We start from the raw sequence: 71,234 nt of genomic DNA, 5'->3' as shown, positions 1-71,234 counted from the left end.
CAACGGCCTAACTGTTGTAGATTATGGAGGTAACTTGGAATTCACACACATAACTTTCTTAATCTTTTTCGCTGCTTGATGCTGACTTGGTACTTTTTTTCAATGCTCATAACAGCACGGTATCTGGGATTGCCATATATACCACCATACTTCTCGATTACAACATTTGGCAAGAATATCCTTAGAGGAATCAACTACGCATCAGCTGCAGCAGGGATACTTGATGAAACTGGAAGACATTATGTAAGCTTAAATCTTTCATCCAATAATTAACCAGCTCTTTGTTAAGCAACCGTGAATAACATAAATAAGATGATTCTACTCGTAGAACTTATCAACAAAATGTTTATTTTTTTACAAGTACATATTCATGACCACTCAAGTTTTCTACTTCTGCTGCTGTTATTGACATATAACTCCACCTAAGACTAATGCATGGATACGTTGATATCAAAGTTAATCAAGTTGAAGATAAATTGACTATAGTATTTGAAAGTGACAGTAAGCAGCATTAACACTTTTACACTAACTACTTCTCAGGGGCAGCGGACATCTTTAAATGGGCAGATATCCCAATTTCAGGAGACACTTTCACTGAAATTGCCACTGCTTTTCCGAAACCAGGAAGAGCTAAGCCAATATCTCGCAAAGTCGGTCTTTCTAATCGACATTGGAGGCAATGACTACCTCAACAACTATCTACAACCTCAGAGATATGACAGCAGTCGTATCTACGATGGGGAATCCTACGCTGATCTCCTCATGAATACACTTACTTCCCAGATAACAGTAAGACTCCTTCGTATACTTCTTTTCATACACATTAAGAAGACAAAAAATAAAGTTTGGTTTAATCTTCAAATTTACCTGACTAATCCTAATATCCCCTCTGTCCCTATTTAAGTATTTAGTTGACATGTTTTCAGTTTTCACCTTCAATATTTGTAATTAACATCTATCTTACTAACATTTGTTTTACTACTTTAGTATATTAGCAAAACAAATGGTCCAAGTTGTGATTAAAGTTAAAGCGTATTATGTATTAACTAAACAGGGATAAAGGGAATAATTCACAATAAATGATGTTCAAAGCTTTTTCAATAAAATACCATTCACCACAGGATATAGCTGAAACTCTGAAAGTATTCTATAATAATTCCATCCATATTTTTATCACACCAATAACCCTGCTATGTATGTGGTGGTAATCCAAAGAGAAATCCTCACCTAAGATAATATAAAGGAGCTCATAAGTATGCCAACTTACCTACAACTGAAAAGAGGTTCTTTTACACAACTGTAAGGAGACTGTTTCCGTTAAACTGTTTATCCAAAACAAAACTGAGTAACCTAATTCACAATAAAGTAGGACAGTTTAGTTTATAGTCCATAGTAATTAAAAGTTTAATGTAAAATTACGGTCTTTATGTAGTGTCTTTATTAATTTTCTAAATTAAGTCCTTTATGTAATGTTAACAAAAATATCAATCCAATCTCAAAGACAACAATTGTTCTATGAGGCATATAGATAGCAAAATTCACTTATGTAATGACAAGTCAATATTGACTAAAGTAATTAATATAAGATGGAAGCAGAAGAGTGAGAAAACTTATTTTTACTTATGTTAAGATATGTACAACATACAAATATGCTAAAACTAATCAAACCACCTATAATTTCCTATTTAACCAGTTACCCTGTTTAAAATCCATGCATTCAACCACAACTACAGCCTAACCTCACTTCAGCAACTCCGCGCTATATTACTATACCATAATCATTAAAGCAGCTTAAATACACACTATCATAGATTTATAGCTCATCATATGTTTGTTTCCTTCTGATTACAGAGACTATACAACCTAGGTGCAAGAAAAATGGCGCTGGTTGGATCGGGTCCCCTCGGATGTATACCTTCTTTCTTATCTAAGTCAAGGGACAACGGCTGTGTAGAAAGCGTCAATAATTTGATGGTTACATTCAATAGCCGTCTAATTCAAATGACAAATACACTGAACCAAAGCCTTCCAGGTTCTTACTTTGTCTATCAGAATATTTACGATCTCTTCAGCGACATGACCCACAATCCTTCTAAATATGGTGAGAAGCAACATCAACTACACTTAGATATTACTTAAGGTGCATAATTTTGAAGAGTAACACTTACTAACTAGTTAGTGTCCCTGCTTTCTGTTACAGGGTTTTCTGAAGCAACCAAAGCCTGCTGCGGGAATGGAAAAGCGGGAGGGGAAGTCACCTGTCTTCCTTTGCAGCAACCATGTCCAGACAGAAATAAGTATGTCTTCTGGGATTCCTTCCACCCAACCCAAGCTGTAAATGCAATCATAGCACGCAGAGGCTACAGCCAGTACGCCACAGACTGCATTCCAATCAGCATCTATCAGTTAGCACAACTATAAGTTCATAAAGCTCAATGTAGTCACTCACTCCTATAAACCCCTCTCTATCATAGTATTATGTTAGCTTATTATTTAAGCAAGGATTTTGCATTGCATTGTTCTCTTATGTAATAAAACATTGAAAGTAGAAATGACACCAAAGCAATTATTACTTGTTTTGTCATTAGACCTGGAAAAACTTATTTGACCCAATACCCAAAGTAAGTTGGTAATTAGATAAAACAATTTGGACCCTAACTGAAACTGACCTAACCTAAACTAAACCAACCATAACACATATAATACATTTACAATGATTTTCATGATTATCCTATTGATGAAAGACCCTCCATGTGAAGCAACCAAAATTTTACGCAAACTAAACCAAAATTTAATCGAATGACACATCACCTGAATATTATCTAACTGAATTAGCCCAATATGGAAAATCCAGCTGTGACCTGTATTCATAATCGTTATCATTTTACTAGCAGATGAGCTAATCTGGAAAGAAATTAAAGAAGTTGCCCAAAAATAAAGAAAACAACTCATAAGATGCCCTTGTTGAATAACTTGAAAGGTATTTACATCTCCTATGCCATAGACCCATAGAGATAGAAGGATACAGCATTAACACCCAAGAAACCCAACATAAGCATGGTAATTAAAGAAACACATAACCTCACACATGACAAGCAACAAGTTAACTAGAAGAACAAGCAATAAGTAATTAAAGAAACAATATCAGACATACCTTTCTGGAAAAGGCAAAAAGAATAATAGAAATCAGATGAATAAAATCTAACAGTGAAGTTTCAAGGAGAAGTGAGCATGAGGATTACATTTTATTTTTTAAAACAAAAAAAAAGGAACTGCAAAAGGCAGGCACAGATAGAAATAATCAAAATAAAACACCCGGTTTGAATCTTGCCTTGGGAGGTGAAGATGTACACAGCGGCACAGCCTCATCACCTCAGTCTTGTTAGGCTGACTTCTTCAGTACGTCCGAAACTTGGCAGGAAAATTTTCAGAACATATTTCAATTCCCTCCACATGTGTATCACCAAGATATCCTACGCAACAAAGGAACAACTCTTCCGTTTTCATGGCCACCTCAAGTCATACATTTGCAGACCTCAGATTAATCAGGCCAACAGTTCCACAGTCCTGATTCTGAAGAAGCTTTATAATTTACATATATACTTTCATAGCGGTTTGTCACGGGTCATCTCCCATGGGCACTTCATCCTCGACTGCCCCATGAGAAGCTGTATATTGGCTAGTTGGGCCTCCTGTGGTGCGAACTCCTCCTCGAAATTGGCGATTATGGTACTCAATTTTTGTCGTTGTGGGCAAGTGCGAGCCATATGCGGCCCTCCGCACAATCAACAAGAGAATGCCTTGCGAAACTTACCTTCCTCGTTGCGACTCTCTCCCTTGGATTGGGCCTTGTCCTTGCCATATGCGCCGTGCTTGACCCTTGGTTGGAGTGATGCTTCCTCCCCCTCATGGTCGTTCTCCTCGACCGCCTTGCCCTTGTCGCGCCTTGACCCGCTCGAAACTTCGACCAAGGACTCTGCCACAGCAATGCCTTCCGTAAGAGTCTTAACCCCACGTCTCCTTAACTCTTGCTCGGCCCACCTTTGTAAGCCATCCATGAAAAAGATGAGGCGAGTCTTCTCCTCCATGTCGGGGATCTCGAGCATGAGTGACGAGTACGCACTGATATAGACTCGAATCGACCCTATTTGCCTTAGACCACGTAGCTTCTTCATAGCTAGCTCCTTGGCATTCTCCGGGTAGAATTGCCTCTAGAAGTCTTTCTTGAACTCGTCCCACGTTGCAATCGAGCACAGCCCCTTCTTGATGTCCTCTTGTCGCCTTTTCCACCAAAGGATAGCATCGTCAGATAAGTACATTATGGCGGTGCAAATTTTGGAAGCATCATCCTCCATGTGCATGGCCTCAAAGTATCTCTCGACGCTCCACAAGAAATTGTCAAGAGATTTGGGGTCACGCGTCCCCTCAAATCTTGGCGGCTCCGGAACCTTCATCCTTGGTCTCGACCCCTGTATGGCGCACCCGGCCACTGTCGCCTTACATTGAGCCACATCACCCTTGAGTGACTCTACTTGCTCCTTCACCACTTGGAGCTGCCCTTGAAGGGTTTCTTAGAGTTTGGCCAACTCCCCCCTCATTGCGTCGGCCACTTGAGAGACAAGCTCATGGGCCGCCACCTTAGCTCCCGATGGCGCTGCCTCTGCCCCTACCTCCAAGACTTGGATGCGACTATCAATCCCATCGATACCACGCCCCAGATCCTTGGCAAGAGTCTTCACCGCTTCGACGTCTTGCCCCATTGTCGAGGTGAGCTCCTTGATCCCCTCGACATCGTCGGAGATAGCCCCAATGCTACCCTCCAACTTAGCAATACGACTATCCGTAGTCGATTGCTTCTTCTTCCTTGATGCCTCCTCGGCGACCTCCGGTTCACCAACACCAGATGCCATTTTAACCCCCGGTTTCCTAGTTCAACACTTCGTCCACACAACAGCTAGCACCCAATGCAACAGACCGCCCCTACGATCGACTTGGCTCTGATACCACTTGTCACGTGCTGACCTATTTGCCTAACTCTCCTTGCACGCGGTCCACTAGTCGACAGCACTCGGAGTTTCCTAGTCAGGACTCCCCTTGTTTTACTAGGCTAAGTGTGCTACAAATTTGGCTAAGTAAGAAAGATGCTCACAAGAGATTTCAAAGGAATGCTTTGAATGGTTGGAAGAAATTACAAGTGTGTTGGCTATGTGTTGGCTGAAATGTACAAATGAATGGGATGGCCTATTTATAGGCATCCAAGCTACTCCCTAAGAATTCTAGAGAATTCCTAACCTCCTCAAATGGAGGATTCTAGACTACTAGACTCCACTACTCTCTAGAACGTTCCCACCTTCCAAAGGGACATACATACAAGGAGTACTACACACTTCCCTAACTAGAATGTCCAAGACCACCCTAGAACATTCTAGAATGCCTACACTTATGTACATACATAGAAAACTCTACACACTTCTACTATGTACAAGATAACACTTGAATATTCTAGAGACATTCCCTCTAGAATTCCATCAAAAGAAACCTTTAGAGAAACCCGGAACCTTCTAGAAACATCTCACGTTTTCTAGACTGCCCGCTGCCCAAACTCATACTTCGGGACCTCCACTTGGAAAACCGACACCACCATGGTCTTCCTTGACCCAAAATATGGTAGACCCCAAAATTTGAGCCCATTTGGAGCCCATTAGCTCGTCCAAATAGCCTATTATTATATTATTGTCAAGTGGGTGTTCACTAGAAATAGAAGGTTATATCAAAATAAAGCTCTTTAGGGGGAAGTGCTTAGCTGAGCACCAAGGCAGACCCCCTAGCCCCGATTGTTGTCTTGCTGTCTCGTGACCCTCTTGACGCCCATCCTTGGTGTGGGAGATGACCCGTGACAGGTTGCTATCAAATATAAAAATCAATTAGACATAACAACAATCAATAGTCAAACAAACTAATAAAATTATAAGACTGTTTAGCTAAAAATTTGACAGAGTACAAATCAAGCGGCCAAGGACTCACACGAACACATGATAAAAGAAAGCCACTACACAGCATTATACTATCTGCTTCCAGCAGATATAGGTGAATCATATTGTCGTATATTGTAAAACCTTAGCTATTTTTGTCTCCCAAGTTATAACCTAGAACTCAATAAACAAAAAGAAGAGGCAATAACAATTTTCCCATCCAATTGTTACCGCCATAGAGGATAAATGCTAAATCTAATTCATGAATCATGATACATCAATCTTAAAGCTGTATCTACCTACCTTCAGGGAGCTGGATAAAAAACTACATAAAAAACTACAGAAAGATGCGAATAATGCAATATTGAGCAATTTTAGCAAACCTAATTATGAGGTGTTTGGTTCGCAGAATATAGGTATGAGGTATGGGTTTAGAATGACTAAATCCCATACCACATGTTTGGTTGTCAAAAGTATGAATTTTAAACCCATACCTCAAACCCATGAATTTAAATAAACAATCTTGTCAGTAGTCTAAGATAAACATTATCATGACAAGCCTAAGATAAACAATATCTGAGGACTCTAAGATAAACAATTTTGTGACTAGTCTTAGTAGTCTAAGATAAACAACTTAAGTTGGCTTCAGTTCAGAATCCAGTAAGTGAAGAGCACTGCCCGTTCTGGCTTCCCTGGACCCAAAAAACGAAGGAAAAAAAAATATATGTACCAATAGTACACGGCTATGGCTAGGATATAATGATCAATAAAAACCCTGACTAACTTTTACACAACTACAAAGAAACAATTTTGTATGTCCCTATGATCTTTGAGAACTACACCATATAACACCACATTGTTAACACAATCAAGGTGCATGCAAAACCTGAATGTTCATATTGATATACTATCTCCGTTACATATTATTTGCAACGATTAGACATTTTCCCTCTCTACTTTATGTCAAATCGTTGCAAATAATATGTAACGGAGGTAGTATTATCAATGAAATTGAGCTTCCACACAGCTGTACCCTTGTCATCTTCAACTTGCATCAATCAGATGCAAAGAGATAGAGTAACTGTTAACTATGTCGACTAAATGATGATAGAAAGGCTGATTGAAGTTTACACAAGAAAAGTGTTAAAGTGATTGTGACACTGAAAAGCTAAACAGAGAAGGAAGTAGTGAGATTTAGTAGCTTTATCGGATTAAGATAAATTATATTCATAATCATTACATTTTTGCTTCCTCAACATAATATTCTAGCAATAAGGAAGAGCAAGTATCCATCAAAGCTGATAGCATTACCTATGCAATTGTGTAAACAAAAATTTCCAGCAATTTGAGACAAGCGGAAAAAAAAAATATTAGCAATGAAACTCATTAGCATCTATACCAAATCTTAACCATAGTCTACCAGGTCATGGTAATTTTGATTTCCAAAGACATAATAACTTTACGTTGAGAAAACGGCTTGTACAAAAGATGAATGTCAGCACATGTACAAGCTACAAAAGCACATAATATAAGAATGTATGTATAACAATAAACATTGATAATAATTTACATTAAGTGTTTGATATTGTCAATTAGTTTACAGCAGTTGGAGAGACAAAGGGATCCTGTCATATTCTCCCGTAAATGGTGTGAAATGTTTACTCGTACAATTACAAATCTCACCAACCCAACCCATCGCATTCCAAATGTCACATTAGCACTGAATCACTGTTCTCAGTCAAAATGGCCAGTCATGTCTAATATAAAAGACCACTTCTGTAGTGAACTCATCAGGAAGCAAATGTGGATTATATGTTGACATAGTCTCAATTTCTAACATTAACAACACAAGCTGACAATGTGTCTTAGCTTAGACACAATAATATGAGTAAACTAAAACATTTTTCCTATATGAAGCAAAACGAGGAATAAGGGACATGAAATTTACATGTTGGTGAATGAAGTGCCAAAGAAAGCCCCATGAAACCCTCATTAAGAAGAAACAAAGTCAAGGTCAGTAGACGGATGCATCAAACCTTGGCTCGTAGAAGCAGACTTGGCTGTTGTATGATTGCAGAGCACAGCCAACAATCCAAGACCAAACCTTCTTGTCCACATCATAAAGAAGGCCTTTTCCTTGATTCCAAGATGTAAAGCAGATCAGATTATCCTGTCCAAAGCACTCAAACCTCTCAGCTGATAGCCTCAGTAAAGCTCGAAAATATTTGGGAGGCATCCTACTAATCTCCACCCACAGTACTTTAGAATGATCTAATTCCCAAATTCTCATACTTTGCAGGGTGCTATAAAGGCCTATCCTTCCAACCAGAAATAGACGCTTCTGTGTACCAGCAACCAAATACCCATCCAACAATGACCGAGGAAACTTTGCTGGGATGTGCTCCCAAGATCCAGTATCCAGCCGGTACATCATCAAACCAAGTGGTGAAAGTGTTTCCAAATACAACCTAGAATCACAAAAAGCCATTTTCGAAGAACACAGGTTAACTGCAGGCATTATTTGGTGGACTGACCAGCTGTTCATCTTGGAATCATACACTTCAGTGGGTAACGATTTATCACCATAGATATCACATGTGGCTATAACTTTAAAAGATTTGTCCTTGCGATCAACAACCATAATTAACTGCCTCTGCTGATTACAATGCATGCTTGGCAACATCCTCCAAGTCTGTGTGAGTGGATTACACACCAAGGTTCTAAAATCATAACCATCAAATCCCGAAAAGCAAACAAGACCACCAGAAGAACCAACCAACCAAAATGCCCAAGGAGGCAGATACGTAAAAGGAATCCTATACCATGTTTTCAGCGGTAAGCTAAAAACCGAGCATTGTGGGGTATTAGAGTTCTTCCAAAATGTGAGAAGACAAGGCCCATGAGAAGGCACTTGGGAGTGAAACTTAAGAAAACTACCATCCTGCAATATCGAATTCCACCTCTTACAAACAGAACGAAGCCGGAATATCATAAAAGGGGGAACTCTAGCTAAAATCTCATTCAACAAATCCTCTGGCAACATTGCCCATATATTATCCTCCATCTGAACATCCGGGTGAACGGCTTTACTAAACGTTGCCACGGTTTCCTCATCCAAACCCCGAGGTTTCGTCTTAACAACCTTCTGCTTACATGGACTAGTATTCCTAGACCCCGTTCGCCCTACCGGGCTCGTATTCCTTGAACCAGAAGCAGAACCACCCAATTGACTCGAATTCCTAGACCCACAAACACTCATAGCAACCACCTGCTTTAGGCTATCATCTATCTCAACAAATGAACTACTTCTACAAACCCTAGAATCAGATTCATCCCCAATTTCAACCATTTTTTCAATCAATCACACCCCCAAAACCCTAAATTAATAGCTAACAGCCTAAGATTAATCAAACACCACAAAACTATCCAAAAAATGTCATAAAAAAAACAGAAATTCCAACTATGATCAAATTAACCCATAATTGCTGAAGTAATTTAATCAAGAACAGTGGGAATTTAATCCCAAATCGAGAAACATATCAACATTATCATCAATTTAACTTCAGCAGATCAATCAAATTGAGGGGTTTAGATTATTACCTTGACTAAACAAGATCTCTTTTAGAGTGAGCTTCTCTATCTTTCTCTCTCCTCTGTGATTTCATCTCAGTTTTCCATATCTTAAATCGCGTGTTTTATAACCCCAAAAATGGGATTTTTTCGTCAAAGTGCAATATGAGTAACTATTTGTAATTTCATCATGTTTTTTTTTTTTTTACTGAGAAAATAATCAAAATATAAGTTATTTTAGGCAAGTAAAAAAAGTAAGTTAGTTCATGACAAAAGGATAAACCTAACTTGTGAAAGTATGACTTTTGGACAACAAGGGAAAACAAAAATTGAAAATTTGGTAATGGAGTTCTTGCAAAGTTATCCAATAAAAAATTGATAAACAAAATTTGTTAATTTTCCTTAAATAAAATTATTTTTAAAAAAAAAAAAAAAAGTAATACAATGGTAATGTACTAATGTGAGGTCCGGGTGTAAAGTGTAATGAAAAAATTTAATTACATTGCATATTCGTAAATAAAACAATAATATTTTCATTATATTCGGGCCTCATATTTTATAATGATTGGATAGGGAAAAAGTTGCTGATTATTTTTCCTTAACAAAATTTGTTGATTTATTTAAGAAAATATCACGTGATATACAATTTTTGTTTATCTCCAAAATAAACATATGTATGTTTATTAATTTATCTTGTTTTGGTGTTTAAAAAAAAAAAGTCTTGCTTTGGAGGGGAAAAAACCAAAAAAAAAATGTAACTTGTTTTAATTATCAGACTTGTGATTTTATATATACCCTTTGATTGAACTGCAAAATAAAAGTAATTCTCATATAGAATATTCCCTATTTACAGTATGTTAAAAATTCTCTTCTATTTTCCTTAAATTAATAATTGGGATGTACCAAATGTATTAACTTTTTCTCTTTTCCATGCAAGTTTTATACTTCCTCCGCCCCTTATTGATAGTCCCTTATGGGCAATTTTCACGGGGATTAATAAACATAAATAAGAAGTAGTAAAGTACATTGAAAAAGTAAATTTACATTAGATATACAAAAAAGTAGAGAGAGAAATTAATAAAAGTACATGAAAAGGCAAAATTTACATGGGAAAGTTAAATTTGAATAAATATTGTTGCAAATTGAAGAGAATTTTGGTAAAAAATTATTATTAATGGTACTTGAAAAGGCAAATGAGACTATTATTTTGAAATTTAAAATTGGATATAAGGGATTGTCAATAAGGGACGGAGAGATTACAATTTTCTAATGATTGAATTTTTTCATGCATGATTTCAATTATTCTTACTTATCATTCTACCTTCCCAAATACCATAATAATTACCATGTTTTTAATATTTTCTTTTACATTTTCAAAAGTGTGACTATTTAATGTAAAATTAAAGTTTCTATTACTTCAATGTTTTTCACTTAAGGTTATCCATTCTCAATTTACTTCCCGATTCCAAGTGGAAAGAGCAAAGGGATGGGGGGGGGGGGGGTGGTGTACTGGTACAACATTTACCAAAAATATTAATTTATCAAAAAAAAAAAAAAAAACACATTGAATATTCAATAATTTACCAAAACATACATGATATATCTTTGCTCATTTACAACATCAATGTATTGTGGTGCCCTCCTTATTAGCAAAGTAGCATTACCCAATACAATATAATGATTTTATAAATATTAAAGGTGTTTTAGCTGATTCACTATCATCTTTAATAATTGGATTTTCTTAAATTAAAATGTTATTTTGAATATCAATTCAACATTGCCCAATAAAACCGGTTGCACCTTACAAATAGGGACCAACCATTCAAACAATAGTTACAAACCATAGAAATCACAAAGCATTATAATAATAATGTATTTCAACAATGTTCCGATACAAACACTTTCCCCTCCAACTGTTAAAATTTATCGAAAACACTGAAACTTAATATTGTCCTAAAATTTTGTCACCTATTTCTTTGTTAAATGGATAAATCTTTCTCTCCTCTTTCATCCACCATTTCCAAAATGTTCAAAACCCTATATTTTGGGTACAAATGAATTCTCATATTTTAGATCAATTTCTTCATTTTCGTTGTTTGTGATTCTCATAAAATGCATAATTTCATCAGCTAAATTCCCCCAAAATACTTGAGCAACCTTAGAAGAAATAAAATACTAGCTCAATTTTACTCTCAAATCTACGTTAGGTTTGTAACTTGCTTAGTTGCTTGCATGCACCAATAATCCACCCATCAATTCAGCTCCACTAAATCACATCATCATCAAACCTATATTTGAAATTCAAGGCATGTGGGATTGGAAAAGTGAGTATCTTTCTCCCTTTCTCTAAAATTGCGCATGGATATAAGGAAATTATTATTATTTTTTTTTCAAATGAATTTATTTTGTAGTTTCAATCAAGTAACAAATTGGTTGTGAGGTTGTGACTATAGTGCATATTGTTTATACTTACCTAAATTCAATTCCTACGTTGTTTTTTTGGTTGTGGAGTTGATTGGTATTGTAACACCTCCGATTTACTAATTAATAATAAACAATAAATAAAGAAAAAATAAACAAACTTTAAATAAAACTAACTGTGGAAGCATACACCTAAATTGAAGGTATTACCGCCACACTCAACAGACTGTCTAGTGCTAAGGCTTACAAAATCCCAATAATTACAACTCAATAAACTTAGTGAGCTATTTATACAACTTTACAGACTCGTTGTAGCTGTAACACCCTAGAAATTCCCTTCCTTTTAAATACCTGTTTTGCTCTTTTTAAAATTCACAGTAGGAAAATCTAAGATATTGCCGCCGCCGTGAAAACGGCTAAGACAATTATTAAAGACACACGCGGAAGACAATCTTTAAAAACATTCAAAAACCATTCAACTTAATAGTCAACCAAACGAAAGTAAAGTCAAACCAAAGTAAAACGAAGTCAACTTACAACTTGGAACCATTGTAGGCCCTTAACAAAACCAAACCAACTTAAAAACCTTTGTGTTAGTCTCACAAGCATAATATAATGAAATAATTAAAGCAATAAACACATCGTAAACTTATGGAAACTGGCATGATTCGCTATTCACTCATGTCCATCATAAATACGCTTCATCACCTGAAAAGCTTCTCTCCACTTGTTTTTTCTACTCTCTATTAAAAATGGGTCATCGTAGGGCCAAGGTAAAGACAAGGCCAAACAAACATACAAACACACAATCAGCAACGCTGAGTACATAAGCGTAAAAAAACACACTAACATGCTTTCACCCTATCATCACACAACTTACCGTATTGCACCTGTTTACAAACACACAACATACGACATGATCATCCAATAAATAACTAATTTATTTATTTAGCTTGATTACGCATCGAACGGATTTCCCCCTAACCTGCCCCAATAAAGGGGTACTAACACAAGAGCTAACCGTGCCAGTATAAAAGAACCACTCGTAAGTGGCGGAATTCCTGCGCATAATAAAATGAAAAGTACAGCGTCCTTTACCCCCGTTAGAAGTTATTGTCAAATATAAAGTCGCATAACTCCCCCCATATGTTCATACTCAAGGTATATACGTTCCAAGAGTTTTGGTGCGTAATCTCTTTCACTTTACGTTGATTTACATATTATTAGACTTGGTGATGACTCTCAAACCATTACACAAACAATTATTTTAATTATTTAAACAATCAAACATACCAATTTAATTCTTGACTAATTAGTGACCACATAATATTTAATGTTGAACCCTTTTTAAATCTACCTCGGTGCCAAAGACATCTTAAACGCATAATGCGCCACAAATCCTATCCTTCGGTGTTGAAAACACCTTAAGTGCACTAAGGCACCAAAAATATAATTTATTTCTCGTGTATAAAGACACTTAAATAGCTCCTTCCTCATGCTTATAGCATCAATAAAAATTATATGAACCATAATAAAATTCCTTTTCATTATTCCAAACCAAATTAAACATTTAGTTTCATTAAACATACTCATTATCATGCCAATAATAAAAGTGTGGTTCGTATACAACATGTCGAATTAACTATTTCCAATCACCAATCCAATAAATAATTTATTTCAACCAAACATGCTTCACAAATAATTCCCTAAAACCATTCTCAATTCAATCAATCCATTTCAAATCACCAATCTCATTTCAATTCAACCATTCCAACCAATTCCTAGCATGACACTACTTGGAATCACTCAAATAAATCCTATCATGTTTCTACACGCTTAATAAATTTCCGAATACGCGTACATACCTCAAATAAACTCTTAAAGTAGCCAAGAACATTACAACAATTCCCGAACCAAGTCTCCTACATAAAGGGACAATAATACTATATTAATTACCCTTATATACACAATTTCCAGCAACTTAAACTTACTTTAAACAACTTATAATAATCTGAAAATTATTTTAAAACCCTTAACTAAACTCTTCTTTAATGTGTAATTATACCCTTTTCATAAAACACCAAAACTAATACTTTAGGCAAAATTCCAGCATTTTAGATTAATTAAAAACCCTTCAAAACTTCACTAAAACATCACTTTTATGCTTAATTAATCCATAGAATCACTAGATATATAAAAGCCCCAAATCAATTTATATAAGAACCCTAAAAATCCCATCTTTCATAAATCAAAACCCTAGGTTTATAAATTACAAAATCTGAAAATTTAAGACATAATTGTAATCTAAAATTATAAGTTTAAACCATTAAAATCGTGAATTTGATACTAAAAATATAATATTCATACTATAAATCGAAACCCAAAACTGATATATTTAAAATTAAACAAGTAGTAAAAACAAAGGAGGAAGGAGAGAATAAGGAGGGCCGGCCATGGCGGCAGCCGGGCTGGTGGTCGGCGCCAGTTTCTAGCGGGCAAGGGCGGCGAACAGAGTAGCGGCAACAGCTGTGAGCAGTAGCTCACGCATGGAGAAAAAGGGAAAGAAAGAAAAAGAAAAAGAAAAGGTCAAAAATAAAAGGAATAAATAAAGGACAAAGAAAATAAGACTAACCTTTTATGTGGAAAATTTTTGGAGATTGAATGGGTATTTATAGTGTAAGGTTGTTTAGGGTAGGTTTGAGCTTTATAAAAATTGTGGTCTTGAATAATAGAATAGGTAGCCTAAATGTAAAAATAGAATGAATGGGTTTATTATGGAGATGGACTATATTCGGATTGAAACTTATTAACCCAAAAATTAAACCTTGTATTATTTAAATCCCATGATAAAAATAATTTGACCAAAAATTATATTTTACAAATAAATAAATAATTTATAAAATACATTAAAAATATGGGGTATTACAACACACTAATCGAAACACTTGAGCTCATTTAGTTACGATCACTTGCTTATCCTGCTCAGAAAATCTTGACTACTCACCATTAAGAACAAATTTCAAAATAGATCGTCGCGAAGCCACCATAAGAAAAAGACATGGCCGCAAGCACAAGTAGCACAACAAACAAACACACACGTCAGCAAAAAGCTGAGTAATCATCACATACGATAATATAAAGAATAATGAAATAATTGACATTACTAGCTCAATCAAACAATGTAGTTTAAAACTACATTACACATTGTAATCTGAAAAGTAACCTTTGTCGAATCCAACCTCGAATAATAATACGATATTTTACTCAATTAACTCATCCATCCCATAAGTGTGCCACACTCTTTGTTTTATACCTAGCTTTTGACATCATGGGTAATTCGAATAACAAACCAATAAGTATAAAAACTTGACTACTCTTAATAATCAGAAAACACCTCTAACCATGACCAATATGAGTCAAAACCCACCATAAGGGACCATAGAAAAATATAAATTAAGATTGTACCTCATTCTTAATTAATGACCATCATCATCTCCTTACCAACATGCTACGAACTAAGGTTTATAACGCCGAGCTTCAAATCAAGAACAAAATATAATTCTCAACCTTATGATCTCATACATCAATCAAATAACCATTCACTACTTAATAAATAATATCTCAATGTTCCCAAATAACATAATAATTCGATTCACAAAAATATCTCAACTCTTATAGGGCAATAAAACTAACACCCAAAATTAATTAACTCACAACCCAAAAATAATATTTTGCATTAATAACCCTAAAACCTCAATAATAATACTCCCTAGAGCCACAACATTAAAAACCCTAGTATAAATAACACAATCAATCAATACGGTAATTAAATTATACAATACAACAACTAATTGCATATATATAAATTTTGATTATACAAATAATAAATCATAAAATTTACACACAATAATATGAAATACAATCAATAATCTATAATCAAACAACTCTCTATAATCAAATAACTCTTAAGGATCGATAGTGTGATTACCTTTTAGAAACAATTAAGAAAATATAAGAGCAGGGTAACCCTGTGCCTCTCGACTCACGAATTGCACTCCTTGCGAAACAACATGTTAAATGGGATACGTGGACTTACATACAATACTTAATTGTCATGACAAAAGGTTTAGTGGAGAATTAAGATAATAATCAAAGGCATGAAGTTATAAGAGGAGAATTATATTGCTAAATTGCTAGTGGAGCTTAAGCAATTGCTTGTTCCAAATTAAAGCACAAGAGAAGAGGAGGAAGCTAGAAAACGGCAACTGGATGAATAATAATAATTATTATAACGAAGCAACAAAATATTTATATTGGTTAGGGTTTAAGAATATTAATAGGTGTCCTATATTTTACTAGAATAAAATAGGATTTTATAATTTTATCAAATAAGAAAATACACTTTAAAATATATATAAATTCTATTTTTTTTTTTTTTTTTTTTTTTTTTTAATAAAGATAACAAAATATCCGGGTATTACAATCTACCATCCTTAAAACAAGTTTCGTCTCCGAAACTTAGAATGGAAAATTTAGGGTATTACAATCTACCCTCCTTAAAACAAGTTTCGTCTCGAAATTTAAAATAAAGGAAATATAATTTACTTGTAAATTTGAGAGAAAATAAACACTAAACAAAACTTTTATTTATAAATATAGATGGAGCTAGCTGTATTAACTGGTTATGACTAACTGGTTATATTAGTTTACTTGACTGACTTGTTGTAAATAACTGATTGTATAAAAAGTATTTGGTAATACAAATAGCTATTAATTATAAGCTATTTGATTGTATTTCATAGTTATAAATCTAATTGTTCAATAAGTTTATTTCAAAAAACTCTTATAACGAGAAATAATTTATTCTAAAACAGTTTTTTGAGCCCAAAATGCTCTTTCAATAAACATATTACCAAACATCCAAATTAAATTTTTTAAATAGTCAACCCTCTAATAAGACATATATTTACCAAACAAGCTAAAATTTATGAGCTTTTTAAAACCTCTAATAAGCTAAAAGTTTTTTAAAAAGCTTTTTACCAAATAAAGACATATATTTTGTTATGAAGTACTACATCCGTTTTTAAATACTTGTTCTACTTTTCATTTTCGGTCGTTTTTAAATACTTGCTTCATTTTCTTATATGAAATGGTCTTACAATATTTATTACATAATTCATTTTTCTCAATTAGTGGACCCAACATAAACCATATTTCATTAATTTTATATTTTCACTCTTCCAATTCTCTCATCTACTTATAACTTTTACAATTTTTTATCCTTTAATTTATCCCACTATCTTCATGTTCCATTATTTTCTCCAATTTCTCCTAAACATCTATGTATAGAGAAATTAAGCAAATATTTTAAAACGGAAAGAGTAGATATCATTCATACCTACGAGGCAACGATGTTATGATAATACGATCCATGAGTTCTAGCTCAAGAAACGCCCTCAATAATTTTATAAAACGGGTCTTTCCGACTCCGATACTCCGCGGCACGTGCCACCTCAATATTTCACCGGAAAACTCTCTTTAATAAATTTCTCTCTCCTCTATTTCACATTTGGACATCTGACTTTCAAAATTTATTTATTACCAACGAAAATAAAACAAATCCAACACAGATCTAACACTTTACACTCTGCTAAAGCCACTCTTCCCTAAAATAAAAAAATAAACCAAAAAAAAAGGGCAATTTTTTAAAATTTCCCCTTTCTCTCGAAACCCTAGCCCTAATTTAATGCAATTGTTGTAGATTTCGATGATTCATGTTTACTGTACATAGAGAAAGAAATTCAAGAAGAGAGAGAAAGTCGCTTCCACTTCACATGATTTTTGAGGAAAGCAATTAGCTTTTTTATTTTTTATTATTATTTTTTATTTTTTCCTGGTAATTTAACGTTGGTATTTATCTTTTTTCTTGTATTTAAAATTAAAGCCTGTAGCTTAAATTGATTTTGCAATCTTTTTATTACTATTTTTTATTTATTTAAAATCCCTATTTTTCAATTTTTGTTGGTGTTCAATGGTGTTAATTTCATAGCTATATCTATATTTTTTCTAAAAATAGAAATAAATTTTGATGAATTTGTTGATTTCGAATTTTCAATTGTTGTAGAGAAACCCAAATTTTGTAAATCTTGCAAATTTTGAGCTAATTTAATCTTGGATTTTGATAAAATGGGGGCGGTGACATCGACAATGGCGGCGAAATTTGCGTTCTTTCCGCCGGACCCACCGTCGTATAAGGTGGTGATGGAGGAAGGGACAGGGAAGATGAAGATGAGTGAAGTGGTGGAGAGAGAAAATGCAGATGTTTTGAAGCTAAGTACAAAAAAAGGGAATGAAATTGTGGCAGTTTTTATGAGAAATCCAATGGCAAAACTCACTGTTCTATATTCTCATGGTAATGCTGCTGATTTGGGACAGATGTATGAGCTTTTTGGGGAGCTCAGTATTCACCTCAGAGTCAATTTGATGGGGTAAATTCACGAACTCAATCATCATTATTATTATTATTATTTATTAATTTATACTTCTAATTCTGTTAATTACAATTTTTTATTATTATTTTTGGGTTTTCTGTAGTTGATTTGATGGAATTGAAAAAGAATAAAATTTGGTGTATGTGTGTTGTTCTTTGATTTGATGGGGGGATTTTTTGCTTTTCAGTGTTTGTTTGTTGTATAGTGTGGCAGGAACTGTTGATTGTTTTGGGTGGTTGTGGTTAATTTAATGGGGAAAGCAAGATTTTTTGTTTGTTGAAATAGTAATTATAGTCTGTATTATTTTCTAAGAAGTGTAAGTTTGAGAACATGCTTTAATCCATCTTTTTGTGTAGAAAGATTATCAGATTAAGGTGATTAGGTGGAGTCGTCGGAGATGATTAGAGACCTAGAAAGGGTTTGTTATGTACCTTTGACCTTTGTGAAGCTTTTTGCAATGATGAAGTTTCTATTGTTAATGAGCTGAATTTTACTATTTGGAATTATTGTGCTAATTGATGTATCCCTTATCGGGTTTCATGGTGACATTACTTTGAGCTGTTTTGATTTGTGATCAGACTGATCACTGTTTGTTTGAATCTGTTTAACAGTTAGCTAGCTTATGATTGTAGGTTGATCCTTTCTAGTTTTCTTGTTGCTTGCAGATACGATTATTCTGGGTATGGACAGTCTACAGGCAAGGTATGTTAATGCATCACCAAGTACTGCCCCTTTTTATTTACCTTGTAAAGATAAATTTTGATTTTGATCCGACGAAAACACTGATGAAGATATAATTCTATGTTCTTATGTTCCTGCAGCCGAATGAGCAGAATACTTATGCAGACATAGAGGCTGCATATAGATGTCTTGTGGAAAGATATGGAGTGAAGGAGGAAGATGTTATATTATATGGGCAGTCTGTTGGAAGTGGGCCTACATTAGATTTAGCTACTCGATTACCAAAATTAAGAGCTGTTGTGCTTCATAGTCCAATTATGTCTGGCTTACGGGTTATGTATCCAGTAAAAAGGTCATATTGGTTTGACATATATAAGGTGGGTTTAGGTGTTTGTTGACTGACAAGCAGCTTTGATACACAAGTGCAAGTTTTCTAACTTTATTTCTTTGTAATGCAGAATATTGACAAAATACCGTTGGTCAGTTGCCCTGTTTTAGTAATTCATGTAAGTATCCTCTGACTCGTCAACAGTTTGAAATTTTGATATCATACTACATTGAGGTTCCTGCATAGGCTGCATTTAATTGTTTGCTCGAATTGTGCTTTGTGCCTTTATACATCCTTCAAATTGTAATTGTAATAATATAAGGGTGCCTTTACATTATAATGTTGATGCAGTATGGAATTTTGTTGTATGGTGTGTGCTTCTGATCTTTGTGAAGATTATTTGCTCATAGTTAGAATAACAATCTTTGGGGAAGTTTTTTTTTTATTTTTTTTACCTGTAATTATAAGAGAGTTTTGATACGTCTATGTCTGTTTGGGGTTGAAGGAGGTTTTTACCTGTAACTATGTGAGATTTTTTATTACATTTGTGTTTCTTTGGGGTTGAAGGAAGAAATTCATAACTCTGATGTTTGGAATATGTGTACGCTGCAAAATTAGAAGCAACTTAAATGAGAAGCAAATTAATAATGCACTTTACTACAGACACTTTAGGTTAGGAGGTTCATTGATTTTGATCTCAACAACTCTAGTAGAATTCAAGAACTTCGAAAATTTAGAAAATATGTATGCTTCTAACTGAAAGAAACTCATATAATCAGCAAATACAGAAAACAACTTGAGTTTTCGATGGAAACAAGGAAATTAGAGGAGTAAAGCTTTCTGAGGTTCAGTCTATGAGAGACATATGTGCAGTTGGGTTGTCATATACTTCTCTTGAATACAAGTAACTTCCAAAATCTACCAATTTTCCTGGCCAACACGCTGCAAGACTGATATGGTGTTACTTGCCCTCTGTAACCTTGAGTGATTGTGTGTGTAATGCCAATTTTTGTACATCTCCTTTCTGTTGCATTCAGCCAAGAAAAATCAATGGATGAACTTGGATTTTCTTGAAGTAGTGGACTTGACTGGCACCTGGCAGTACATCATATGTTTTGTTGTTGTTGCCGTTGAAAGGTTGGACTCTTGCGATGTCTTCTTTTTACATTTTGAGCTTAGGGAAGAGGCTGATCACATACCTGAATATTTGATGGTATTACGAGTTGGTTCTGGAGTACAGAGAATTTTAGGTTTGAAATATGTAAAGAGACAAATGTAACTCAGTATGTTCAAGTTCTATTGAGTACAAGTGTTAGTTATTCTACCACTGTCTATTTAGGGGTGGCTGGGCATGTTGAGGGGTGGCTGGGCATGGTTATGGATTAATTGAGTGTAAGAACGGAAAGATTTGAAGCTTGTTATATCTTATCATCAAGGCAAAAATTATCTGTTGAAAGGTTAGTTGCCATATTGGGATGGACTACTATTGTTTTTACACTATGGAAGTCGAAAGTCCTTACTGCAGATATGTTGCATTATAGCCGTATAAGTAGCTACTTGACTTGGCAATTGGCTCTTTGCCATCCCTCTGACTCCAATGCTTATTGTTATCTAAGTGAAAGATGGAACTACCAATTACTTAGATCAAAACAATTATGTAAAGATGTAATGTGTGGTGTGTTGCCATGTCAAAAAATTTCATCAATGCACTGTTAATGAGATACATGTCAAGAGATTTTGTTGAATCAATTATTTGAGGTGGGAAGAATCCTGGAGACTTTTTTTTATGAGTGTTGCGGTGTTGCCTCACTACTAGTATCTTTAAGGAATATAATTAAGGGAAACTCAGATAGCATATGAAGAAAGCAACATATTTATTAAGATGGAAATGGGAAAATGATTGGAGTAAAACTTTCTCAGCTGCAGACTGTTTAGGAGCAAGTGTAACCAGTAGTTTCTTGTCATCTATGTGTTTTTAAGCAGGTAGCTTCAGAATTCCACTTGGAAAACGTGCTCTAAGAAATCATCCAATAGGGTATCTGGAAAGCATGTATGCTTCTAATTGAAAACAATTTAAATAAGAAGGAATATAAGAAAACAACTTGTAATTGAGATATAAGGAAGTTGGAGAAGTAAAGCTTTCTTTGCCGCAGATAGTGAGGGATAAATGCAATTGGCTTGTCTGTTATCTTTCCTGAACTCAAGTAGCGTCCAAAACTCTAAACTCTATTGGACCAACATGACATGTTGCTGAGCTTTTATTTTGTTTTTTCTGAATATATTTAAAAATGGTTGTGTGATGGTGGCTATTGTATACCTCTGCTTTATTGTTTTCAGCCAAGGATCAAATAGGATAGTTACTTATAGAATGTAGTCAGGTCTCAGTTTTAGCTAGATATACAAAATAAAATGAACTCAAAGAATCGGAGAGGAAGAACCCTAGCTACCACCTATCAGGCGGAAAACCGCACTATGGAGTATGGATGGGTGAAGAAAATGTTTTTGTGGTGTGGTCATGTCTGTAATCATCGTTTATTTGTTGTATCTGTTGAAGGGTTGGAATTCTATGGTGTCTTCTTTGAATATTGTGAGCATATGGGAGTTGTGATCCTGTGGGTACTGTGGTGGTTTTGAGTTGTATGTGTGGTGGCAGGCTGGCAGCTATAACATAGTTTAAACCTCGTTCTTCTTGGTATTTGTTTCTTCTTTGGTGCAAATGAGGGGTGGAGACTGACAATAATATAAAAAGAAACTTAACATGGTTTCACAGCACCTACAATATCCTCAAGGGGAGGTTAGAAAAGTCCCGTGAAGGGCTATAAAAGAAAATAAAAGTAAGTGATAACATGTAGCTATATTATATGGTAACTAGTAAGATTGTAACTCTTAAGGCTTAATGTTGCTAATGTCACCTGGCTACCCACATGGTAGGTAAATGTAGTATGGAGTACAATGACTTGGATTTAAAATTTTGTGAAGGCACTGGAATGAATATCAGTGTGTTCACAATCTTATTTATTACAAGTGTACAGCTATAATACTCTGTCATATATTACTGGGGGGATGGCTTGGTGTGGGGTTGGGTTTGTTGATTCCGGGAATGGAAAATCGATTGAAACTTGGTATGTCTTATTTTCAAAGTAAAATCTACTTGTTGGAAAATTTGATGTAATTTTGGAATGGTCAACTATTGTTCTTACACTAGTGCAAATCAAGATTCCTCCTAAGTGTAGACATATTGCAAAGGTGGCTATTTGACTTACCATTTGGCTCTTTTCTGCCCTCTTTGATCCCCAACATAACTCTCTTCTAAAGTTCTAAATTTTGATTGAGTGCAAGAAGGAACCTTGAATAATCATAATCTTAACTATTTAGTGAAAATTCATGATGTTATTATGGCTTGTTATTTTAGTGTGTCAAGAAATTCTGTTAAACCTTTTTTATTCTTTCTTTTTGTGGAGGTGGGGTGGGGGAAGGGAGTAGGTGTTGAGAGTAAGGCGCGCACTAAAGTTTAACTATAGTTCAGGTATCAATTATCCATGGTGATTTTCTTTGTTACTTGACCATGCTAATGATTTTAATTAGGGAGGCAGTTTAGATTTATTGAGTGAGTCTGGGAGTACAAAGGGTGTATGGTACAACACTATGATCTTTTGCTATCCCTAAATCTAGTCATATCTGTATTTATTGACTGGTGATTGTTAAACTTCCTTTTACTGTCAAGATTTTACTGGACTCTTGGTGTAGTGTTTCATCTTAGTTGCACATCCACTTCATTGAGCAAGAATTTATCACATATGAACATGAATGTAACCTCCTATCTAAATTTGATCAGGCACTCAATCTATCTTCACTGTTCAGTTCTATTTCAAATTTAGACAACCATGTGCCAACCTGCCAACTCATTTATACTTGTATGAGAAGATGATGATATGCTTACATTTGTTGGTGCTGCAGGGGACATCTGATGACGTGGTTGATTGGTCTCATGGTAAGCAACTGTGGGAGAATTGTAAAGAAAAGTATGAGCCATTATGGGTTAAAGGTGGAAATCACTGTGACTTGGAGCTTTATCCAGAGTACATAAAACATCTTAAAAAGTTCATATCTGTTGTTGAGAAATCACCACAATTAAGAAGCGGATCTGGATTGAGTTCTGAACGATTGGATCATCCACGGAGGAGCAGCACAGATTGTCGAGATAATAAATCAAGATCAAGTGCTGATCAAAGAGAAATGCCTAGAGCAAGTATGGACCAAAAAGAAAAACCCAGGAAAAGCTTAGATTTAAGAGACAAGTCAAGAACCAGTACCGACAAGAGAGAAAAATCGAGGAAGAGTTTAGATCTTCCTGATAAAGCAAATAACTCTATTGAACGGCCTGATAAAGCTCGGAATAGTGTTGATAGGTCAGTTAAACGCAGAACAACTCAGAATTTCTTTTGTTGACTGTCATCCCTTAATTTCTTTTGCCACTTCCAGTTCTAGCTTATCCTCTGAACTGTTGTTTATTTCGATCACTGATTTTGCAGATTTGGAGGGATGATAAGATCTGTGGGATTGTGCAATATTGATTGTTTTAGGCCTTCAGCCACAGGGTGATGGAGAAGAGGCCAGTCCACGAACTGAGATTGTAATTTTTTCTTTCTTTTATATATTTGATAGTGTTGTGGGGGTCTGGGATTGTTTTTCCTCATCTTTAAGTGAAATAACAGTATCTTGTTGATCCTGAGGCAGATTGTCTACTGCATGTCAGTTTTTTATCTGTCGGGATCAATGATGATTACCTTGTTGTGTCTTCCTTGTCTAGTTGTGTATGCTGAGCAAAGGCAGGAGTTGTTTGTACAATGCTCTTGCTTTTTCTCATGTAAATATACTAATTAAAAAGCTTTGTCCTATATTAATTCTGACAAATCATATTCTGTCGAAGTTTGCAAGTCTAGCCTCAAATGTTTGATTCTTCAATCTTCCTGATATTTGTTACTCCATCAGTCTACTACTCCACTCTTTGTAAGTTGCTACATAGAGATGATCATGAGATGTGGCCAAATAAAGTCGCCTTTTTGCGCCTGGGAGATGAGCCACATTTTTTGTGCAGTAAAATGGCCAAAGTTCGAAAACTGAGGCTGAGGGTCAAATGATAGATAATGCTCTCTCAGCTGGTCAAGGGTCCGTAAAATGGCTGGAATCAGTTGGACTAGATTTACAGTTAAACTCAAAAAGTTGGTGTATTGTCTAATGGGGATCCTCTACCTCAACATCATATTGCAATTCACAAATGAAGTACAAGTATTTTATATAGAGTAGTTGTAATTTGTTGCTTTAATAGTTTAACTGTCCTTTTACTAAAGTAATTAAAAAATGTACGGTGAAATGTATGCTATTACACGCGATAAAATGGCTAACTAAATCAGCAATAAAATATATATAATCAAAATGAAAATACTAGCTTATAATTTTAAGAAACATATCTAATAATTTATTTTAATATGGTTTTAATTAGTTTACAGCTTATATTAATAATTACGGAGTACTATTTAATTTCATTGTTTTTTAATTTTTTAATTTTTATTTAATTTTTATTTTTTAATTTTTTTTTAATTCTTATTCTTATTTTGGCAAACTAAGTCTAGATAGATAGGTGTCAAATTTTAGAAGGAAAAAAAGACTAAGTTAACTAAAATGAAGGTTAATAGTCAAATAGTATCACTTTCACAAGTAATTCTTTGAAATATTGGCTATATACTTATAATTAAGGAAATAATTCTCAATCACATAAATTAAAAATCACATGAATGAGACAAGCAGATTTTATAACTTTCGTCCTTCTAATGGTGAAAAAAAAAAAAAATTGGAGTACAATTTTTTTTTTCCAAAGCAAAAAAAAAAAAAAAAAAAAAAAACACAATTAAAAGGATTAATAAGTTCGTTTGACATTGTTGTGGTTTTCTTTTTGGGTTTTTTGATTTATAAATCATACTATGTATGATATATGTTGTATAATAAATAAAAAATTAGTCAAACTTATTAAAATCCTGATAATTTAGAAAACTGACAAAAAAAAAAAAAAACAAAAATCTTGTTTCCTGTTATTGATTTTGGTTTAAAAAAAAAAACAGGAAACTAAAAAACAATGCCAAATAAGTCTGCTCAGTTCAGTTTCATTCCGTTCAATTCAGTTCAGTAAATGTGAACAGACCTAAATGAGATTGTATTAGCAACCATAAACCCTAAACCCTTAATCACCAAATAATCATATACTCTGTATTTATTATTATGTCTTCCAAATTATCTTCAACCTCCAATGGTAAAAATTGTTGAAGATATTTTTCAGCAAATGTACAAAAATCTGGACTTCACTTTCATCCTGAAGTCGGCTGTTTCACCGAAAACAAACCAGAAGCTGAGGTTTTAGAAGGGGTTTTTCAACACTCACTTATATGTATTTCTCGTCTTCTTCTTCTACCCATACAATTCTGGTAACTCCATTTTCTGCTATCTCCTCTAATTCTTCATTTTCCCAAGAATTTCTTGTTAATCGATTAGAACAATTTGATGTCCAGTAGTAGTATTTCTTCATTTCCTGCTAATTTATCGCAGAATTTTGACCCTTATATTTCAATTTGTAAATCAAGGAGTACTTTTGTGGTAAACCCTTATTTTGATTCCACAGTTATGTGGAGAAACTTTGCTAAACAAGCCATTTCTAGAACCCCAAATTTATTTTCGCGTAATTATAGCTTTCTGGGGGTTTCCCATGATTGTGTTATAGCTGAGAGGTTGAAATTTAGGCCGTTTGAGACGGGTTATTGTAAAAAAGTGAACTTTTCTGAGGTGGGTTTTTGTAGAAAAGGTGGGTCATTGATGAAGGAAGAGATTGGGGAGAGACCTCTTTCTGGGTTTTTGAGTAAACAATCTAATTCAAATGTTCTATGTCCTAAAGGGTTTGCTAGTGTTGTCGAGGCCGAATTAACCTCGTCAACGGATTTGGAGGATGATGATTCGGTTTTTGATGAAATTCAGGAGTTGGTGGAGGAAATGAGAAAAGAAGAGAATAGGGCAAAATGGCGAGAATCTCGGCAAAGACAGCCAAAAATGGTGGCGGGTATGCCGCCTTACAAGTACCATAAGCTTAGGAATAGGCAGATAAAGCTTGAGACTGAGTCATGGCAACAGGCAGCTAATGAGTATAGGGAGCTTTTAGCTGATATGTGTGAGCATAAGCTGGCACCTAATTTGCCATATATGAAGTCATTGTTTCTTGGTTGGTTTGAGCCATATCGAGATAGCATTATAGAGGAGCAAGAAATAATCAGGCAAGGGAAGTGTAGAGGTGCATATGGGCCGTACTTTGATCAGTTACCTGCAGATATGATGGCAATTATAACAATGCATAAGTTGATGGGAATGTTAATGACTGCAAGTGGCTATGGCTCTGCAAAGGTTGTTCAAGCGGCTTGTGCTATAGGCGAAGCCATTGAACAAGAAGTGGGTAAACTCGTGTTTTCTTCCTTTGAATTTTGGCATATGTTTTGATTTCAAGTACTAATGCTTTTTATCATGATACATGGCTTATATAGGTTAGGATACACACATTTTTAGAGAAAACAAAGAAGAAAAAAGGTGAAAAATGTAAAAAATCTGATGAAGCTGGTTCTAATGCTGAGATCCAAGAGCAACAGCATCTTAGAAAGAACGTAAATAGCTTAATTAAAAAACAAAAGCGGCGACAAGCGCTGAAAATAGTTGATTCTCAAGGTCATTTGAAGCCTTGGGGTGCGGAGGCAAGGGCTAAGGTAGTTGTTTTTCCCTAACCTTGTACCATATCTCATTTATAAGAAGGAAGCATCCTCATTTCCTTGTTGCAGGTTGGGAGTCGTCTGATCGAGTTGCTGGTCCAAACAGCATACATACAACCTCCAGTTAGTCAATCAGCTAGTGATGCTCCTGACGTTCGACCAGCTTTTGTGCATTCACTGAAAAATGTTGGCCCTGAGAACAAGTAATGAGATATCTCTCTTGTAATGCATCAACTAGTTCAATCGGGTCTGTTTGATTTGCTATGTAAATAAGAATGAACTTTGGGTTTTTTTTAACAGGAAAACCAGCAGAAGATTTGGGATGATTGAATGTGACCCACTGGTTATCAAAGGCCTTGAAAAAACTGTAAGTTGGATCTTGTAAAGTTTATAAAATCAATTCTGTTGTTGGGTCTTAAAAGTTAGAAGTTCATTTGTGCTTTTCCTGTACTTGTCTATGCACTTGGTGATTTCTCTGCAAAGCATTTTTACTTGCTATTGCCCCTGTTATAGATTGTTTATAATCTTTGGAAAACAGTTACCATAAACATCTGTTGTTGCTTTTGCAGCCAAGGCACATGGTTATCCCTTATATGCCAATGTTGGTACCTCCAGAAAAATGGACTGGGTATGACCCTATGCCTCATACTTTACATATATTTCATGTCATGGTGTATTATTCTCTTTGCTCTCTAAGTCCTTATACTCCTAAAACATAATCAATTTTTGTGTATAACAATCCCAAATACTTTGACCAGTCTCGTTGGTAACCCTGTCTGAGTTTTGTGTATCACATATTCACATTGTCTCTTATATTACTATAGCCTCATAAATAATTACCGTATTCTCTCTGTAATACTTCTTCCATGCACCCTTTTAGATTCAAGCTTCAAGTTCCTCCTAAATGCAATACTGTCTGAATCCTGTAGTGTGCTTTTTTTTAGTCTCCTCTTTCATTGGCTAGTTCCATTAAAAGTGTGACATAATTTGAGCTAATCACTGATTATTTCTTCCCTAATTTTCCAACATTAAGCTACATATATTTTTTATGTAATTTTGTAGAAACTTTTGTTGGTGGTGTTTCTTTTGAAGACCATGTGCTCATTTTCCCTCAGATGTATTTCTAGAAGTATTGAGTGAGTGGTGCTTTGTGAGAGCTGGAAGATGCATCTAAATTGTTAAGTACAAGGAATACCTAGGAGTTCTAGGGATGGAGTGAGAAGAACCAGCAAAGTTAATAGGAAGACACTGGGAGAAGGAGTGGTGAACTTAGATACTTGGTTTCTCTATGCAAACTGATGAAAGAGGAACCAAAGCCCCCTCTTAGATTTTCCACTGAGCTGTTATTGCGGGCTTTAATTTCAATTTAGCCTCTTGTGCTTTCCCCAGATATTTTAACTTTATTGGGGCCCAGTGTGGGTCTGGGTTCGTATTTTTGTTTCTGTGAAATTGCAACAACAAAGGTCTAGTGGTCTACCTTCAAAGTGGCTTAGTTATGTCCTAAGAATCAGACTCAATGTGGTTTCTTGAAATTCTGGTTATGTCTCTAACTGTTGTATGGTTGCTTGTTGTAGTTATGATAAAGGAGCATACTTGGTTTTGCGATCATTTGTCATGCGAACTCATGGATCCAAGAATCAGAGAGTAGCAGTTAGGACGGCCTCGGAGGAACAACTAAAATCAGTTTTTGAGGTCAGGGAGGGAAAAAGATCTCTTTCTGCGTAATCTGCTTTTGCACTTTATTCTTCTGTCTACTTCTTGTGTTCTTACGAATTTGCTCACTGAAAGTGACTGATACAAATTCTGTATAAAATTGCTACTGGTTATCCTTTGCAGCAATATTATTTATTTATCTATTTATTTATAAAATTGCACAGGCCTTGGATACACTTGGAAACACGAAATGGAGGGTAAATAAAAAAGTTCTTAGCATTGTAGATAGGGTATGGGCTAATGGAGGTCGTCTGGCTGACTTAGTTGATCGAGATGATGTGAGTTATCTCGTTTCTTTCCATTCTAAATATATTAGTTCTCATGTTAGGCTCCTCTTTCCATTCTAAAAAATCGAAATGGTGTTTTTATTTTTTTATTTTTTTATTGCAGGTTCCTTTGCCAGAAAAACCAGACACAGAAGATGAATCTGAGCTGAAGGCATGGAAGTGGAAAGTCAGGTCTGTAAAGAAAGAGAATCGGGAGCGACATTCTCAACGCTGTGATGTAGAACTCAAACTTGCGGTTAGTAAAATTATCCTTGAGCTGTCCACTTAAGGTATTTCTTAAAGTAATGGTATAGACATGACTTTAGTACCTTTTTTCAAAAAATAGGTTGCTCGGAAAATGAAGGACGAGGAAGGCTTTTTCTATCCGCATAATGTTGATTTTCGCGGTCGAGCATATCCAATGCACCCATACTTGAACCATCTAGGGTCTGATATGTGTCGAGGCATTTTAGAGTTTGCAGAGGGTCGAGCTCTTGGAAAGTCAGGATTGCGTTGGTTGAAAATACATGTGGCAAATCTTTATGCGGGTGGCGTTGACAAATTATCTCTAGAGGGTCGAATAGCATTTACTGAGAACCATTTGGATGATATATTTGACTCTGTGGATAAGCCCCTGGAAGGAAGGTGTTGGTGGCTGAAAGCAGAAGATCCTTTTCAGTGTTTAGCTGTCTGTATTGATTTAGCGGAAGCTCTGAGAAGTCCTTGCCCTGAATTATATAAGTCCCATATTCCAGTTCATCAGGTGAGCAATTAAAGACTTTCTGCTTTAAAGTTTACCTTGAATGGTTCAGTTGGATAGGCTATTACTGCAGTAAGTTTGAATTTAAAATTTTTACGTATTACTATTTGGTATTTGCTAACAAACCTTCTGCTTCCAATGATATGTTGAAAAATCTTGGACTGGTATATAATGACCAAAGTTGGACGAACTGGTTTGAGGAAGTTTTCCCTAGCTGGCTGTTCTTTCTATGTCAGGGATTGACGAATCATATAATCTTGATCATGCAAAGAAAATAATTACTTTATTATGCACTGTATCTATACCTTACTTTAGGGATTAAACAATGCAATTGCATCTGGCTAAACATTCTGATTAATTTATTCTTGCAAGAACTAATGAGGTCAGCAGGATTTGCAAATGTATGATCTAACAAGGTAGATCATGCAATCCAATTAAAGAACCAAAGCAGAGCCACCCTAGAAGCAACTTTGTACAAGTATTTTATTACAATCCTGTGCTATATAAACTTCCACGACCTGGCAAACTGCTTTTATGGAATTCACCAAAAATATTGATAAATAAAAAATAAATATTATTATTCTAGCTATCTTTTGTGTATTGCTGTTGGAGGCTAAGGGATTTCAAAGTGAGAGTAATTTCATGCTTTCTTATCTTTTTCAACATTCCTTGATTATGGAAGTCCTTATGGTTGTTGAATATGCAAAGAGTGGATGATAATAGTAGCTTGCTCTGTGCTGTGTGCCTGTGTAGTGTGAAAGAAGCAGATATGTTTTAGTTGAAGAAAAAAAAAACCATTTGTGAATTAACTGGAGGGATGGACATTTGTCACATGACCTATCAGGTTGAACTTACATCACGTGAAATAGGATGAATTAAGCAGAGGTTTATGTTTCTAGGTTGTCGAGGATCAAAGATAGCTTTATTATGTTAACTTTCTGTGCTATATTATTCCCAGGCAAATAGACAATCATTGGAATTATATGCTACTGCACTAAGGTGTTGCTAGCATTAAGTTACCATTTATAAAAAAAAATATCTGCATTTCCCCCCCTTTCAATATTGAGCAGATGATGCAGAGCTCTTTATGGATTGCAGGGATAAACAAACTGCTTGTTTCTCTTGAATTAATCTCATTTCGTGTTACAGTTTGTTTGAGATGTTTCTTCTTGAACTCAACATCTCTAATCTTTCATCATGTCAAAAACATAGACATTTTGTGACACTTAGTTTTGATCAAGCTGTAATTCTAAGATGCTGGGTTGCCAATATGAGACAAGATAATTGATATTTACCTATTCTTCTTTCCCCCCCTCTTCCAAGTAACTTACTGGCACTCTTCATATGAATTTTTTTCCCATCTAATTTAAAATGTGAAGTGTGAGCAGTTTTCAGCTACATATGAGCTGATTAATATTCTCCTTTCTGTTTGAATAGGATGGTTCTTGCAATGGATTACAGCACTATGCTGCTCTTGGAAGAGATAAGGTAGTTCCCTCATTCTCTGTTATTTCGAAGTCTTTGCTATTAGTGTTTAATAATTGGTCATTTAGTTCATTTGGCATGTAAAGGACATAGCTTTACTGCAAATGTAGGGTAAGGCTGTGAAATGTTTGATTGATTAGGTTAAGGTTGATTATCTTATCCTCTCCTCCATTTCTCTTCCCTCACTGCCATGTGAGTTTAAATTAGGAAAATGTCGTATAATAGGATCAAGTGTGGGTAGAAATTAGAGAACTCTCCCTCCTGTTATATCCAATTATATTAAATCGAAGGGGAAGTTTGAGAGAGAACGAGGGGTGGGGTGGGGTGGGGTTGGGGTGGGGGAGGAGAGGGTTGTTGATCTATATTGAAAAGTAGATTAGAAAAATTCCATGGGGATGTTGGCCGAGAAAGTTATTGATTTCTCACAAAGTATTTGTGTTTCAGTTGGGAGCAGCAGCTGTCAATCTTGTTGCCGGAGAAAAACCAGCTGATGTTTACTCAGGCATAGCTGCTAGGTAAGGACCCTTGACTTTCCCTTGCTTTGCATTATAGTTTATATTATATTCAGCTGTGATTAAGGACATCATCCCCCAATGCCCCCTAGTCTTACTTCAGATCACTTGCATGTATTTGTGACTTTGTGAGTGTAAGGTCCGTTCTATGTGATCGCCAGTTTCAATGCCTACAATGCTGTGAGAATTTTAGGTACAGGTTATTTATATTTGAATGCTGCTAATGGACTGACGGTTACCATTGATTCGGTTTTAAGCTTTGAATGTATAGCATTGGGTTTGAAAATGCTCTGATGTGTTTATTAGATTTTTCTCCATGTTTCCCTTGAATGCTTATATTAAAATTTTGTGCTAAGGAACGCTTATAAAATCCCAGTTTTGTCGTAAAACTCTGGCAATTGAATGTTTGTAATTTTATGATGCAGAGTTCTTTCCATCATGCAAGCAGATGCCAAGAAAGATCCCGCTGATTTTCCAGACACTGTGCATGCAAGGAAGCTGATCAACCAGGTTTGTGGTTTAATTAGTCGCTTTGTGTTGAGTAGGTTTTGTGTAATGGACTGATGTTCTAGCTTAGTATTTCTGATTTAACAAAACAAATAAATAAGGATAAAGGCTTGATAATTCGATTGATAATGGCTAAAAGCTTACAAAGGTAGTAGGTTTAGCCTACAACTCTCCTATTAGCAACTTGAGGTTGCCACTCTCTATTTCCAATAACCCAATTCATGCCTACCTTTTCCCTTCCCCCTCTATCTATTTATGTTAAAGCTAAGGACTATAAACCTAATAATATTAAACTTCCCAAATTGCCCCTCCTAAGATTAGTCTATTACATTGTGATGCCTGAATTTAGCTGAATAATATAGACTTGCCACGTAAGTTATAATCTCTCTGTTATGTTCTCACCTTTACAGTCTTACGCTTCTTCCAAATGTAGGTGGACAGGAAATTGGTTAAACAGACAGTGATGACCTCAGTGTATGGTGTCACTTATATTGGTGCTAGAGAGCAGATCAAGAGGAGGTTAAAAGAACGTGCTGCATTTAGTGATGAGACAGAGATTTATGGGGCGGCTTGTTATGCAGCCAGAGTAAGACTGTGTGGATGACTTAGAGCTTAGTTTCTACTAAGTGCAGAACCTGCTTATGTTAGCAGGACTTTTGACCATTCTGTTCTTTCCATGGACTTGACTGATGAGTGTTTTCTTACTGTTTGGATAGGTTACATTAACTGCGCTAGGCGAGATGTTTCAAGCTGCCCGTAGTATTATGAGCTGGCTTGGTGATTGTGCAAAGGTTTTTCCTACCTACAATTATATGCGTAGACATGTGCTTTTATGTTTTACTGCCTGCTACATTTTATTTTTTTTTCCTGCATGCTTGTGTATTGGTTGTGGTTAAAATGTTGATATTTTTTATTTATGTGGTTAAAATGGACGGGCCATTGGTGAGTACCTTTGTGAGAAGTAAATTAGGACTAGGAATTAATCTTAAAAACCATTAATTTCTGTAATAAATAATATTCTAAATGTCCATCCCCATTTACACAAACCTGTATAACATGTCCCTAAATTACAAAACTTCTGGTTTAGATTGCAACATTATGTGATGCTAATCATGCTATTTAAGATGTGAGCTTTTGATATGAATTTGTGTGGATGTGGCCTCCCCACCATTTGCTTCTTTATCCTTTGTGTGTGTTACCTTATATGCATTTACTTGATGGCTGAAATTTGTGCAGATTATTGCATCAGAGAATCGGCCTGTGAGGTGGACAACGCCATTGGGTCTTCCTGTTGTGCAACCTTACTGCAAGAAGGGTAGGCATCTGGTACGGAATCATCTACCCTTTCTCTGTTTGCCTTCCTTTTTCTGTTTGAAATTTATCTTAGGAAGATTAATATTCGCTTGTTTGATATATATGATGCAGATCAGAACATCCCTTCAAATGTTGACGCTGGAAAGAGAAACTGAAAAGGTATTATTCTTGAATTCTGTTGTCCAATTTTTAAGTTGCTCATGGTAGTCACGAAAGCTTTATTAATGACTTGCATATATTTTCTGTATTTTTATTTAAGTGAAAGTGGTCACAATGTTTAGAAAAGATATGTATGCAAATGGCTAAATCAAGACAATCCTATAATGCATTGGAGTACAATTTCAATATCTTTTCCTGTGAAAGAAATCCTAGATGACCATGTCTATTGTGTGCAGGTTTCCATAGTTTCTTTTTGCAAAATTATCCACGTTGTAAATTTTTCACTCCTACTATTAATGATATCACTTTTGTTCTTTGCTGAGATTGCTGCACCTTTATACTAGGTGAGTTCTTCATTGGTTGCTGCAGTCTCATAAGCAATGAAGCCTTTTGTTGAACTTGAACTAAAGTATTGTTGTTACGGATGTCTGAGGAGATAGAGAATTTTTTTTTGCAAATCAGTTTACACAACTCTGCAATAACTGAGCATAACCATTGATTTTATTTTATCTTTTTCCTTTGTCACAGATTATGGTTAAGCGACAGAAGTCAGCTTTTCCACCAAATTTTGTTCATTCCCTTGATGGGTCACATATGATGATGACTGCAGTGGCCTGCAAACAAGCAGGCTTAAACTTTGCAGGTTTTATATTTGTATTTGTATTTACTCTCAAAACTTTTCCTTTCTTTGTTATTTCAGGGGATTTAGATGTGATTCCTGCTTATTTCTTTGCATTTGATGATTGTAGGAGTTCATGATTCATATTGGACTCATGCGTGCGATGTGGATCAGATGAGCATGATACTTCGTGAAAAATTTGTGGAACTCTATGAACAACCAATATTGGAAAATGTAAGTTGTGCTTGTAGATAATAGCTGGTGCTTATTTGTGCTATTATCTGTCTATGATTTACATTGGTAATTGACGAATAGGTATACCATTGTAAAATAAAAAATGGCCTTGTGCATAGCTCATGAACGTAACAGCAAAACTATTTACAGTTGTAACGCAGAAGGCCTCTCCTGGAAAGAGAGATTAGGGAAAACTATCTGGTTATGCATTTAAGATATTCCTTGCTTCTTCTCGAATTACTCTGAAAAATTATTGCTTGAGTGGAAACTATATACTAACTGTATGATCTGCTTTATATTGATGTTTGATTACCAAAGCTGAATCTTTTTATTCTTTTCTTTGGATCATTGACAGTTACTGGAAAGTTTCCAGCAATCTTTCCCTACACTATCCTTTCCTCCTCTGCCCGAGCGAGGAGACTTTGAACTGAGGGAAGTTTTAAATTCACCATACTTTTTCAACTGAGCCAACAGAATTTGTCGCTGTATTAATCATCCCCTCTTCCGCCACCACTGGAGAAGGCACACGCCATGCTGCTGCTTCCTTGTAACACGAACAGCTTCTATGTAGTGCACTTACAAGGATTGAGATGATCTTCAGTAGCTAAGTGCTGGCTTCTGCCTTTTGACGAGAAGCCCACTGAGACATAATCATCTGACAGACAAGAGGAATGTTACAATTTGTGGCAAGTCAGAGGAGAATGACTGCAGATTCGAGCAATTCTTGCCATTCTTTATAGTAAATTAACATGTAATGTAGCTAAGATAGGTGATTTCTTGTATGTAATGTACAGAATTAGAGAACTTACTCTGAGAAAAAGTCCTGCTGTATACCCTTACTGTATATATTACGCCGTGTAAAGCTAGGAAACTTGAGTATGCTCTTCCCCCCTTCAAATATATTTGAACAAATTCTTCATATTTTATGAACGTTTTTTGGTTATTAATTTTTTATAAAGATAAAAAAAAAAAAGAACATTAGGATCCCCTCCTCACGGGGAACTCTTAAATCCTACTATACAATTCCTTATTTTTTGTGTGTGGGTAATCTGTTATTTAGTAAAGATCCTCAATATTTTTAGTTTACTAAACAACCACGAAAACTCCTTGCACACAGAATTTGGACAAGATTATTACATTAATTAAGCGCAGACTTTAAATTGTTAAAATTGCATTATTATACGGTCACGTAAAATAGTATTTTTTGCACTTCCTCCGTTAAATAATGTACCTTGGCATACAATAAAACTACAAGTATGACTGAAGATAACTGAACTATTAATACAATCAAAGTTGTAACACAAATTTTTGTATGTGGTTGGCCACACGGTGTGACTAACCACAATTATTATTATTATTTTTTTAAATACCACAAGTCTTCTCTCTCCTCTTTTCTTAGCTTCTTCTCCAAGCTAAACTACACATCACCAACAACCATATCTCTACTCCACCCATTTTCTCTTTCTTCTTTTCTTAACTTCTTCTCCAAGCTAAACTACACATCACCAACAACCATATCTCTACTCCACCCATTTTCTCTCTCCTCTTTGCCAAATTGCTGCAATTAAAGGCCGAAATTGTAGAAATTAGGTGCCAAATTGCTGTGGAAAATTGCGATTAATTAACCTTAAGATCATCAACAACATTTGAAGTAGTGAAATCGATGAGAACCGGAGAAATTTGAGCTCGTTTTATTTGTGGAATCTTCGATCGAACATTCTTCGTCAAAATTTCAGCAACAGAAACAACAATAGTAATATGAGTAGATTGTAGAGTATTTGTAGGGTGCGACTGGTTTATTCAGGGGTTACTTTTAAGGTGTTACTGATTTGGTCAGGGGTTACTCGTAGGGTGTTACTGGTTTTGGTAAGGGGTTACTTGTAGGGTGTTACTGGTTTGGTATAGGGCCTACAAGGTACCCTTGGATAAGGAACTCATATAAGTAGCCTTTGAATAAGTAACTCATACAAGTAACTCCTGAACTAACCCATACAAGTAATCCCTGAATAAGTAACTCATACAAGTAAACCCTTGAGTAAGTAATTCATACAAGTAACCCTTGATAACCCATACAAATAACCCCTGAATAAGTAATCCATACAAGTAACCCCTGAAAATTACAAGTAACCCCTGAATAAGTAATCCATACAAGTAAGCTCTGAAAATTACAAGTAACCCCTGAATAAGTAATCCATACAAGTAACCCCTGAAAAAAAAAATATCAAGTAACCCCTGAAAAATACAAGTAACCCCTGAAAAAAAAATACAAGTAACCCCTGAAAAAAAAAATACAAGTAACCTTGACAAAACTAGTACCCCCGTTCTACGCGCGTCAAGGTCCGTTATTTTTGCTGACTTGTGACAGGGTAAAGTCGTATCCCCTAATCAAAAATATTACCTAAATCCTCTAACAAAAGTAGATAGGGAAGAAGGGTCGAACCACAGGGAAACAAGTCAATTTATTCCTAATTAATTAAAAGTAATCTAAATTATTAAGTAATAATTTTTTGTTATTAAAGATCTATACTACGAAGAATATGAGCAGGGAGAATAAAATAGGAGAAATCAAATATTAAAAGACCTAGGACACAGGTTCACTAATAAACAACATTTCAGGGTAAAACATAATAATCAACCATTAACGCATCAATCAATCAGATTATAAAGGGCCTTCGCTACGTATTACAATCACAGAGTTAATTTATCGGTATTAAATCTCATCTCTCGAATCTCAACTTAACCATTTATAAATTAGTCTGCCTATTGAAACTAAGCCTAAACATTAATTCTCATCTCTCGAATCTCGAATCAATATTGCCAAACCCATACAATTAAATCAGGCCTAATCTAATTGCATAGCATTAAATCAATCAATAGGAAATTAATTAACCATTAACAATCAGCAATCATAATTTACCCCTTCATATTATTTATTAGATCCCCATAAACCCTAGAAAGTAAACTACTCAGACATGATTAGAATTAAACTAAACAAAGCAATTAAACAAGTCATAAGGAATTGAAGGAATAAAAATACTGAAATTAATAAAATAAAAATCGTACCGAATCGACGGAATTACAAACGGAGTTTAAGAACAAGAGAAAGAGTAAAGGTTTAGAGAGAGAAAATCTAAGTAGAGAGAGAAAAGTAGTAAGAGTGTGTAAAAGAAGTCCTAAACTTACCTAAATAAATTACATCAAAACACTAAGCAAGGAAATTCTACGCTAAACGAAACTAATCGGAGCCTAAACAAATCCCCTAAAACTCGCGCCCGATCGGGCGCCTCTTCGCCCGGCCGGGCCCGCCTTTTTGTTGCTAAAATCACCTCTCGCGCCCAGTCGGGCGCGTGCTCCGGGCGCGATATTCTTCTCTTCTTTGCTCGCCCCGCCCGGCCGGGCGCGCCTTCGGGCGAGGCCTTATGGCCCCGAGCGGAGCTCTTGGGCACCAATAATGGACTTTGATTGGGCCTTTACTCCTAAGCCCAATCGGATTTCCTCCTTGGGTCTTTGAACTTGGTCCAAATGCCTCGGGATTTCCAATACCGAGCCCTTAATCACCGATTTGCTTCTTCTAACCGGCCTTGGGCTTCAATCAGTGGCCGTGCACCTCCAATGCTCGTAGTCGCTACTCGAAAATCCGGGAAAATGCTCCAAAAGTGCAATTTCCTACAAAACCCAACCAAAACTACGAAAATATTGGAAAACACCAATTAGTAATAAAAGTGGCTCGAAAGAGCCAAAAACACTACTAATTATGATCAAGGGACGGGGGTAAATCACTATATAAAATGGACATATCAACTTGGCAGCAGGCCATACCGTGTGGCCTGCTGCACCAAAAAGGCTCTGAAGTTGTAAATATACTAGGTATACCATAAATAATGTACAATTATATCCGTTAAGTTATATGTTAACCTAAAATAATACTCCCTCCGTCCCCGATTGATAGTCACTTATGCCATTTTTTGGGCACCCAAAATGTTAGTCACATTTGCTTTTTTCAAGTACCATTAATATTATTTTTTTACCAAAATTCTCTAACATTTTGCAAAAATATTTGTGCAAATTTAACTTTCCAATGTAAATTTTACTTTCCCATGTACTTTAATTACTTTCTTTCTCTACTTTTTTTGCATACTCAATGTAAATTTACTTTTTCAATGTACTTTCTTTATTCTCCTTAATTCCCGTTATTTTTCTTGAAAAGTGACTATCAATCGGGAACGGAGAGAGTACTCTGTAAAAAATTATATATCTAAAATTGCCAATTATTTATGAGTAACTTTTGTATACAACCGATATACAGTAATTTATTGTACATTGGGGGTCACTTTTTAGCAAATTAATAGGGTCACTGTTACAATTTTTTGGGCAACTTTTATCAATAAAGCATAAATACTTTGTAACTTTTATTTATTTCAGGATAACTTTCATTCATATTAGGATAAATTTTGCTCATTTTAGGGAAACTTTATAACAGATGTACGATATTTATTGTACATCCAATTTATTTGAAAGTTTGCCATTATTTATTACTCCATAATAAAAGTACTCTTTAAAATACATAAAATCAAATCCCATTACATTATCCATATAAACCTTATAAGAAAATTTCCTAAATTACCTCTCATATTAGGTGAGATTCTCAAAATGCACACGTGTTTTTTTTGGGAATACATGAAGTACCCTTGAAGTTTAAAATTTTTACCATAAGTCCCAAATTAGTTAGAGGTATCTTAGGAAATTTTTTTTCCGGTGATAAAGTGTTTCCTTCACTATCTCACTTGTGAAAGTGTGGTCTGTTGATGAATTAAAATTTGAGATAAAAGAGTGTAATAAAGTTTATTAAAAAACTAGTTTGGTGACTCGTGTGATGCGTGGGTTGTTTATTGAATTTTAAGATAAATTTTTTATCTATGTATTAAGTTTTAAAATATATTATTCATACAAAAGTAGTTATGATGTGATTTTGTGAAGATTTAAATTATGTAGTAGGCATGTATTGACCAATAATAATATTGGTGAAAATGTTTGATTCAAAAAATATATATAAAAAAATAGCAACATAAACTTGAAATATTAGAAATTTCTAAAAATTAGCCAAAATTAAAGTAAAAAATGTTCTAAGCTTGTTGGGTTGACCCGTAACCTGAAGTGACTCGACTTGAAATGACTCGTGATTCATCGGATTGACAATTCTATATAAAGTAATAAAATCATAATTCATCATATTAGATTGTGAAGTATTTTAATTCAATCGATTAGGATATTTTATAATAAATTATTTAATTGTTGTCTACTTGTACGACATTTGGTGAAAAGTTGTAATGTCATGTCTTGTTGTCTCGCGATCTGGCTAAACTTATAATTTATCTGTACCTATGAAATATAGGTATTTTTTCGGAAATAAAACTCTAAATCAACAATTTTATCCTATAAATCTATCCAGTTTTTATTGAATTTAAATCTCTAAACTAACCTTTTTTATCTTACAAAATCTATCTATCATAGTTTTTATCCTTTAAGAAAAATACAATTTTTTTTATTCATAAAACATATATACAAATATTTAATTATTGACTACGTGGCGCGACACTTGGCGAAAAGCGAAAACGCCAAGTGTCGTTGTCTCGTGACCTGGCTAAAAGTTTAGCTTTATATATTAGCTATACTAGATTAGGCTCGTGCGATGCACGCTTTAAATATTATTTTACGATTTTAACAATATTATTTAGCTTATTTGTGTGTAATATGTACGTACGTAGTACAAATAATTTAATCAACATCTAATAAATTGAGAAATTAATAAAGAGTGGAAGCCCCAATTCATATAATCTGTATAAAATATACGGAGTAGGAGAAAAAGATAATGTTTATAAGAAAATGAAATAGTTTGACCTTCCTTTAATTTTTTCAATCGAAATTGCATAATTAGTCAATTTAAATATAAAATCTGTTAGAGAAATGTATAATTAATTTATCAAATTTAAATTTTTATTTATGTTGAAAAAAAAATAATGATGTCATTATTAGTTTTGGTGGAAATTTTTTTTATAAGAGGTTGACATGTGAAAAGTAATAACATCAGCGGTTGTTCCTTTAATTTATTTATAGACGATAAACAATGTGAAAAAATAAAATAAAAAGATATAATCATATACTACTTCGTAACTAATACGCATAAGCTAGAGAGGGGTAAAAAAAAGAACACAAGTAATAAAATACGTATTTAAATAAGTTGATAAATAAACGGAAGGATTACTATTCACCCTTTAATTTAAGAAACTAAAATTGTCATAAATTGGATTGGATACCACCAAGTAATTCCAATTTACCATAAAACTAGATGAAACCAGTGCGATGCACGGTTTGTTAGTATTTTTTAAAAATATTTTTCATATTTATGCGATTTAAATTGTTATGATATTAGTTTTAAAATATTAGATAAAATTCTTAATCTCAAAAGATAATATTTTATATTTAATTAATTTAAACTTTAAAATCTCATTCGTCAATTTTGCTTACGTGTCATTTGAATTATTTAATTGTAAAAGAAATTAATAATCTCTTATTTAATTGACTACAACTTAAATTTATAATCTTACATGGCGCACTAAGAAAATTAAATCTTACGTAGCTCTCTAAAAACTCAAGGAAAAACTCCCCTTTATATATATATTAGATTAAGGGAAGATTTGTAGGCTAAAATAAAGTAATTTTAGGAAAGTCGCCAATAATATAGTCGGCTAGAGTAAATGCGTTTTAGGAAATCGACTAGTAATTGGATATATTCTTTAATAGATGTTTATTTCCTTTATATATACGTACTAAAATTCTATTATTACATCAATTAATCAATCTCATACTTCATAAACCCACAAACTTTTCTAAATTTTATTCTCTCAAAAAAAAAAAAAAAAAAAACAATGACCGTAGTTCTGTTTCATGTTTCTTGGTTATCAAAACCTCAAGATGAATTCAATATCGAAATAGATAATTCTAACACTCCTTTCACTCATCCATGGTTGCCTAAATGTGGATCACAACCCATCCACCCGGCTACGCGTTACAATCCCATAGACTTCGCTTTCCTCCCTCCCTTACCGTCGCACCTTACTAAGCCTAAGTCGATTGAATCAACCCCTTTTAAACTAGTCGAGAACGTAGCTGATTTGGATTACTTGGCCACCAAGTTATCCGAGGTGGAAGAGTTTGCGGTGGATTTAGAGCACAATTCGTACCGTTCGTTCCAAGGGATTACTTGTCTTATGCAAATTTCAACTCGTCATGAGGATTTTGTGGTTGATACTCTTAAGTTATGGGATAGTATTGGAGATTACCTAAGACATATTTTTCAAGATCCGTCTAAGAGAAAAATAATGCACGGTGCAAGTAATGATATTAAGTGGCTTCAAAGGGATTTTGATATTTATGTGTGCAATTAATTTGACACGATGCAAGCGTCTAGGGTAATGGGATTAGAAAGAAACTCTCTTGAATTCCTTCTAAAGTATTATTGTGGTGTTTCGGCTATCAAAGAGTATCAAACTTCGGATTGGAGAATTCGGCCTCTTCCTCATGATATGATCAAGTACGCAAGAGAAGATACCCATTATCTCCTTTACGTTCACGATGTTATGAAGTCTACGATTTTGTCTAAGTACGGTCAAGATTCCTTGGCCGAAGTGTGTAGGTTAAGTCATAATGTTAGTATTCGATTGTATGAGAAAGAAGTGTTCGATAAGGACGTTTCGTACTTGTATTTGTACGGACTAATGGAAAGCTTATTTGGATGGTAAACAACTTGCGGTCGTATGTGCTTTGGTTGAATGGCGTGATAATGTTGCGAGAGAAGAAGATGAGAGTACGGGCTATGTTTTGCCTAATAAGGTACTTTTGGAAATTGCTAAGAAATTACCTAAAAATGAAGAAGATTTGATGAGGATTGTGAAATACAAGCATGATTTCATAGATTTAGATTATATTGTCAAGTTGATTAAAGTTGCCGTTGATATTGAAGCTCGCACGACTAAGTTCGAGGATTTGTCTCTACAATTAAAACATAAAATACCCGTCTCAGATATTGCAAGAAAAATTCAATTATCGGGAAGATATGAGAGCTCGGAAAAATTGGTTATGTATTCCATTCCTAGGTGTTTGCCAATTGTTGTTAACCCGATTTATGATTGTGTTAGTAGCCTTCTTTCAATATATATGTAATTCAATATTTGAAGGGTGTAAATAATAGTACTGAATTTGATAACAATACAATTCTTGTTTTTATTATGGGATCTCTATTATCATAAGACTAATTAAAAAAGTGATAGGTCTAAGTTTAACAAACTAATCATAAGACTAATTAGTATGAAGTCCATACTATATAATGACAGTTTTGGCGCATTGTTTACGTCTTTAATATTTGGCCGTCTGTCTTTAATCTTTATGATTAATGGTCTAACTCAATTATTGATAAGAAATAAAAAATCATCCTTAGACTCTAATTTTAGTCGAGTATTGTAACGTTTTGCAATTATATACGGAGTACGCGGTAATATTCTTCAATTATGTGATTAGTGATTACTTATTAGTTTGCGTGTACAAATTTTTCACTTCAATTCTCAGCTTATCTCAACTGAACTAAGCTTCACCTTTGAATATTTAAATCCCACAAACAAACAATCTTTCAATCTATCATCAACTTTGTTTGATTGGTTCACTTTCAATCTTATCAGTTTCTCACTTATCTCTGTTTATTCTAATTACTTTGTTTATGTCAATTTCAATAATTTGATTTCATCTGGGTCTATAATTCTGCTCAATTTACAATAAAATCTGTAAATTTCTTGTGTTTTATTACAAAATTTGCACTTAAATTTCTGGGTTTCCAGTTCTGGGTCAACTAGTGTTTTTCAATTACCAATTTGTCTGTTGGTTGTAAAAAAAACGTCTTGCCTTTTTAATTACCCAAAACCCTAAATTTCCCCCAATTTTTTTTGAAATCAGGGATTCTGGAATCACAAAATCCAGATACCCAATTTATAGAAATTTGCTAATTTTGGAATCCAATCATAAAATTTCTTCCTAAGAATCCTGACAGATTTGAGCAAACTATCAAATAAGATTGGATAATCTTGCTCTTAATTTGCTGCTCCTGTAAAATTCTAAATTTTAGGGTCTATAAATTCAAGTTTTTTGGGGGAAAAATGACAATTGATAATATGGAGTCGAAGAGGGAGAGACACCCAAAGAAATCGAAGCAAGTCCCTGATGAAAATGCTCCATTGTTACCCAGAAAACGTCAAGAAGAAGCTGGATTTGATGAATTTAATGGAGCTTCATTTTCTGGGGCTGTCTTTAATTTGTCCACAACAATTATTGGAGCTGGAATTATGGCTTTGCCAGCAACTATGAAGATTTTGGGTCTTGGTCTTGGGATTTTTATGATCATATTTATGGCTTTTTTGACTGAGAAATCCATTGAAATGTTGCTTAAGTTTAGCAGGGCTGGAAAGTGTTCATCTTATGGTGGTGTAATGGAAGATGCTTTTGGAAAAGTTGGTAGAATTTTGCTGCAAGTTGCTGTTTTAGTCAACAATATTGGTGTTCTTATTGTGTACATGATCATTATAGGTATATAACTATATTATGATTATATGTTTATCTTATTGATTGTTGGCTTTTCGTGCTCGGTTTTGCTGAAGGTTTTTGGATTTCTTTGAAGGTGATGTGCTATCAGGAACATCTGCCAGTGGAGTTCACCATGCTGGTGTGTTGGAAGGTTGGTTTGGAGATCACTGGTGGAACGGCCGGTTTTGGATTCTCCTAATCACAACTCTCTGTGTGTTTGCTCCATTGGCTTGCTTTAAGCGTATTGGTGAGTTGTTGCTTTATTGGTTGGTCTTGATAGTCATACTTGCTATTAAGCAAGTGCACTTGTTCTTTAGCAAATCTGCAAATATGATATCTTTCGCGATCTGGCTATCTGCCATTGCAGTTTCATAAGTTTATTATTGACATACAAGACATGTTTGGTTGACTCATTGCTCTTCAAGTGTTTTGTTATATATTATTGATGACCAATTAGAGATATTTAGATCAATTGCAGATGATAAAGGGTGGTGGTTAGACTATGGTACTATTTCAATTTTCAAACTTATGTGGGCATACATCTTTAGCATTATTTGGATCAATTGAAGACATTAGATGCCAGTTTTAGAGTATGGTACTATATCAAAACTTAGGGGTACAATCTTTGATTTGGTGCAGGTTGTCTGTTATCTCTTGAATCTATAGGCAATGTTGGATAAGATATTAATGAAAATCGGAGGTTTTTATTTTTATTTACTGTTGCTGAAACCATTTTCTTTTTGTTACTATATTTTGTTGATTATTATGAATTATGATAAGTACTTGTGATTGGTGTTTGTGTTGCAGATTCTCTGAGATATACATCAGCATTGTCAGTTGGCCTGGCTGTTGTATTTCTTGTAATTATGGTAGGAATTGCAGTTATAAAGTTGATAAGTGGAACTGTGTTGATGCCCAGATTGCTTCCTGATATTACCGATTTTAATTCATTCTGGAAACTCTTCACTGCTGTACCTGTTCTTGTAACAGCATATATATGTCACTACAATGGTATGTCAATTCAGTTTTTATTTTATGTTTTTTGTTTTTTTTGGGTGTTTTCTAAACTTTTGAAGAGTATAGATAATGTAGGATTTGACCCAAGTTCCATGAAATGGAAGCAGTCTATTTTCTCAAATAATAATAGGAAAAAAAGACTTGCACATACTTGTCACTCTATGTAGTGAATAAAATATAGTATCCAGAAGGAAAATGTTCCTCTTTAAAGGTTAAAAGTATCTATGTTGGACATGCAATCTCATTAATTTAACGCAATCCCTTTATCTTTCATAAAGATGACTTGCAGATGGAATATGGCCCATTCATGTTTCTATTTATTTTTCGTATATATAATTATGCCAACTACTCTTCTCTTGGTTCTCTCTGAACTCATGAACAAGTCAAATGAGATTCTGTTCTAGCAATTAGTAGGTGAGAATTCGCCATTTGAAGAGTTACAAGTGCCAAGTTGCTTTCTTATCTTGAGATATATGGGACATTTTATCCCATGAATTTAAACCAGTCAGTTATCTACAACGAAAAAAACTTGCACAGATGCAACTTAGTGTTTCGTTGCTCGGGTATGTTAAAGGATAAGTAATTTTTTATGGAATTACTAGTTTATATTTAGCAAAATTGAACTCCCGTGCCTACTTTCTGCACCAATAGAACTATCATAGATTACTGATTGGTTTGACTGATAGAGTATTTTGTGACAAACAAAATTTTTTTGCTCATTTACAATTGAACCAAAACTTTTGCAGTTCACTCGATTGATAATGAACTCGAGGACTCTACCGAAATAAAACCTGTTGTTCGAACAGCACTTGGTCTCTGTTCTTCTGTGTATGTTATGACAAGTTTATTTGGGTTTCTTCTGTTTGGCGATGGAACTCTGGATGATGTCCTTGCAAACTTTGATACTGACCTTGGAATACCATATGGTGGCGTGCTGAATGATGCTGTACGTGTCAGCTATGCTGCACACTTGATGCTTGTTTTCCCCATTGTCTTCTATCCTTTAAGGCTCAATATTGACGGCCTTTTCTTCCCTTCATCAAGTCCTCTGGTTAACAGCAACAAGAGATTTTCTCTTATTACTGCAGTGCTTATAACTCTCATATTTCTGGGAGCAACTTTCATACCCAGCATCTGGGATGCGTTTCAGTTTACTGGAGCAACGGCTGCAGTTTGTCTTGGGTTTATCTTTCCTGCATCTATTATCTTAAAGTGAGTACCTCTGTCACTTATTCGTTCTTAAAACAACTTTTATAAATAAGACCTGTGAAACAGGGATTGCCATTGTTCTTGTTTAGCTGTGTGACTTGTGTCTTGGTGATAGATTCTTAATTCTTATTCATTCTTAACTGCACTAGTTCCACAAAAAATAGAACTTCAAATGCACTATCCAAATTACTCTATGTTGTCATGTTGATTCTGTCTGATGTTTGTATTACTTCTGTGCATGAGTTTGACCTGATTAACAGTACATGCATTTCTTTTTTATTTTTTTTGGGTGAAAAATTAAGTGTTGTTAGTAGTCTACTGCTTAATGAATATTCCTTACCAGGCTTAAGCAAAGTAAAATGTGATCTCGTTACTGCAGGACGCCTGGACACACCACTATCTAATCGCCTTTTTATTTCCCCCTATCTTAAAATGGAAGATCCCTAATTTGCAGCATTTTTTTGAATTTCAATTAGAGTTAATAGATGGCATGGATCCACCAGAATGATATTGTTGTTACAAATCACTATAGAATTGGGACAATACTTATGGTTCAATTTGGTTTCTCAATTATGCTGCAATATATTTGTGTGAGCCACTTAAATGCTTCACCTACGTGCGTGAATTACAAACACGTGTGTCAGTAAACTTAGCATAACCTCCATCTTGTATCGATCAGTTGTCTAATTCATCTTGCAAATTGATGTTTCAGGGATCGCTATGCCATTTCCACAACCAAAGAAAAATCCTTGGCCATTTTGATGATTGTCCTTGCAGTGTTTTCAAATGTCGTGGCAATATATAGTGATGCCTATGCACTGTTCAAGAAGAGTTCTGTAACCAGTCAAATGTGAAAGGACACTTGATGCTCCGTTTTAAGTTATTTGGGCACAAAGCAGAGCATTGACTTTGTCCTGTTCCGTGAAAGTTTGGAGATTACTTGCTCTTAGGGTATTAAGAGTTACAATGAAGAGCAAATGCAGCTTGTCATGTATACATGCAGTAGCTCTTTGTGCAAACTGTAATCTTATATCCTACCGGTGTTTGTTGTGATGTACCACCGATAAGTATATTGTCTATATATAGTTTACAAAATAAAAGAGATCGGCCGGAAGTTCGTGATAAACTTTTTTCGATGTCAATGTTGATTGTACTTGATATATTGTATACCAAAGGTCGGCTTGTGGGCATAAGAAGCTGCCTTCAACTGGTTTTTAATATGGTGGATCTACCAAAACTAATTATTTCAGTTCTTATATGTAAACTTTGCAAGCTTTTTTTTTTTTCCTTCTTTCATCCTCTCCACCCCTTAACCTAGTTATATGTAATCATATAACTAATATATAAAGCTAAACTTTCAGCCAGGTAACGTGATTGCGACACTTGGCGTTTCAACTTTTCGTCAAGTATTACGCCATATTAGATAGATTTAAATAGATTTCATAATTTTATTCAAAAAAATTATTAGATTATAATTCTAAAAAATTATCATATAAATTTATTTTTATATCATAATTTTTTTTGGAGCGAAGGAGTAATTCAAAGCGTAAAACATCCATTTATAATATATCCTAATCGGTTTAAATTATATACTTAACAATCTAATAGAATGCAGACTTGTCAATTATGGTTAGGTCTTGAGTCTCTCGCATTGGGTCACTTCAGGTTACGAGTCAAGAAATGTTCAACCCTTGCCTATAGTTTTGGGTTCGGGTCAATCCAACGTGCTTTGAACATTTATTTTATTTAGTTTATTTTTTGCTATTTTTTTTAATGTATTGAGTCGAACATTTTCACCAACATTATTATTAGTCATTACATGCCTACTAGATAGCAAATCGTCACAAAAGCAAATCAATTCCTAACTAATTTTGTATCAATCATATATTTTAAAATTTGACATATAGATTAAAAATTTACCTCAAAATTCAATAAACAACCCGGACATCGCACGGGGCACAAAACTAGTATACTAGTATTACTAATATAATTATATAATTGTATAAAATAAAAAAAATTAAAATCGCGCTAATTGTATTAAAGTTTTTTTTTAATGCACCTTTTGATTGGTTGTTGATATAGACTTTATAGAGTAGTTTAGGTCAAAATATGGATTGGTTTAATGCTCATAATACATTACTTCCTCCACTCCAATTTACTTGTAACATTAAGATTTTGACATCAAACACTCTCTTATAATGTAATATTGTGATTATACGAAAAAAAAACTATATTTAATCATGTGAGATCTTGTTGGATTTACCTCAATTTGTACTTAATTATAATCTAAAGGAAGGACACAAAAGGAAATATACCCTTTAAATCCAAAGCATTGAATCTCTTTTATACTTTAGTACAGAAATTAAATGAATTTTTTTTTTTAGAAAACACGCCGAACAAATATATTAATAAAGGGACAAAGAGTACAGAGTACATACGGGGAAACCTCCCTAGGGCAATGACCTACCCACACTTGTTCGACACCACTATGAATGACCTTAGCAAGATGGTGGGCAACATTGTTCCCATCTCTTTTTACATGAGACCACTTTAACATATTAAAATCACAACTCATAGATAGAAGATCCTCAAGTACTGTATCAAGGTCAGAAAAATATATGGCAGCCTTGGTAAGCCTGGTGACTAGAGCTTCACAATCAGATTCAAGAATGACCTCCTTATAACCGAATCTTCGAGCAAGATGTACCTCGTGTTACAACACCCATACCCACCCAACCCTCATCATCTAAACACGCATCAGCATTCAATTTGATGGTGTTCTCAGGGGGCGCTTTCCACTTCTTGCGACTTTTCCTTCCTTTCACAGGCACAACTTTATACACCATGTTGTTGTACTTCCCACATTCTTCAATCATCCTCTCCAGCCGAGCTAAAATGACACTACTTGGCGTGATCTTCCCTTCAAACACCCACTGATTGCGCTCAAACCATAGTAGCCACACTAAGTATGCAGCTCTTTGGAATTTATTTGCGTGAGCTTCCTTCCACCTGACAACCAAGTCAAAAAACGAGCCGGACATATCCTTCAGCATATCAGCATAACCACTATCCTCCCATAGCTCTGCAGCACGCGAACAATTAAACAGAACATGCGAGCTTGTCTCATCTTCCAGTCCACTCCACGGGCAGATAACACACTCCAATAAGTGACGAGTCATCAGCAGGTTCTTTGTGGGAAACGTGTTGTTACATAGCCTCCATAGAAAGTGTTTGACTTTAGGAAAGGCTTCCAGACTCCAAATATCAATCCAGGCACGGTGATAGTCATCTAGATTACAACCCTTTCCTAGCATATAAGAGGTTTTTGTAGAATACTAACCATCATGGGAAAAAGCCCACGTGAGTATATCACTAGGAGCTCTCGAACTGAGGGGAATTGATAGGATGCAGCGCTGGTCTCATTCATTAAAATTTTCCGAAATGATGGCAACATCCCAGTCCAAAGTTTCAGGTCAATAAGGTCACACATCTGTGTTAGGCCTTCCACTTCCGGACTAGTTATGAAGCAACCTTCAGCATCAGCAAGCCAAGGGTCCCTCCAAATATTTACCTTCGAACCATTGCCAATGCGCCACAAAACACCTTCCTTCATGAGTTCTTTTGAGCTCCAGATACTCCTCCACGAGTAGCTACCTCCATATCCCAAAAAAGAATCCAAAAAAGTACTATTAGGGTAGTACTTTGCCTTCAAAACTCTACTAAGCAGCGAGCCATCTAGATGAACAAGTCTCCAAGCTTGTCTTCCGAGGAGGGCGTCGTTGAAAACTTCCAAATCCTTAAAACCCATGCCACCCAAGCATTTCGGAGTACACATTGTATTCCAAGATTTCCAGTGAATCTTCCTTTTTTGATCTTTTTAACCCCAAAAAAATCAAGCCATTGCTTTTCTGATACTATGTGTAACTGAAACAGGAAGCTTGTACACTCCCATCAAATATGTCAGAATTGCTTGGATTACTGCTTTGAGAAGTACTTCCTTGCCGGCTCTAGATAACAATTTTTCCTTCCAATCCTGCAATTTCTTCCAAATTCTATCTGTGAGAGCATTGAAAGTGGCCTTTTTTTTTTTATCATCCTACAATAGTCGGAATCCCCAAATATTTACCATGTCTTTCAACCTGACGCATATTTAAAACTCCCATCAACTCACTCCTTTGCTCGGCGCTCACTCCTTTGCTAAAAGAAACTTCCGATTTTTCAAAATTGATTTTTTGCCCGGATGCTACTTTATACTGGTTGAGAATTTCAACTATCATTTCGCATTACCTTCGGTTAGCTCTAGCAAAAAGTAAGCTATCATCTGCAAACAAAAGATGTGAGATTACAGGGCCACTCCGACTTGTCTTTGCCCCATGTATCTCTCCTCTCTGCACTTTATTATTCAACATGTGAGAATGTGAGAAAAAGCATCAGCAACTAAAATAAATAGGTAAGGGGAAAGAGGATCTCCTTGCCTAAGTCCCCTCGAGGGAGAAACCGAGCCACATACTCTTCCATTGATGATAAAAGAGTAACTAACAGTCGAGACACACTTCATCACCAAGTTCACCCCCTACCATCGAAGCCCATAGTTAACGACAATTTTCTCAAAAATCCCCATTCTACACAGTCATAGGCTTTACTCATGTCTAGCTTCAATGCACTGGTACCTTTTCGGCCCCGACTTTTCTTCATCGTATGAAACAACTCTAATGCAATTAGTGAAGGATTTATGTCTTCGTTGTGTGCAATTACTAGATATATAAATGGATCAAATTATGGAGATAATTAAGTTCGTACATTTGGGTCGTCGTTTTATCATAGCTAGAGGTACTAACGATCTTTGGGCTAGAAAATAGCCCAAAGCCCAATTGGACGGATCCTATAAGGTCACACAAAGGGCCTAGATTGAGCACGAGAGGACGAGGCACATGATGGGCCTTATCCCCTAGTATGGCCGGCCATATGGAGTAAGATTGAGGGTTTTTGAGCTTCCTAACCCTAGTCTAATTATAATGTGATTATAAATAGACTAGGTACCTAAGGTTTGCATGTAACCTGAATTCAGTGATCAGTAAGATCAAAACACGAATTAGCAAACACGAGACCTAGCCCTCTCAAACTCTCCTCTCTCTCACGGCTCTCTTCTCCTCCCTTGCGCCAGTGTGGTGCTTCGTGGTGGTCGGTTAGTCCATTAAAGGTGGTGATCGCGGTTTTCCTCAATCACTCGACCAATCTAGTATTGGTGGACGGCTCGCTCGAAGCTCGTGGACTAAGTAGAGGAGCAACGCTTGGGGCTCTATTCTCTCCTTGATTTGTCAATCAATTGCTACGTGGAATTCACGCTTCAAAGGTATAATTATGTGCCTTGTGTGTTATGCATATGATATTGGGATTAGGTACTTGATTGAATATGATTCATGATTTTCCGCTGCGTAGTACCTATAAACTCCTACAGTGGTATCAGTTAGCCTCTTGCATGAACGCACTTGATCATATTAATACGATTAATTTGAAGTCCATGTTAATTTTATAATCAATTAAGAGGGAGAAATTAATTTAATTATGGTTCAATTGTTATATTTAATGTGATTAAACTTTTAGAATTGATTAAATGCGATTTAATTATGCTCAAATAGCCATGAAGAGGACCGAAATTTAGACCTAAAATGTTTGAAAATTTCGAACCCCCTAACCCTAATTTCGAATTTTTCGAATATTCATAGCCCTAAAATATGATTTTATGCTTGATTTTTGATTTAACTCGAATTTTTTTATGATTCATAATTTTAATCGGATTGATCTATGCATAAAAATGTTTTGTGTATGATCATCAATTTAATTTTAAGAGTTAGAATTAAATTGAGATTAATTTTATGATGAACCCTAATTTTAAAGTTGAATGTTGATTTAATTTTAATTTTTGGACTGATTTGATTTAATTTTGATAAATGTTATTTTAATTAAATTATACCAAAAAATATATATATATATTAAGGCCGGCAGCCGTGGCTAGGTGGCGCAGCCACGGCGGCTGCCGACTTGGTTGTCTGTCAAAGAGAGAGGGAGGGAGGGAGGGCGGCGGCCCTGGTGGCTGGGGCAGCAGCTGTGCAAGCGTTGCACGCTGCTGCCTTGGCTGCCACTGCTACGGTGTGCTGCTACGAAGCAGCCACCGTGGCTAGCTTTGGCTAGCCAACCACGGTGGCCAGCACCGTGCAGTCACGGTTTTTCAAAAAAAAAAAAAATCTTTTTGAAAAATATTTCAAGATAATTACAAAATTATTTTGGGATAAAATCAGTTTTATTTTGGATAAAATCTTTTGTTTTAGGATAAAATCAAATATTCAAAAGTTGTTATATTTGATACATATTTAAAGTTGTTGAATTGGTAATTATCCATAATCAAAGTGGTTAATTTTGGATAAGATTGATTAGGATATTATGAGCATATTCCAAAAGGATAATAATTGATTTAAATAATGTGATTATCCCATAATTAGATTAGGATATAATTGATTTTAAAATTATTTGATTGGCTAGTAATTAGGATAGAATCTCCTAAGTTTGTTAGGATAATCATGGAAGATTAAATATGATTTATCTTTCTAGATTAAAAATAAGATTTGATTCTATCTCATGCCTAAATTAAAATATATGATATTTTATGATTGGTCATGAATAATATATGATATTATTTAATTATGATTTAAAATATGAGATATTTTAGGAAATGCGTTGCCTTAATTATGAACATTCGATGTTGTAATTTAGACAAGCATGTTGAGTGATTTATTATATGGCATTTTATATAATATATGATATTATGTTTCTATATATAGACTAGTGTGGCCCATAGATTCTAAAATACAATCTACGCATCGTGATGTATTTTTGTAATCTAAATACGGTCTGTGTACCATTAAGTATTTTTGTGACTTTTATTTAAAGTAAATAGATTAGTTATTTAAATAGTGTTAGTCCAAAGAAGCCCATGAAGTGAAGGCCCAAAGGAGCAAGGTGGATGGAGATCCATGATGATTCAAGTGGGAGCTTTTTATTTCTAGTTTTCTTAGGACTAAGGGGCCATACTATGTCATGTTTTATTGCATTAGTAGATTATGCATGTTAGATTTTATTTATGTTGAATGATGATGCGCTAGAGTTCACTAAATAATCACAACATAAATGAATCTAGATCCCAGTAATATTGAGAATGTTTTTCCAATTAGATACCCAACAATCCTTGAATAGTGAGTGATGGGTCGGCCTCCGCAGAGCGTCACTTGTTATTTTAGGTATTGTGGGGTGGATCATGTTCTACATATTTAATTGGTTGTGCTCAACAAGGTTACCTAAAGCGTTTAGAACCTTGAAGCAAAGGGTAATAATTAAACATGTGATGGTTAATTATTCAACCAAGAGTTACAAGAGTTGTAATCAGTAAAGAGTTTACTTACCTTGAAAATGTAATGATTGATGGTAGGGCCTCAGTCCGGTCAACTATTACACAAATAAAGGATCTTGGAATCACTTAAAATTCAATTGGGATCAATTAATATTGAATAAAGTGTTTTAAAGTTACCTAATTAATTCGTATATGTTACTTTAAATTTAATTAAACATATTATTAAACTTTGCCTTATTTTGACATAGATGGGTAGCCGTAATCACAATGACAACAATATTTACAATCTTCGACCATTCCTTGAGAAGGATAGTGTAGACACCCAAATGTGTCTCCCCAAAACCAAACCCAGTGATGAATACCTTTCACGTCACTTGATTATCGAATGAAGTGAAAGTGTGAAAAGTCTAGTGATGCGGTTGTTTTTATTAAAATATCACTCTTTCTGTTTTTTGAAATTATTTATATTTACACTCTATTTATGAAAATAGCCAGTCCAATTTAGTTTGGTTCATGATAAGGGTTCAATAATAGTGTAGTTGGATTGGGCTCGAAAAGAGCTTTCCGACGATATATTATAAGCCCAATTCCGATGAATAATGAGGAAGTTATGGCCTAAATTAAATTTGGCTCGAAATGAATTTTATATGTGGCCCAATGATCTAGAGGAGGGCCTATTAATTATTATTCCTAAAGTTGTTAGGATTGATTTTAATCTTCTAGAATAATCTAGAAGGTTCTTTTAAATTCTAATGAGATTAGGATTGATAATTATGTTTAAAGAGTTTTATTTGGAATAAAATAAGTGTTTTATCACAAAACCTGATTTTAATCTAATCAACGCGGAATTAGCTGCTTAATCATATTAAGAAAAGGATTCCGCGTACAAAGCGCGTCTTATCTTTTAATTAGCGCCAGACGACAGAGTTTGTCACTAGACGACAGATTCTGACGTATGGCGCTAATGTCTGTCGCCTGGCGCTAATCCTGTCGCCTGGCGCTAATGTCTGTCGCCTGGTGACAGATGCCAGTTTTATTCCGTATAGAACTTGAAGTATTTTCTATCGTTTTTGGATTATTTTTCTATAAATAGGGGTCGTATCTCTCCGTTTTTAATCATCAACAATCATCTCTTCTTTCTCTCTAAAGCTAGAAGCTTATTCTCCCTCTATTCTTTTTCAAAACTTCCCCTTTTACAAAATTCCACATTCACAAGTTCTAGACACACCTAGTCAAGTTCGAAGTTGCCTTCACCCTAGACGTGAAAGGTTGATAGTTTCTAAGGGTTTAGTCTCAAATCCCTATTTCAATTATTAATTTAATTGTTTATTATTTTCCTTGAAGTTACTAACGCGTGTATTTTGTTATTAGAAAGAGATACAAGGCATCCAAGTAAGTAATTTAATTGTTATTCTTTTGATATAGAAATCATGCTTTGATTATTTTGATTCCTAGTATCATGTTTAGGATGTCTTTATGATTCCTAGTATCATGTTTAGGGTAATAACTAAGATTTCTAATATCATGTATGTTTCTATGGGATGCTTCTTATTTTTTCCTTATATTATGTTAGTATCATGTTAGGGATAAATATTTGATTTTTATTGTTTAGTAACATGCTAGGATTTGTTATTAATCTTGTTAATATCATGCCTAGGATCTTGCTAAATATTATTATTACTTTGAGATTGAGATTATTATTATTAATATGACGATGATGATGATTGTTGTCAATTTATTATTGTTGCTTGATATATTATTGCTATTGTTATTGCTTGATCACGCCCTCTCCTGCATGTTTAAAGGGAATTTGTACTTGTAATCACACTTAATAAGATAATTAATAATCTTGTTTAGGCTAATATGATTATAATTCAAGTGATCGCCAATAATAGTTTTGTTTGTGCATTAATATTGAACCAACATAGATTAAATAGGTTTAGGGTTAACCTATTGATTGTAAGTTAGTTAGAAAGCGCACATAAATATGATAAGAATAAAGTAGAGGCCTATTTTTAGGGCAGGTTTAATCTCTTTTAGGTTGGATTTGTACCTTCATCCCCGAATATCTAGTCATGGTTCCAGACGACTATGGAGTTAGCGATCTCATGGATCGTGAAGGGGTGTAATCTTCACCCTGTGAACGGTTTACAAGTTCCTAAAACTTGTTGGCGACTCTTTTGCTCTTGTTTCCTTCCCTTTGGACGCCACCATGCTTAAGTGTATGATCACAGTGGGGTTCAAGTTTGGGATGCTTGAAATATTCCCTATAGATAGGTTGACAGGAGAAAACTTTTCCACTTGAGAAAGAATGCTAAGGCTCGTTCTGAAATCTGAAGGTAGAGAGGATGTCATTGACACCCCATTACCAGGACCTCTGCCAGAAAATGCAACTACGGCAGAAGTCAAGAAGCACAAGAAAGCTCATGATAGAGTTGTGCCTATCACTTGCTTGATGATTGTTGTCATGGAACCCAGTCTTCAAAAGTGTTTCGATTAGGCAATCAAACAGTTTGATTTCCTCATAGAATAATAAGGAATCTTGTAGAGACAAGAAGTTTAGTGGGAGCAATCGGTCTTCTTAGTCATGTATGTAGATGACATACAGTTCATATGAAATGACATATCAATGCTTGAATAAGTCGAGCAATGGTTAGAGAGTTGTTTCTATATGATAGACTTGGGAGATGTTGAGTACATATTGGGAAGCAAGATCCATGAAGCGAATCTTGAAGAATGATTAGACAACATCGAGAGACTAATGTTGATAAGGTTTTTGACAAGTTCATAAAGCAAGATTCTTAGAGAGGATGTTTTCCCATGTTTCATGGTATTACACTCAGTAAAATTCAGTGCCTTCAAAAGCTAATAAGAGTTGAGTTGTATGGATAGTATACCTTATGCTTCTGCAAAAGGGTCCATTATATGTGTCATGATATGTACATAGTAAGATGTTACATATGACTTATGCATGTGTAGCAAGTTTCAAGAAAATTCAGAACAAGCATACTGAAAGTTGCAAAGAGCAAATCTTTGAGAACTTGAGAAGGACTAAAGGAGTGTCTCTAATTTATGGTGTTAAAAGTGAATAAGTGGTCAAAAGGTTATACGGATACAAGTTTTCCAAAAGGGCAAGATGATTCTAGACGTTGATCTAGATGCATATTTATGTCTGGATGATGAAGGACAGTAAGCTTGAAGAGTTCAAAGCAGATTACTGTCGCATACTCAATGTCAGAATATGTGTATTTAGCTACAGTTAGAGTAGTTAAGGAGGAATTTTGGATCAAATTGTCATGTGACTAAAAGGATACCTTTGCCAAAACAAAGGAACCAGAGTCACATCACAAATCCAAACAAATAGATATAAGATATCACCTCGTTTATGAGATCAATGACAAGCGGGATGTCGTGATCTGCAAAGTTTTATTATGAGTAAGAAATCACTAAACCCCTTCCATGGACTAAGATATGAGAGTCATATTAAAGACTTGGATTGAAGCAAGTTATGTAATATAAGTTGTGTATGTTTTGAGAAAACATATTACATAAGTAATGCATCAATTTGCAGAATTATGTTTAAAACAGAAATTATCATTTCTCTTATTTAATTATGGTTTTGGAAATTAAATAAAATGTCCAAAATAATTATGAATTGATGGGCTCATCAGGTTGATGACCTGGTGAATGAAACCGTACAGGTGAACAAAATTCATATATTATTTAAATTTCTAGTTCAAAATCATTAAAGTGGACATAAATGATTTCAATAAATGGAGTGGCATGTAAGATTGATTGGATAGCATAGTTTCATGGGTTATAGGGGCATAGTGATGCTCGGTCAATCACTTGGATATGCATGAATGATGCGTGATCGAACTAATGACCTACTTTGAAGTTCAAGTATAGAACTTCCGGATATATTAGTGGATTCCTTTGACATGAGTGGAACATTGATTTCATTCAATGGATGTTATGACTGTGGTACACTCAAATGTCTACCCGTAACTGGAGATTATAAAGGGTGTTTCCTGGTTATTTCAAAATTTGAGTGGGAGCCTTGTTGCCACAAGATTGGATTGAGTCTACCTATTAAATTAGGAAATGTGTCATGGCCGCTTGAAGAGGGAGAATTCAGAAAATACGTGGCTGCGTTCAAATGCATTATTCAGTAATCATTTAGTTTTGTAATTCTAACCAGATTCCAAGAAACGATTTGTAGACTAATATGATTTCGACATGTGATGCAATCATATTATCAAATCGACACATATTAACTTAAGGAATTTGAATATTGCACACTTGTCTCAGACAAGTGGAAGATTGAAGGATTTATGTCTTCGTCGTGTGCAATTACTAGATATATAAATGGATCAAATTATGGAGATAATTAAGTTCGTACATTTGGGTCGTCGTTTTATCATAGCTAGAAGTACTAACGATCTTTGGGCTAGAAAATAGCCCAAAGCCGAATTGGACGGATCCTATAAGGTCACACAAAAGGCCTAGATCGAGCGCGAGAGGATGAGGCCCATGATGGGCCTCATCCCCTAGTACGGTCGGCCATATGGAGTAAGGTTGAGGGTTTTTGGGTTTCCTAACCCTAGTCTAATTATAATGTGATTATAAATAGACTAGGTGCCTAGGGTTTGCATGTAACTTGAATTCAGTGATCAGTAAGATCAAAACCCGAATTAGCAAACACGAGACCTAGCCCTCGCAAACTCTCCTCTCTCTCACGGCTTTCTCCTTCTCCCTTGCGCCAGTGTAGTGGTTCGTGGTGGTCGGTTAGTCCATTAAAGGTGGTGATCGCGGTTTTCCTCAATCACTCGACCAATCTAGTATTGGTGGACGACTCGTTCGAAGCTCGTGGACTAAGTAGAGGAGCAACGCTTGGGGCTCTATTCTCTTCTTGATTTGTCAATCAATTGCTATGTGGAATTCACGCTTCAAAAGTATGATTATGTGTCTTGTGTGTTATGCATATGATCTTAGGATTAGGTACTTGATTGAATATGATTCATGATTTTCCGCTGCGTAATACCTATAAACTCCTACAATTAGAGCATTATCGGTAATGAGCCTACCAGGCACAAAAGCACTCTGATTCTCTGAGACAACCTCCGGAAGGATGTGTTTCAATCTCATAACTATCGCCTTCGAAGCAATCTTATACAACACATTACAGAGGCTAATAGGTCTAAATTCTGTCATTGAAGTAGGATCTTTAATTTTTGGGATTAAAGCTATGTTAGTGGATTTAACAACTCCCTACATGACGATAATATACCATTAAGTATTAATTTTAGTGGATTTAACAACACCCTACCAATAAGTAATACTTCCTCCGTTAGTAATATTTCAACAACTAGATTTTTTCACAATTCATCACGCTTGTTCGACCACATATTATAATTTATACATGAAGTAAAATATAGTCATGTGAGATCTTGTTAGATTCGTCTCGTAAAATACTTTCACAATATCAACTTTTTATAATTTATACTCTTATATAGCTATAGATATTTAGCATATAAAATGTGCTTTGGGAAGGTAAGTTTATCATTGTTGCAATATTTGTGCAGCAAAGGAAGTAAGGGTCTGTTCACATTTACTGAACTGAGTTGAACTGAACTAAACTGAACTGAGCTGAGCTGAAATGAATATTTTATGAGAGAGGGAAATTAGGAGCTGAACTGAACTGAGCTGAATTGATTGGAGCTGAGCTGAACTGAACTGAAATTAAGTAAATGTGAACAGACCCTAATTATCTATAAAAAGATAATACGAATTACTCCCTCCGTCTCTTTATTAGAGTCCCCTTTCTCTTTATTATGTGAATAATAAATGTTAGAAAGGGGACTTTAATAAAGAGCCGAGGGAGTACTTATCTGCTTTCAAAAAAAAAAGGGAGTATTTATCTAAGAAAAGAATACTTCCACAGTTCCACTACCAAAATAAAATAAAAGTAAAATATAATAAACTAGTTTTGTACCCCGTGCGATGCCCGGGTTGTTTATTAAATTTTAAGACAAATTTTTAATTTATATATCAAATTTTAAAATATATCATTGATACAAAATTAGTTAGAAATTGATGTGTTTTTGTGACAATTTGCTATCTAGTAGACATTTAATGACTAATAATAATGTTGGTGGAAATGTTCGATTTAATACATTACAAAAATAAAAAATTAGCAAAAAATAAATTAAATAAAATAAATGTTCAAAGCCTGTTGGGTTGACCTAAACCCCAAACTTTGGGCAAGGGTTGAACATTTCTTGTTGATAGGTGTACATAGTAATAAAATTCTATTAGATTGTGAAGTATATTATTTTAACTGATAAATATATTGTAAATGTATGTTTTACGCTTTAAACTGCTTCCTTCGCTCCAAAAAATATTATGATATAAAAAATAAATTTATATGATAATTTTTTAAAATTATAATCTAATAATTTTTTTGAATAAAATTGTAATTCAATTTTTACATCTAAAATATTGGTATTTTATCGAAAATAAAACTCTAAACTAACAATTTTATCCTAAAATTCTATCCAAATAGAATTCTAAACTAACTTTTTTATATTAAGAAGTCTATTTAAATTTATCCAATGTGGCGCGACACTTGGTGAAAAGTTAGAACGCCAAGTGTCACTACCTCGTGACCTGGTTTAAAGTTTAGCTTTATATATTAGTTATATGATAACAAAAGTAAGTTCAATTAAAAGATGTTACTGTACAAATAGCTTTTATAGCATAGATTAGTTGGTAATTCCTTTGCTTATCTAATGAGAGGTTGCGTTTGATTATCAATTGGTGAGGTAACATTTAGCCTAGCATCAATTAGACTCCACCGAATAACAACATATTTCGACTAGCAACGGAATATAAAGAAGAAGGCCAAACAAAGTAACAGGCAGAGCCGCAGAGGCTTATGCGCTGTTAATCTGTCATAGTGTGAAGGGGTTTGCTTAGACACGATAGAAGTTCTCTCGAGAAGTTCTCCTAACCAAACAGGATCTGACTGGCTCGCAATAATAGCCTCATTTCGTGCTATGTAACAAGGAATTATACATTTCAATTGATTTACATAAACTATCATGAATTACTTCCTTAAAGAGATAAACAATGCAATTTATCTTCTGTTTGTGGAACAATATAAATGTTTAAATACTATGGAAGTACAAAAGAGGGAAAGAGGACTGAGAACTCAATTAACCAATCCTCAAGTGGCGAACTCAAAACTACATTGTTTCTTAAAGAAAGGTGGTTGAATTTTATAGACGAAAATTCAATAGATTTTACAGTTTACCTGGCTGTACAAAGTCTCAAAATTTTGACATCCCTGGACAAGTTTGACCTTCAGGCAAGTCTTTCTTCGGCAAGTAGTTTTGGATTGACTCTCAAATCTTCATCCACCTCAATGAAGCTATCTTCTTCCTCTTGCACTTCAAAACCTCCGTTTTCTGGCTCGGCTGTTTCTAGGGGAATATAATTTGCTGATTTATCGGGAGACTGAACTTCGAAAATGAAATCCCTCTCAACAGTAGCTGCCGGAGAACTTACTTTGCCATTAGACCTGGAGCTATCGCCAGAAAGTTCATTTGATGACTTACAAGGAGATGAATTACTCTCTTTGTGGCCCAATGCAGACTGAGAATTATCAAGGTTTGTTTTATCCTCAGACTGAACTTCAACATTTAGAATACCTCTGAAGGCCGAGGAACTTTCCCCACTACTTCGACTGGTACTAGGAATACTTGAAGTTATCCATGAGAACTGTAAATTGTATCCATCCCAAGATTTACCATTCAGGAATGCCCTTTCAGCTGACTGACGGGTCGCAAAGCTTACACGAGCAGAGCAGTGCTTCATTGCCTCAGAATCACTATCTTTAGGAATCTCTTCCTCACCAGAGTCTTCAATCTCCACATTAGATACAGTACCGTATGTTGAAAAATGATCCCTTAAAGCAACCACCTAGTAGACATGAGAAAGATGACAGTTTTACTTTTAAGCTTACTTGTAAAAATAGCTGAGAACTCAGAGCACATGTTGGGAGGTGCAAAACAGCGTATCTAATACCATCTACAAAGGATGAAGGGAATTATACATCTATGCCATAATTAGGCAAAATAAATGCATACTAGACATGTAAAGGGTATGCAAGTACCTTCATCATAGTAAATTAATCAACCAGCATAGCTATCCCAAGACCTCATGCAACAACATTTAAGGACTATAAGCAGGAACTTAACTGTTGTAACATATTCCACTCAAAGGCTGAACACCAAACATAGCAGGAAGAAAAAAAAAAGTAAAGAATGCTCTGGAAATTATCCAAGAGTTATTCAACCGTACCTTAATCCTCAATAAGGGAACGCAAGAAAAGACGCATAAGACTATAACACACCAGCATAATAAAGGTACGAACACATGCAAAGTAACAGCAGCAGCTTTTTGTTTGGGAGAGTGGGGAGGAGCGATACTCACATTTGCTAAACCGAATGGTAAAGGTGCATTGATTCTAAATGTTGTAGGCCGGTTATCCAATTTATATCTATTCAAAGAAAAAGGAATTGCAGAAGTTGCCATTGGACGAACTGCATTCTTCAAGGTTGGAGGATCCAGGGCACTAGCTGAATTAGTTCTGGATCTCTGAGATGTAATGTTTTCAGTATTAACCATCTTATCTGCTAATACCTCATCCTTCAATAATGGTCCAGAAACATTAGCATCAGCTGACTTTGTGTTTGCAGTTTTTACCAAATCGGTCACTGTGTCAACTGGTTGCTCCTTCGATGCTTGCTCAGTTGATAGTTCACCCTTGACTCCTGTAGCCTGCACACAATAACTTATAAGCATAGAATACTTCATATCTCTACTCCTAATTGACATAGAGGCCTAGAAACCCATGCCATTGTGGTTTTGTTCTTTACGCAAATAAAATCCCTCAGAAGAATCCAGTAAAACTTTACAACCGTTCCATTCAGGCATACTATTTGGTCTGGTTTCAAATTGTCAGAGAGCAATCAGAGCATAACTGCCTTTCACTTGGTTTCTATCAAGATTTGCCAATTTCCAAGGACATCCAAACAGGTTCTTCAGCGTAATTTAATGACCCAATTGCCTCAGGCAATTGCTGGTGATCCAGGAGTCTACCTATCAATTTCCATCAATATTTCCATTGGCATCTTGAAGGGGTCATTGGATGTTCAAGTATGAATAACGGACAGTATAAGAGACAATAAATATAAGGCATTATGGTCCAATGATTTAAGGAAACACTTAAACACCCAAAGACAAGAAGTCAAAATTCACAGCATAATGCAAAAATAAATAAATAAATAAATAAATAAAAATTCCAGTGTTTCTCCTTATCTAGGCTAAACTAATTCACTACGCCAATTTACTCTAATTAATATCAGATGCATTAAAAGACTACAGTAGAAATGCAATTAGTCATGTTACAACATGTATAATTTCATGTTGGACACATAAATACAAAAAACTTGGAAATTTCAACACAAATGAGGTAAACAATGAAGATTCAAGAATGAAATACACTTACTTGTTTAGCAAGTTTTTCCAACTGTCTGCGAAATTCATTCCTCCTCTGTTCCAGCATCTCCTGTTTTTTACGTAGCTCCTCCCTCATAACCTCCAAATTTTCCATCTTTTTCTGCACTGGTGGTGTCATCTTAGGACTGTTTGCAGCAGTTGATTTATAGTCATGGCCAACGGTTGCAAGGCTAGCTGGTGGTTTAGGCACACCTACTTTTATAGCAGCATGTTGGACATTATCTTTTCCTTTATTCAAAGCAGACAGATGAGATCCTGAAGCAGCTGGCACACCCTGAGGCGTTATCAAAGTATTAGCACTATTTGTACCCTCATCAGCTATGCTATCTCTATTTGCCCACCATAACTTAATAAACCGGCTGCCCATCACTGCATCAGGTGCCTTCAACGCTCTCTCTGCCTCTTCCCTTTTAGAAAATTGCACAAAAGCGCGTTCACTATTTGCTGGAATGTAAATATCAATTACTTCTCCAAATTTTCTAAAATGGGAGAGAAGGTTTTCTCTCTTGTTGTCTTTCAGGGGAATACAATTGACAAATAGAGTACGTTGGGCCTTTTGAGATGGTTTTCTAGAATTAGCCCCGGCATCAATTTGCATCTTGGAAGTTGAACCAACAACTTTCATGCCAAAAGGTCCTCCATTGTTTTGCTTTCCTAAATGAGAAGTCCCTTGCACGCTGATTGATGCCTCACGGATCTCTTTTGATTTACTTTCAGGATATTCTGATGGCTTTGTCCTAAAGTCAAATTTCTCTTTAAGCTCCAGCTTATTCTTTGAATTATTAAGTCGCCCCCAAACAGTTGCACTAGTGCTTTGTGAACCAATACCTGCCCCACTACTACGGATTACACGATCAGTAAGGTCAGCATCCATAAAGGGTTCAGATTCATCAAAGTTGGGTGGTTGCAATCTAAGTGGAGTTGATGTTTCATTACTATCGTTATTCCACAAAGGCTGATCAGGGTCATACACATCAGCTCCACCAGCATTAGCAGAACTAGCCAAGCTCTCATCATCAAAAGCAGACTTGCTTGTTTTACTGTGTATACCTCGGCTGTTCATCATAGTACCTGAAGAAACACCAACTGAAGGCATAAACCCACTTCCAGCTGATGTACCCAGCACATGTGCACTTGAGAGTGACACTGGGAGGTTAAACTGTGACAAGCTCTGCAAACAAGGAGAAAAGTATTCAGAAGATATTTAACTAAATTCCGCTGAGTGTTCACAGGATCAAACAATTTTTTCTAGGTACCTAAACAAATGTGTCATTATATATAGTCACAAAGAGGCTATACAGCGATCAGTTTGTATGTTGCACAGAACAAGCACATATGCTGTAAAACAACATAGACTAGGAGCCCCTGGGGGGCTTACTGACCACTTTTACTGTTGAAAGAACAGATTCTTAGTCTAGCTATACACACCAACTAAGCCACCAAGCTGGCCTGAATTTATAAATCTCAAATGTGTACCCAAAAAGGCTCCTCTATCAAAAACCAAATGCACAAACCAAATGCACAATCACGTTATAATCAATAATAAGCCTCTTTTAACCTGTAATCTTCCATAGTGTTGTCTTATTAAATCTACTGAAAAAAAAAATGCCACATGAACAATCCTTCCAGAGTTTCAGTAAGCCCCAAAAAGGGACAACCAAACAATAGTCTACCAAAAGTTTCATGTGAGCAGTTATATATGCCTTAACTTAGGATGATAAACAATATGCCTCCAACTTAGGATGATCAAAAGCATTACGCTTAACAAACATCTTTCACCTCACAGCAGACTGATTAGAGCTTATGTAACACATAAGCAATGACAAGAGAGAAATCATCTAACATAAAATGTTAACCACATCTCAAGAGAGGAAAAAAAAAAACTTTAAAGCTGCTGCATGCCACTTCAAAAACAAGGTTTAATTTTGATTATTCAATCCCACCCCTCCTAAGCACAAACCAAGCAAGGAGAGTCAGAAAGAAAGTAAGTTAGCTCAAATCATCCGGGTACAGTCTATTTAAATGAAATAAACTGTGCAGAAACCAGTACGAATTAATGTAAAGCATCATAAACAAGGAATTTGCAAATTTGTTACAATTGGTTGTTTCTGCAAAAATCAGTACACATACCTGCACATCTTCAACAACAATTCGATTGACACCATGCTCCATTGGACACATATCACCTCTCAAACAAAAACCACGCTCCTCAAAGTCTCTACAGCGTTGACGCTGAATTCCCATGTTGAGTGAAGAGTTCAACGGTGGTCTGAGGATTCCTGGCAGCCCGAGTGGATTGATTGCATCTATTGCCCCATTTGGGATTGCAGGAAGTAGTCCAAAGCCATTCCAGGATGCACTTTGTGCACTTGGAACACTAGGCAACCCTCTTCCTGTGAACATAGCTGATTGAATGGAGCCTGGGTGAGCCATTTGGGAAGCAACATCTACAGTGCCAAACCGTGAATCACGTTGGAAATCTCTACCCCTTCCTCTGCCAGAACCATACTCACTAGGGAACCGGGAGAAATTTACTCCAGGAGGCCGTCTCTTTTCAAATTTTGTGAAGTCCCTATCTAAACCATAGTGAGATTGGGGATCACTCTGTCCATTTTCAAAAGTCCTGCTGCGCTTTCTGTACGGTTGTGACAAAGGTTGTTCTAGCAGATCTCTCTCCAAGGATTGAGACCTAGTCTCCCGCCTACGATGCTTATGGTTGCGATCATCATCATCATCATCACTAATTTCCTTCTCATCTGGATCACTGACACAGTCAGGAGGAACAAGGCCACCAGATTTCAGAGACGGACTTTTCAGCTCCATATCCATCCCAGTTCAAAGTAAGATATTACAGCTTCCTTATCTTTAATGTATCTGTATAGTCCAATTCACAATTAGGTAATATACCAAATATGCTATGTTTAACATAGGCAACTAGATGCAATAGTACCACCATAGAACACAACAATAAATGTGGGTGAGCAAACAGACAGTTAAGCATGAAGTATGAACGTCCTAGCAGTGTACACTAGAGAAAGAGCACCAAAATCCATATTGTAGCAGCGCATATTAGGCACCAAAAAGTAAAAGATAATCCAGAATAAAAGGAACCCAGGCAATGCAAAGACATCCCACTATAACTAAAACTTCTTTCCTGCTCATCACAAAACACAAAACAAAAAAACAAACAAACAAACAAACAAGAAAAGAGAGAGAATCTAGCATGCAAAACAAGGATGGTGTTTTAGAAAAAATCATACAAAAGGAAAACTGTAGCGTCCACATATATAGTATGCTAGACTTCAATCAGGGAAGAGAGGGTTACAAAGGCAACATAGCACAACAGCTTTGCACAAAAATGACCCTAGTCAATGGGGTACTGTAAGGACAGCACTCCCAGCTACCCTCCATGAAAATGCTATGCCTTAATTATGGGCAGACGAAATTGACAAAGGATCAATTCTGCATAAGCATTTCACTGGAAATAAATTTAATTAATTTACTAATTGGACAATAAATTTATAAATTTGAGCCTCCTGAGAAATTATTTGATGATTAACAACTTGCAAGGAGGTTATATCATAGCCAATGGATGCATTATTGAAAAAAAGGGGCACTGGAATTTCTAAAAACCTTAAAAGTCCATCACCAAGCAGCTAGAATTTTGTAGTTAAAAGCCGATGATATGCTGGTTCAAAATCAGTAGGCTACCCTTTTGCAAATCATGAACCCAAACCAATATAGATCTCTGGAGAGAGGCTATGGAAAAGGATCATCTACTAGCATCTCTTTATAATCATAGGTCCCAACAGCATCAATCTGCTATCTATGCAGCAATGAATAAGTTTAATAGTTAACCGCTCAGTCACCTAGAAACGTGATAATAAATGATATGTTAGTCTCTGATTAGATCATGCCAGCACAGCCAGCGTCAAATGGTAATTGTAAGCTCAGTAAATTGTTCCAGCACTAAAAGGCAACTACACTTGAAAAAGGATTCCCTAGCAAAGAAATCGTAGTGTAGGAGAAAGATTGTAAGTCAAGGAAGAAAAGTTTTCTTTCTACCAACCATAAAAAGATTTGGTTCTAATCTAGTTAATCTACCTTGAGTTCTAGCAACCTTTCTGGTTTATCTGATACTGAATCCTGATAAGTAAATGAGTAATTATACAATTTCACAATCAGTGACCTAACCCTTCTTAGATCCAACTTTCTGAACCTAACCTTTATTAGCTCCAACTTTCTGAATTATCACATACTTGAAATTTGAAAATGTTCAGTAGCTTGCTAAAATGATTAAAAGAGTAGTATGTGCAAGGCCGCTTAGTAATATAATGCAGTTCTATTTCTGGTTCATGGAACAAAATATGGTTCCTAAGCGTATTGAGAGAAGTAGGACATTAGGAAAAGATAGACCGCCTACAAGGCTCTAGGGTGAAGGCAGCAGCTCAAAACTTCAAACCCTCCCTCTAGAACAATTTTTAAAATAAAAAAATAAAAAAAAAACATGCAGACAATATGCACGGCAATAGTTCATGAAGATTCGAGATATTGATCATGGTTTCCAGTGAACCAATGTGCCAACTAGAGGCCAAAGCGACTAGTATTTCCATCACCCAGTGTCCCAGACTCACCAATAACTTTTGACATACCCATATTGGACACCATATGTCCGTATCCAACACCTCAAACAGCTACACTTAGTGATCAAAACTTGTTGTAACAAATGAAGGGGAGACAAGAGAGATAAGCCCATTAGGAAAGCCCAGAGAGAGGTTCATCCTAAAATCAATAGGCATTAGGAGGAATACTCCAGATGTAATGACGTGCAAGAAACAGTAAGAATAAAAGTCCAGGTCTCAGCATTCAAAATTCTAGTACACACTTTCATCTGTGCAAAGTACTCCCTCCCTTCCATGTTTCACTCAAATTCTCTTCACACATTAACGCACCACAACTAGTCAATTTAGAGTAGCAACGGGATAACCAACAACTCCTTAATGGCTTAATCTATATGCACAATTTTAACAGCCCAATATTTTTAAAGGAACGAAGTGCTCGTGATCACAATTCCCTACCCCTAAACAATGAGTCTCTGATTTTTGAAGGAGGCGGTGGGGAAGCACTCATGATCACGTTTCCCAACCCTAAATAACGTACTATGCAACACCGCCGTAACATCCCCATTAACCCATCCCCACCCCCCGGCACTAAAACAAGCACTCGCCCATCATTTTCGAGACATCATCCGATAAATGCAAGCAATACACAGAACATCATCTATATTCACTACTGAGAAATACCGATAACAAAGCTTGAAATTAAAATTATCACAGGAACAACAATTTTCTACAATAAAAACCAACAAATTATATTCAAATCAATCAAAATAATAACATACAATTGTTCGGTTTTCTTTAAGTTCTCAAAATTGACAGTAAAAATAATAATTCCCAGATCTAAAATCAAATGTATGAAATTAAAACCATGTACTTACCAACAAAAATCAGCACTCCAATCAACAATCAATCTCCACCAAGCGAATAATGGGCGAAACAAGTGTGTTATCAATTTCCTTCAATTAGCAACCCTAACCCTCAAATTTCATTCGTTTTATAGGCAATCAAATAACAAAAACCCTTGAAAAAGCGGTTCGAGCTTCACCTCAAATTTACAGGAAAATCAAAAAAATCAAATAAAACCCTAATAATTTACAAATGTCCGATTATCGACATTGAACAACCGCAAACACCGCCATGAAAGCAGGGCGGAGTGACGATGAAGGAGAGAAGCGGAGGAGAGAGAAAAAGTGAAGAAATTCGAAATTTGGAGAAGATGACGATTGCTTAGGTTTAGCTGGTTGTATTTTTTTTTTTTCTTTTTTCTTTTTTCTTTAATATTGGTTTTAGTGGGGAAGAAGAAGGTTGGTTCACTTGGTTGTGTTGTGTAATGTGTATGGCTTTTTACAAATAGGGGTTATTAGTATTTTTGCCATTTGATACATACCCCAATTAGAAAGTTATCTTCCTAAATAGGATGTACTCTCATGAAGAGTTAAGATTGCGCGAATTTCTTTATACAATCGGTTGTAAGCTTGTTACGGTTCGTGACAGTTGAGAATAAATAGATTTTTTTTAAATAAAAAAAAAAAATTGCTAGTGGTGGAAGACCCCTAAAGGATAAGAATTAAGAGGCATAAGGCTAAAGAGAGTAAAAAAAAAAAGGATATTCCGTGTATAATCCTACATAATCTCGAACGACCATGAAGAAATGAACGATACTTCTTTATCTTTTGAGTTGTTATGCCATTTTGGTTGGGATCTTTGGTCTCTACCTAGACATGATGAAAAAATCGAGATCACTTCTTCTGGACTCGTGACCTCTCAAATTGGTTTTGTATTTACATTTATTTATTCATTATTTTTTTTTTGTATAATTGATTGTAAGCACAATGGAGAACAGGATGATATAGATGCGAGTACATATATGTGTATGAAGTTTATCGTTAAAATACAGGTTAAGTGTTTTAATGGATATAATTAGCTATAATGAGAATAAGATTAAACAATTTCAAATTCAGTACATACAATATCAGTGTTAATGAGAACAAGATTAAGCAATTTCAAATTTAATATGAGTTTAGTGTTTCATTGGATTTCATGAAAACAGAAAGACGATGTGTTGATCATTGATAACCTTCAATTTGTATTGATTCAATAGTAACTATTTGGTTAGTGATCATCTAATAACACTTTTGATAAACAACTCTCATAGTTGATCGATTGATCATGTTATTTCACTGGTTTTGCATACGGGTGTAAATGAGTCGAGCCGAGCCGAGTACTACCTTGTTCATTTTCAAGTTCGTTTAACTTAATCGAGTCCGAGCACGATCTCGAGCTTTCAAGCGAGCGAAAAAATCTGTTCAAGCTCGGCTCATTTAGTGCAATATATGTTCACGAATGGCTCATGAACAACTCGTTTAAAAAATGAGTTGATAAACGAGTGTTTCATGAACGAGCTTAATAATAAATAAGGTTTTATAATAAACGAGCTTTATACTTTTGACATTTGAAAATCTCAAAAGTAACATAATAATTAAATCTTAATTATAAACTTAAAAGTTAAATTAACAATTGTGAATAAATCAATAATTTATAAACATAAATAAACGAGTAGTTCGTGAACATAAATAAACGAGTTGTTCATGATCTTATTTGAACGAGTATATCTATGTTCGTGTTCAAGCTCATTTGTTAAACGAGATTCAAAATTTGTTCAAGCTCGACTCATTTAATAAATAAACAAACATGAACGAGCTTCAACCGAGCTCGAACACGAGTAGTTTGTTGATCGGCTCGGTTCACTTACACCTGGTTTTGCACCTATATCTAGAAGCGAGGCTTTGAATATTTTTTTTGAACGGGAAATAATAATATCATTAAATAATAGCTATACGACATCTACAATAATAAAGATCTATAAACCACAGATTCATAGAAAATATCATAACTTTTACAATCAAAATCATAACTAATGTGCATATTTAGCATAGCTCAT

General features: G+C 35.1%; 6 protein-coding genes and 2 pseudogenes across 6 annotated transcripts in view; 5 read left to right on the top strand and 3 right to left on the bottom strand.

The window, feature by feature from the left end:
• LOC145592878 (GDSL esterase/lipase 7-like) overlaps positions 1–2,584 on the top strand; it is a 2,922-nt gene extending 338 nt beyond the window's left edge. The window contains exons 1-5 of the mRNA XM_081649386.1: positions 1–29; positions 116–243; positions 541–789; positions 1,852–2,101; positions 2,201–2,584. The exon at positions 1–29 is cut by the window's left edge and continues 338 nt beyond it. Of these exons, the coding sequence (XP_081505512.1) occupies positions 1–29; positions 116–243; positions 541–789; positions 1,852–2,101; positions 2,201–2,421 (877 nt within the window). The 3' untranslated portion in view covers positions 2,422–2,584. The remainder of the gene's footprint in view (positions 30–115; positions 244–540; positions 790–1,851; positions 2,102–2,200) is intronic.
• Positions 2,585–7,513: 4,929 nt separating this feature from the next.
• On the bottom strand, positions 7,514–9,665 carry LOC145592877 (F-box/kelch-repeat protein At5g15710 pseudogene; annotated as a pseudogene).
• A 7,933-nt stretch (positions 9,666–17,598) lies between these two features.
• Positions 17,599–24,428, top strand: LOC145591330 (uncharacterized). Its single transcript, XM_081647760.1, has 6 exons — positions 17,599–18,451; positions 19,120–19,156; positions 19,276–19,512; positions 19,594–19,641; positions 23,421–23,872; positions 23,996–24,428. The coding sequence occupies exons 1-6, from the start codon at positions 18,150–18,152 to the stop codon at positions 24,063–24,065; spliced, it is 1,146 nt and encodes a 381-aa protein (XP_081503886.1). The 5' UTR covers positions 17,599–18,149; the 3' UTR covers positions 24,066–24,428.
• Positions 24,429–25,686: 1,258 nt separating this feature from the next.
• LOC145591329 (DNA-directed RNA polymerase 2, chloroplastic/mitochondrial-like) lies at positions 25,687–35,757 on the top strand. Its single transcript, XM_081647759.1, has 19 exons — positions 25,687–26,951; positions 27,044–27,259; positions 27,332–27,465; positions 27,563–27,629; positions 27,832–27,890; positions 28,837–28,954; positions 29,140–29,253; positions 29,366–29,497; positions 29,588–30,004; positions 31,439–31,489; positions 31,931–32,001; positions 32,424–32,508; positions 32,939–33,091; positions 33,222–33,296; positions 33,742–33,831; positions 33,931–33,978; positions 34,507–34,621; positions 34,728–34,831; positions 35,187–35,757. The coding sequence occupies exons 1-19, from the start codon at positions 26,019–26,021 to the stop codon at positions 35,295–35,297; spliced, it is 3,093 nt and encodes a 1,030-aa protein (XP_081503885.1). The 5' UTR covers positions 25,687–26,018; the 3' UTR covers positions 35,298–35,757.
• A 5,917-nt stretch (positions 35,758–41,674) lies between these two features.
• On the top strand, positions 41,675–43,051 carry LOC145591664 (protein RRP6-like 2 pseudogene; annotated as a pseudogene).
• A 363-nt stretch (positions 43,052–43,414) lies between these two features.
• Positions 43,415–47,933, top strand: LOC145591328 (amino acid transporter AVT6A-like). Its single transcript, XM_081647758.1, has 5 exons — positions 43,415–44,461; positions 44,553–44,705; positions 45,266–45,469; positions 46,222–46,687; positions 47,397–47,933. Exons 1-5 carry the CDS (start codon positions 44,035–44,037, stop codon positions 47,536–47,538), a joined length of 1,392 nt encoding a protein of 463 aa, XP_081503884.1. The 5' UTR covers positions 43,415–44,034; the 3' UTR covers positions 47,539–47,933.
• Positions 47,934–49,064: 1,131 nt separating this feature from the next.
• Positions 49,065–50,519, bottom strand: LOC145591663 (uncharacterized). The gene is made up of 3 exons (XM_081648174.1): positions 50,025–50,519; positions 49,392–49,872; positions 49,065–49,333 (listed from the first exon to the last, which is right to left on the bottom strand). The coding sequence occupies exons 1-3, from the start codon at positions 50,517–50,519 to the stop codon at positions 49,065–49,067; spliced, it is 1,245 nt and encodes a 414-aa protein (XP_081504300.1).
• A 10,658-nt stretch (positions 50,520–61,177) lies between these two features.
• On the bottom strand, positions 61,178–69,664 carry LOC145591327 (zinc finger CCCH domain-containing protein 41-like). Its single transcript, XM_081647757.1, has 5 exons — positions 69,172–69,664; positions 65,805–66,548; positions 63,664–64,845; positions 62,586–62,933; positions 61,178–62,072 (listed from the first exon to the last, which is right to left on the bottom strand). The coding sequence occupies exons 2-5, from the start codon at positions 66,501–66,503 to the stop codon at positions 61,455–61,457; spliced, it is 2,847 nt and encodes a 948-aa protein (XP_081503883.1). The 5' UTR covers positions 66,504–66,548; positions 69,172–69,664; the 3' UTR covers positions 61,178–61,454.
• Between the last annotated feature and the right edge of the window lie 1,570 nt (positions 69,665–71,234).

This window comes from Chenopodium album, chromosome 18, assembly GCF_948465745.1.
Source record: "Chenopodium album chromosome 18, dcCheAlbu1.1, whole genome shotgun sequence".
In the NCBI taxonomy this organism is placed as follows: domain Eukaryota; kingdom Viridiplantae; phylum Streptophyta; class Magnoliopsida; order Caryophyllales; family Amaranthaceae; genus Chenopodium; species Chenopodium album.
The sequence above is the reverse complement of the archived record's forward strand: the minus strand, read 5'-3'. Positions and strand labels throughout refer to the sequence as shown.

What these genes read in the sequence shown, in the direction of transcription:
- LOC145591327 (XM_081647757.1), bottom strand. Translation starts at nt 66,503, where the DNA reads ATGGATATGGAGCTGAAAAGTCCGTCTCTGAAATCTGGTGGCCTTGTT. An exon ending in TTGTTGTTGAAGATGTGCAG is followed by an intron (nt 64,846 to 65,804) that starts GTATGTGTACTG and finishes CCTTGTTTGCAG; the next exon opens with AGCTTGTCACAGTTTAACCT. An exon ending in TGGAAAAACTTGCTAAACAA is followed by an intron (nt 62,934 to 63,663) that starts GTAAGTGTATTT and finishes TATTGTGTGCAG; the next exon opens with GCTACAGGAGTCAAGGGTGA.
- LOC145591663 (XM_081648174.1), bottom strand. Translation starts at nt 50,519, where the DNA reads ATGTGTACTCCGAAATGCTTGGGTGGCATGGGTTTTAAGGATTTGGAA. An exon ending in GTGGGCTTTTTCCCATGATG is followed by an intron (nt 49,873 to 50,024) that starts GTTAGTATTCTA and finishes TTTCCCACAAAG; the next exon opens with AACCTGCTGATGACTCGTCA. An exon ending in TATGGGTGTTGTAACACGAG is followed by an intron (nt 49,334 to 49,391) that starts GTACATCTTGCT and finishes CTGATTGTGAAG; the next exon opens with CTCTAGTCACCAGGCTTACC.
- LOC145591329 (XM_081647759.1), top strand. Translation starts at nt 26,019, where the DNA reads ATGTCCAGTAGTAGTATTTCTTCATTTCCTGCTAATTTATCGCAGAAT. An exon ending in GTGCGGAGGCAAGGGCTAAG is followed by an intron (nt 27,260 to 27,331) that starts GTAGTTGTTTTT and finishes TCCTTGTTGCAG; the next exon opens with GTTGGGAGTCGTCTGATCGA. An exon ending in TACTCAGGCATAGCTGCTAG is followed by an intron (nt 32,002 to 32,423) that starts GTAAGGACCCTT and finishes TTTATGATGCAG; the next exon opens with AGTTCTTTCCATCATGCAAG.
- LOC145591328 (XM_081647758.1), top strand. Translation starts at nt 44,035, where the DNA reads ATGACAATTGATAATATGGAGTCGAAGAGGGAGAGACACCCAAAGAAA. An exon ending in TGTGTACATGATCATTATAG is followed by an intron (nt 44,462 to 44,552) that starts GTATATAACTAT and finishes ATTTCTTTGAAG; the next exon opens with GTGATGTGCTATCAGGAACA. An exon ending in CCTGCATCTATTATCTTAAA is followed by an intron (nt 46,688 to 47,396) that starts GTGAGTACCTCT and finishes TTGATGTTTCAG; the next exon opens with GGATCGCTATGCCATTTCCA.
- LOC145591330 (XM_081647760.1), top strand. Translation starts at nt 18,150, where the DNA reads ATGGGGGCGGTGACATCGACAATGGCGGCGAAATTTGCGTTCTTTCCG. An exon ending in CTCAGAGTCAATTTGATGGG is followed by an intron (nt 18,452 to 19,119) that starts GTAAATTCACGA and finishes TGTTGCTTGCAG; the next exon opens with ATACGATTATTCTGGGTATG. An exon ending in ATTGGTTTGACATATATAAG is followed by an intron (nt 19,513 to 19,593) that starts GTGGGTTTAGGT and finishes TTTGTAATGCAG; the next exon opens with AATATTGACAAAATACCGTT.